Below are 69,615 nucleotides of genomic sequence, written 5' to 3'. Positions count from 1 at the left end.
TAGGAGAGTTAGGCACCAGAGAACTTTCCCAGTGACTATACATGCCACCAGTGAATATGCTAATGAGCATGGAAGAAAAACTGTGCGGACATCTTGGCTCTGGACAATTTCCTTAATGGAAGATAGAGGAAATTCCCCAGATGGGAACTTACCAATGACATCATAGAGTTGGGACCGTAAGAACCATCTGTAAATTGCACTATGCAGAGTGCAGTGCTCTGCTGCCCACCTCCAGGCCAGCCTGCTCCAACCTTGCTCTGGAGTGTACTGTACATTCCAGCATTACTTTGCCTTGTTAAACAAACTTGTGCTCAAACTCTCTTGGGAGAATTCTTTCTGTGAGAAGATGAGAACACAGGAGAAATCTGTCACCTGGAAACAATGACCCCATCAGAGCTCAAATCTGAGGGGAATCTTCCCTTAATTGATAATGTGCACACAGCCTCTTAGAATAGTATTGACATCAGCCTTCTGATGCTGCTAGGGTGAGCTGAGTCCTCCTCCAATTTAGCACACGTGGGTGTTAGATCTGAAATCAAGTGATCAGAAAGATACCTTGGTAGAAATATTTTCACAAGAGACTTACTTTAAGAAGAAAACAAAATAGCTATTTATGTCATTTTTGTTTCAGCAATAACTTCTTATTGGATAGGTTCTTACCGAAATAATCTCAAGAACTCAAGCTATGAAGGTGAAATTTCACCAGGAAACCATGACTTACTGTATCTCAACAGGCTGAAAATATCAGGTCTGATTAAGATTAATACAGCTACGCATACCCACTTATGAGATTGGAGTCAAGGTTTATTTTGACAGGAAACCTCCACAAAAGTCAGGGTTAGGTGCTCAAACCCCACCCTCTGCCAACTGCCAAACAAGAGTTGACACTTTGAGGAGGATATGAAGGAAAGGGAATCTGCTCACCATGGTGGGAATGAAAACTAATATAAAACACTAATAAGATTGGGAGAGGACAGGAACCCCACAAGGAGAGCAACAGAACCAGAAAATTTGAACACAAGGGTCTTCCCAGAGACTCATACTCCAACCAAGTACCATGCATGGAGATAACCTAGAACCCCTGCACAGATGTAGTCCATGGCAGTGTAGTGTCCAAGTGGGTTACATAGTAATGGGAAGAGGGACTGCCTCTGTCATAATCTGAGTGGCCTGCTCTTTGATCACCTCCCCCTGAGTGGGGAAGCAGCCTTACCAGGCCACAGAAGATGACAATGCAGACATTCTTGATGTGATCTGATAGACTAAGATCAGAAGGAAGGAGAGGAGGACCTCCCCTATCAGTGGACTTGGGGAGGGACATGCGTGAAGAAGGGGGAAGGAGGCCGGGACCGGGAAGGGAGGAGGGAGGGACTTATTGGAGGGGATACAAAGTGAATAAACTGTAATTAATAAAATAATAAAAAAAAGAAAAACAGTATGAGGTTCATTCGTGTCTTCAAAAATTAAAAAACATCTATTTCACTATCAAACAATCTCACTCTCTCCATCTCTCATATGTCCTCAAGCATGGTTTTCTTCTTCCTCATGGTCTCTTCATTGTGTTTCTCATCATCTTCAGGCTAAAGGATTCCTTTATAGATCTAGGGAGCTTTCTTGGTGTCTGAGATTTCTTTAGCCTGTTTTCATTCTACCTCTTTACATCCATCAGCAACAATTTCAGGATCAATGCATTAAATGTAATATATAATTACTGCTCCCTTATTTCAATTAGTTCTTTGGGTCTTCAGGGTAGTTTTGAATAAATTAGTTCAATAGGATACTTTTTAAAAACAGCAACCAAGAAGTGCAATTGTATATATAGTGTAAAAACCTCAAACAACATCTTTGTTTATTTGTGCCTATTTCTTTCACCAATGTAACACTGGCTGATTGGTGAGTCTTCCCTTCTTGTTGGTGTTAACACTTCCTACTGCTCTCACCAACTTACATCGAAACCCTTCATCTAGGACCTTTTCCCCTTGGGTGAGATAGATCTCTACCAGCACAGTCTCTCTCTCTCTCTCTCTCTCTCTCTCTCTCTCTCTCTCTCGCATGGTGACTAAGAGTTGCTTCCAGTGAACCTACACTTATATACATTAACTTGCCTTGCATGAGGGACAGTCCACCATCCTCATTTCAGCCTCACCACCCAACCCTAGCTCTCAATTTTTAATTAAACAAGAGGAATATTATTTTGTGCAGGAAATTCAATTGGCCTGCCCTCAGGGGCCTTCCGGGTCTTGAGAAGGTCCTATGTCATCACCTGGGCCAGGTGCTTCAGATATGTAACTCATCTGTCAATCCCACCTGTTCTCTCTCTGCTTCAATGATTGATTTTGTTCCCTTTGTCCTCAAGACCAGAGGCAGTGGCCAATGACCCCTGGGGCAAGGGAGGCCCACAAGGCCTCAAAGAAACACTGATATCTTCAATGGCCTCAAAGGCTACTGTAGCATTCCCTGCTCAAGACATCAAAAGTCATTCATTTAAGTGATGGGCTAACACTGATGAATTGCTAAAATGTATTTCTGCCTTAAAACCTAGGGCTACAATTCTAAAGCTGTTCAGAAGATATGCTTATGTCAGCTACACCTCCTGCACAGCAGGCAGGAAGGCAGCTTGCTTAGAAGATAAGAATTCTCTTCGGATTCTCTTCTATCCCCCACTAATAACAGGCTCCGCTGGCCGGAGCAGTTTTATGGGTTTAAAAACAAATATGAAAAACAAATTATTCCCAGGAACCTATATATATTTATAACTAGGCAAATTGTTAAAGATTAAAAAAGTATAAGGAAGTATAAGGTAATTCTCTCAGCCAGTTTCTCTTTACTGGAAGGCTGCAATTTGCAGTTACAAAGAATCAATTTTCTTAAAATGTAATCTTATAAAAATCTCAAAAGTATCACCAATCTAAACTTTTATATAAAGACCAATCAACCATTTCTTCTTTAAATCCTCAAGGTGTGCATCTATTCACTAGTAATTTTTATTAAATCTTATCAAGAAGCTGAGGGGGGAAAAATGGGTTCAAGAAATTAATCATCGTCTTGTGATCATCAGCCCGGCTTCAGTGAGAGTGTCACTTCAGCCAGTGCTAATTTGGGCTGTCCTTGTTCTTGCTCCCTAAGCTCAAAAAGCCCCAAGCTCAGCTATTAAGAGTATGCTTTTCAAATTGTTCCCTAAGATTTGCTACATCAGAGCCACTAACAAAAACATCTTAACCTAACCTTACTGAACGATCTACTTTTCCAAATTCTTTCTAAGGGTGGTGGTCATTGCTAGGTTCTTTCCAAGGGTTGTGGAATCGCTAATCTCCTTCAGCAGCAATGCCTGAAAGAGATCAAGCATTACTATTGTGAGTACCCGTGATACTGCCCAGGGAGGGGCTGGACTCTCTTAGAGTTCTCATATAGCTCAAGAGGTGTGGTGACCCCAGCACGAAGTCCTCAGGACACGTAGTCCTTGAGGCTCTGCCTCCCAAGGCACACCCATCATGGTTTTGCTAACCAGTGGGCGGATTCTAGGAGTTCTAAAGCTGTTTTGCTGTTCCTCAAGCATGGCCATTGACACCAAAGTAGTGGAGATTGTCTCAGACCCTGGGGCAAAACCATCCAGGTGAACTGCTGGGCCTGCTGAGTGTCTGCGTACTCCCACGTGAAGGCAAAAGGGGCTTAGGAGGATGGGTGCAGGGGGGAGGCAAAAGAAGGCATCTCTAAGATCAAAGACAGAGAGGATGGCAGCAGAGGAGAGGGTAGAGGAGAGGAGTGTGTGTGGATTAGCAACCACAGGGAAGGTGGGAACAATAGTCCGGTTGGTTTTCTGCAAGTTCTGGAGCAGGTGGTAAGTTCAATAAGGCTTTTGGACCCCTAGAATGGAAGCATTGTGAGGAGAGTTAGTGGAAATTAAAAGGGCTGCTTGTAGGGTTCAGGGATGCAATCAAGATGAGGGATGGAAGTCTGTAAACAGCTGCATGGGGGTGGGAAGTCTTCAGGAGAGTGAGATTGCTCAGTGGGTCAAAGCAAGAAGGTTTGGGATTTTGGGGTGAGCATCCAAAGAAAGATATAAGAGGAGGGGAGGAAAAGCTAAGCTTCCCGAGTTAGAACATTGTTCTTTATGAAGCAGGAGAGAAAATTAGGGGAAATTGCCGGAGCCCGCTGGCAGAGTCGAACAAACAGTACCTGAGTGGGGAGTGAGGATTTAAAACAATAAAAACAAATCACACTACACAAGGGATTGGCTTGAGAGGGCAGTCAGTATGACTGAAGCAGCCTGGGTTTATTCCAGGGTTCCTTTTTTATAGGTAAGGCAAAAACACGTTTCAGCGACACAAAAAGAAAAGGATCCTGGAAACGCCTAACTTCTTTTCAAACACTACTTCTCTATAGCAGATAGGGTCCAAAGTCACACAGATGAACTTCAGGAACTTGGCGAAACTTCCTCTTTAATTTGTCTCAGTGTGAAGGCCAAGGTGAAAACAAAATAAAACAGTTTAACAAGCAGCATTCCACAGGAAATTATGGGGATATAAGAAGAAAAAGGAACTGCTCTCTCTTTTAGTCAAGGTGAAAGACACATGATACACCTGAAGACACAAGAAGCTGAGAGGAGGAACCATGAGCACAGCCCAGGCGCCCTCCCCGAATGCAGTCGCCTACCCCACTGCTAAGCCTTCCTGCAAAGATGTCCCACCACCAGCAGCTGCTGGCAGGCTTCCATTGCTGAGCCTGACTTCTTCCCTTGTCTCCAAAGCAGCATAATGTTCTTGCTCTTATTCTTTTATTATTATTTATCCCCTATCCTGGGAAACTGCTCCCTCCCTCTGCCCCCTTTTCCTTTTCTCTCTCTCTCTCTCTCTCAAATGCCAGTCTTCAAGTTTCTCTCTGAGCCCATTTTTCAGTTCTTTGACCGTTTTGTTCATGAAACTGTGAACTCACAGAAGGTGCCTTATGTTCCCTGGTAATATACTGGGTGGTCCCAGGTAAGCTCTTTGCCTCTTTCTTCAGGCTTGTCTTTAACTGCCTTTTCTACCTCTTTTTTTTTTTTTTTTTTTTTTCAAGTTGAACTCAAAATATCACACCCGTGGGCATGTCGGTTGACCATTACATCTCTAGGAAATGCAAAGATTCCTGGGTTAAAACAGCAACATAACATTCCTCTGGCCCATGCAGAAAAACCCCTTCAAACAAATTCACTTGCCTTGGGCCCCAGGGGTTGCCCTTTGGCTAAGATTTCTTTACTACGGTTTTATTTCTAGGATGTCCTTTTCTTGTTTTCGTATTCTACCTCCATGGGAGAAGGAAACAGGTCTTTTTTCCCTCTCCCTCGAGAAGACAGGACAAGATGTACACGGAAAGCTTTCTTTCTTGTATTCTTTCATTATTTTCTGTAGCCTGGGCATGTGAGGTATGGAGTAAGAATTTTATCTTCCTCTCTTCCCTTCCACACTGCTCTACGTGTTTTTCAGATCACTCCCTTTTGCTCCATGTTGACCAAACGAAGGGGGTGGCTACTGTTAGCGTCCTCCCGATATCGCTAGGTACTTGCGGAAAGGAAGTTCACGGTATGTCTGGCAGAGGCAATAATACCTTAACTGTGAATGAAAAAGAAAAAGTTAGAGCTTGGTCCCTTGAGCCCAGGGGCGGGGGAAGGGTAGACCATGCTGACCTCGAAGTCAGATCCTCCTGCCTGTGCCTTCTCTCTCTGCTCTGGGAGGAGTTGACGCAAAGAACTGATGGGCCCCCTGTTGGTCTCTCTAGGAAACACGCTCGCACTCCGCCAGGCAGCTCCCAGGCCGAGATGCTGCTCAGCTCGCTCTTGCATCTGTGTATACTCGCCATTCCTCTGCCCTGTCGCCCTCCACGTTCACAGCAGAAGATCAGTGCAGGCGGAAGGCTGCACACGGAGGTGGCCTTCCTCAGGAGTGACAGGCAAGTCTCAAACTCAATCCTCGGACAACCCTCTGAGGCCACTAGCCACCAACATGCTTTATACTGACTTCTGAGTGCTGGACTCCAGGAGAGACGAACTGGAAGATTAAGCAGTGCGTGGACACCGCTGGTTCTGGCCCAGTGGTCCTGCCATCAGCGTCCTTCAGCTGTAGACACCTTCAAGGAGTCCACTAGCTGAGGAGGACTGTCCCAGCCCAGCTTTAGGCGTCCTTGCCAGGAGTGAGTTCAGAATTTCTCCCCATCCTGCCCTGCACTAAGATGGGGGACGCACGATGTTAAAGAATATTAACAATTTTCAGTTCTTTAAGGCCAAGGATAAGAAGGGTGGACAAAATCCAGTTCTCATACAATTTCATCGATAGGTTATTGTCTTTGTTTCTTTTCCTGCTTCTGTGACTGAGTACCTTCTTGACAAAGGCGGTTTAAGGAGGAAGGGTTTATTTTTAGCTCACAGTTCAAGGTACAATCAGTGAAGAGAAGTCAAGGCAACAGAAGCTGGAGAGCTGGTCAAGGGGACTACACCCTGAGGAAGGAGAAGGATGAGTGACTTGTGTCCAGATCGCTCTATCTATGCATCCCAAGCAATGGTCCTGACCACAATTACGATGGCTCTTTCCACCTCAATTAATGTAAAGGAGATGATATTGCACAGACATCCTCAGAGACTCGGTTAACGCGTAATAACCCCTCACAAGCACGCCCAGAGGCACACGTCTCCTGGTTGACCCTGCGGAATCTGCCAAGCCCGCAGTTAACAGTCATCATCACAGTTTCATTCCTTAAAGGGTTCCAACATGACAAGGAGCCCCCATTCTGAAATATTAACCCTGTGTTGTTCTGGATTCTGGGATGCTCTGTCCAAGTATTAAAATAGGAATGCTGTTCAAAACCGAATTCCGCTGCTTGCTTGCTGTTCTGTTCCTTTTTTTCTTCTGCGATATGTTCATCAGACTCCACCTCTGTGAAAAATACCTGGAAGATGTTTAAAGCAGGGAGTATTCCCTTGGGTTCCCTTCAGAAGTTTTAGTCCTGGTGTTTTTAGTCCCGTTTCTAGGCCCGTGGAGATGCAAACACGATACAGCAGAGAGCATGTGACAGGGGGAGGTGAGAGACGGACAACAGAGGAACCAAGGATAAGGTAAACACACCACACCGCCAGTGCTTTCACACAGACCCCATCCCAGAACCTTGTCCTCGGCCCACAATAAGGCAATGTGTGGATTAACCCATTGGTGGAGCTGAGCCCTCGCGATCCAATCACCTCGCCCTGACTGCACCTGTCAGGACACACCAAGCATGCCACACTCAGCCGATGCGGTGCTCTTGACAGCTAACATGACAGAGGCCGTGTAGAACTATACCCATGTGCCCATGAATTCAGGCAAGGCCACGTGACTGCTGTAGTCAGCTCAACTGCAATGAGTATCTTACTGCTGGGTGTTTTAAGAACTTCAATCCCCTTATTCTCTTTACCAAGTCAGACAGCCAAAGCAGTGAGATAGAGGCAAAACAGGGCCTCCAGGCAGCCTCAGTGGGCACACTGAGAATTCCTGTGTGTTTGAAAGGAAGCCTCCAGATCTCTTCCCCCTGTTTGTGTATGTATGTCTGTCTGTGTCCGTCTGTCTGTCTGTCTGTCTCTGCAAGAATGCATGCTCTCTCTCTCTGTCAGCCTCAGAACCTCACTTCTCAGACAAGCACTCCAGCACCCGAAAAACAACTCGAGACCCTCTGTTTGTCTTAGGTCGGCCATATCCCCCATCTCTGCCTCAGGTGACAACAGCTCCACCATGCTCCTGGATTGGAGTCCTGAAAGAAACTAGGGTGAGAGAAGCCAGCTCAGCAACCCCACACTTCTGACTTCCATGACCTTCTGTCATGTTGAATAATGGTTGCTACATCAAATGGAGTCATTTCTTTAGCTACAAAAAAAGAACAAGAAAGCCTAATGTACCTATCAAAACGAAGCCTGTAACTGAGCGAAATGTGGAATGTGGTTCGGAAATGGGGATTTCCGCATGGATTCCAGGGATCAAACTCTGGCAGTCTAGCTTGCAAAGCCAGCATCTTTGGGAGCTGAGCCACCTCCTAACGCTCTTGTTTATTTGTGCTGAACACAGTATTTTGTTTGGGATTAAGTTTTTCCCACTTTAACAACATGTTCTGTTTGAAGCTATTTCCTGTAATCTAATAAAAAGAAAAATTGAGCCCAGGATATATACAAATGTATATAAGGCTAAGGTATCTCTGTGTATATATTACATATATATAATCTGATTCGCACATTTTCAACTTTACATAAAAATTTATTAATTACACAAAATAACGAGTTTCCTTGTGATGTGGCCATGCATGCATATAACATGTTTTGATGACATGGACAAACTCATTATCCTCACTTTTCTGACCCCTCTTCCCTTATTTCCCTTCGCAAACAGTGCGGCTGGAAGAGCTGATGTTGGTTGGGACGCGGGTTGCGGAGGAGGTCCCGGGTGTAAGGAGCCTAAGGAGCAGACTTATGGCTTTTGGAGGTTTGTGTGATTTTATGTTCTTGTTGAAAATTAACAAAAGAAAAAAATGTGTAAACCAGGCTGTCCTCGAACTCCAGATCCACCTGCCTCTGCATCCTTCAGCAAATCCTACCGGCCTGCGCCACCAGAACCGGCGAGGTTTGGGCTTGTTAACTGCATACTTGAAGCTTACTCTTGATGACATGTTTCCAAACAGCTCTAGTTTCCTTTCTAAAATGGAACAAAGAATTGGACCTTCATCGAGGTCCCCTGCCTTAGCTTCAAGCCCAGGCTCTTCAAGACCCTTTGGCCGGTGTTCCTCACCGTGAGCCCTGAGCTTGACGTCGAGAACACCAGGAAGAGAGGTGCAGAGCAGCGGGGAAGTGTGGCCTCGCGTCTTTGTTGAAGTTGGTCTCCAAACTAGCTAACTGAAATAGATTAAGAGAGAATCTCAGGCAGCTAAGGGGGTAAGGCTGGGGGCTGGGAATCATAGTTTCAGAAGAGCGACGTGGAATTCTTGTTTTCATTTTATTTACTTGTTTGTCTTTAGGGTAGTGTGGCTGTAGCAGCGGGAGTCCGGGTGCGGCGCAGGACAAAAAAGGTGGCTGGAGAGACAGCCGTGGGTGCTGGGAACCGAACTCTTATATTTATGGTTGTGAGCCTAGCCTTTAACGGCTGAGCCATCTCTCCAGCCCGCACGCCGCCTCCGCGCTTTCCCTCAAGTAGCCACCGCGCTCTTGCGCAACCGCGCCTGCCCCCGACGCGGTCACCCTGCGGACGCCGAACGACCCCTCCGCTCGCCTTGTGCCTAAGAGCGAACGCTCCGGGGCGGAGGCAGAGAAAGACTCTTCGCCGCGAGCATCTGTGCTCCGAGCTGTGGCGCCCGGTCCCGTAGCTTCGCTCGTGCAGGACTAACCTAAGGGTCGGGAGGGTTGAGCAGGCGGATTGCAGAGAGGGGAGCGTGTGCGGACAGAGGGGCGCGGAGTCCGTGCGTGGGCAGGGTCGGGCGTGAGCGTGTGAGCGCGGGCAAAGGCTTGCAGGGAGGAGCCGGCGCCTGTGGGGCTGGGGGAGCTGGTACGGGTTGGGGTGCAGGCACCCGTGGAAGAAACATGAGGAGCGTGCATGGGCTTGTTTGTAGAGGTTTGTTTGGGGGTGTTGTGTAGACTTGGATTTAGATGTTGTTAAAAATAGAAGGGAAAAAAATGTGTAGACCAGGCTGTCCTCGAACTCCAGATCCACCTGCCTCTGCCTCCTTCAGCAAATACTACCGGCCTGCGCCACCAGAACCGGCGGGAGGGAGGGTCGTTAACTGCATACTTGAAGCTTGTCCCGGATGACGTGCAGCGCTGTAGCGTCTCCGGGGAGGATCCCTCCATGTCCACAGCAGGATGAGTGTCGGTAACCGGAAGGGGCTGCACCCGGAGGCCGCCTTCCTCGGGGATGACTGACAGGCCTCCACGCTCCAGCCCGGCGCAACCTGATGGGCCGCTTGGCCCTGGGCCGCCGCACGCTGGTTTCCAAGGGCCGGACGCCAGGAAAGGCCTGTCCGCGTCCTTGCCCAGGGGGCGTTCGGGATGCCCACCCGTCGCGGGAAGTTTACAGTTTTCAGTCCTTCAAACCCCAGGATGAAGAGCGTAGACACAAAGCCAATTCTCCTATCGTTTCTTGGGCAGCACAGGGCTGTCAGTTAACACTTGCCGTCGCTGTTTTAGAACTAAAGGGGGGAAAGGAAAAAAATCGATTAACAACCGAGCGCCGAGCCGCCTCGCGACCCTGCAGGGGACGCGGCGGGGGCCGCTGAAGGGATGAAGCCGCTGAAGGTTGGAGCCACTGAGGGCGCCTCACGTCATCCGGAACCAGCTTCAAGTAGTCAGTTAACGAGCTCAACGCTTGCCGGTTCTGGTGGCGCAGGCCGGTAGGATTTGCTGAAGGAGGCAGAGGCAGGTGGATCTGGAGTTCGAGGACAGTCTGGTTTACACGTTTTTTCCCCCCTTCCATTCTTAACAAGAACAGATAAATTGATCTTGTTAAAGTAATTGTTTTAGATTCGGGAACGCTTTGTGCAAGCACTAAAATACTAGTGCTGGCAAGATGTTTATTAGTGCCGTTCAAAAATGGGTTTGGATGCTTGTTCCTCTGCACTGCCCGCTTATTTTTTTGTCTTAGTTTTTTGGTTTTTGTTTTTCATCTGAGGAGAATACCGGAGATATGTTTAAGCGGGAAGCACTTCTTTCTACTCAATTAGGAGGTTTTAGTGCTGGTGGGTTCTTTTCTGGGTCCACGGAGATGGCACGAGATGGCAGAGCAAGGCTTCCCGCACAACAGAGAGCCCTGAGAGACCGGAGAGCAGATCCAAGGACAAGACCTAGCTCCCCAAGAAACACCTCAGTGTCTCCAACTAGCCACCTCAACTAGTCCGAGGACCTTACTGCTGGGTATCTTAAGAACCAGGCTGTCCCAAATAATTAATAAAAATATTACATGGAATGGGGGGGGGGAATGGGGATGAGGGGTGGGGTGTTCCTCCAGAAGAATGGGGCTGTAGGCAAGCTTGCAGTGGAAGTTTGGGTGTCTTTAAAAACCCAGTTGTGTTATATGAACATGTTTTTGGCATGGAGCATGGAGCATGGGGCATGGGGCATGGGGCATTGCTTCAGATTGTTCACAGCAGCAGACTATTTGCCTCATGCCGGCTCTGAGAGGGGTGTGATCTCCGCCAGCTGCAGAGAGTCTAATTCTGAGGGCTCTGGAGAGGCAACAAATGCCAGAGCCCAGGGAGAGACGAGGGCACTCGAAGGCACTGCTCCTGGTTGCTGTTGTTGCGGTTTGATGAGAAGAAGGTGAAGATAGCCTGACTACGAAGACCGGACCTGCCCCAAGGAATCTGGCGACTCTAATCGGCAGGAAGTAGATCGGCCTAAGAGATCTACACTAACTTTCTTTCTCTCCTACCTGGTGTTGGGACTGGTGTAGAGAAGGGGGGTAGAGGCACAAGGAACCCAAATAACATAGATACTTAAAAAAATAAGCCTACAAAGCCTGAAGGGCATTTTCTTGATTATTGATTGACGGAGGAGGGCCCATCCCATTGTGGGTGGTGCCATCCTGGGCTGGTTCTTCTGGGTTCTAGAGGAAGGCAGGCTGAGCAAGCCATGAGGAGCAAGCCTATAAGGCAGCAACCCTCCATGGCTTCTGCATCAGCTCCTGCCTGGAGGTTCCTGCCCTGCTTGAGTTCCTGTCTTGACTTCCTTTGAGGATAAACTGTGATGTGGAAACTGAATAACACCCATCCCAAAAGAAAGAAGAACCAGGGTGTAATTTCCCTTATTCTCTTTTTATTTGTTTTTTATATTAATTACAGTTTATTCACTTTGAATCCCAGCTGTAGCCCCCTCCCTCATTCCTTCTCAATCCCAACCTCCCTCCCTCTTCTCCTCCCATGCCCCTCTCCAAGTCCACTGATAGGGGAGGTCTTCCTCCCCTTTCATCTGACCCTAGTTTATCAGGTCTCATCAGGACTGGTTGCAATGTCCTCCTCTGTGGCCTGGTAAGGCTGCTCCCCATTCAAGTCCCTTATTTTCTTTACCAAAGTAGACAGCATTGCCAAAGCTACCATCTGCCAGTGAATCTTGGAATGAAATAAAGGCAAAACAGGGCCTCCAAACAACCTCAGTGAGCACACTAAATTTCTATATATTTGAAAGGAAGTCTCCAGTTCTCTCTGCCCTCCTGTCTCTGAATCTCTCTCTCTCTCTCTCTCTCTCTCTCTCTCTCTCTCTCTCACACACACACACACACACAAGCATGCATGCTCTCTCTCTGTCAGCCTCAGAACCTCACTTCTCAGGCAAGCACTCCAGCACCCGAGAAACAACTTGAGACCCTCTGTCTGTCTTAGGTCGGCCATATCCCCCATCTCTGCCTCAGGTAACAACAGCTCCGCCATGCTCCTGGATTTGAGTCCTGAAAGAAACTAGGGTGAGAGAAGCCAGCTCAGCTACCCCACACTTCTGACTTCCATGACCTTCTGTCATGTCGAATAATGGTTGTTACATCAAAGCACTAAGTTTTGGAATAATTATTCAACTTCAATAAAATCAAATATAACTCTCAAGGAAGAACCATATAACGGGAGGAAATACGGAATTTGGGTAGGTAAATGGGGATTTCAACATAATTCTAGAAGTCCATAACATCCATGGTAGCTGAGCCACCTCCTAACCCTCTTGTTTATTTGTGCTGAATGCAGTGTTTTGGTTGGCCTTAAGTTTTCCCCACTTTGAAGACATCATCTGTATTCATCTATTTTGTAATTATAATAAAATAATTGAAGCCAGGTAATGTAAATAAAACTGATCTGATTATCCCCCCTTTCAAATGTTAGTAATTAAGTTTTTGAGTTTCGTCCTGTTTGGTTTGGTTGTAGAGACAGAATTTCTCTGTGTATAGCCCAGGCAGTCCTATAACTCACTTTGTAGACTAGGTTGGCCTCTAACTCACAGAGATCCACCTGTCTCTGCCTCCTGAGTGCTGGATCCAAGGCGTGCACCACCACCGCTCAGCAATAATTTACTAATTATACAAAAGAACACGCTTCCTTGTGACAGAATCACGCATGCACATGATATGTTCCGGTCACGGTCACGTTGACCACACCTTCATCCTCGTCTGTCTCTCCTCGTTGTGTTTATTCCCCTTCACAAATAATCCTCCTACTTTCATGAACTTTCCCTAGTTCTCGGTTTTGAAGTCCAAGCCAAGACTAGGTGGCCTCATGGATCTGGCCCCTGGCGAGGGGCCCAAGCAAGCAATATCCCAGTGCAAGAAGCATGTGTGAGAGGAAGATCAGGTGGTGAAACAGGACTCCAGAGGTAAGAGGGGAGCCAGCAAGGACCTCCTCCCAAGCCAGATGGCTTCAGCATCCTGCCCTACTCAGTGCTGACACAGTGAGGACCAAGTGTGCAAACAAGCGTGTGCAACCTTTTGACGTTGCAACAGAACAAGGTCATCCAAAAGTTCACCCTTGAGGCCCACAGTATTGAGTTTTACACACACACACAATCTTAAGTAAGTTTACATGTTTGTTGTCTGCATTTGTAACTCTTTTGAGGCACGTGCACGCCATGCATGTGAACATGAATTCCGGATCCTAAACAGGCAGATACATGGTCACCATGATGATGGCAACAGCACCCACAGCAGCCAAGTGGCCAAAGCAACAGGCAATTCTGTTTATTCCGAGGAGCAGCTGGTTGCCCGGTAAATAATGAGTTCACAGGCCCAGACTTTCTTCAGCCTTGGATGGAAAGGCTGTGTCATCTCGTTCCCATCCACACCAGCCACACGGAGAAAGACCTGGAGATCCGTGGCAGAAGGAACCACTGTCAAGCCTCCTCACCATCCCACAGTAGCCGAGGCACTTCTGCCAGGGTCCTGCCTGCAGCCAGCATCGCACATCGCCTTCGACAGACCTTAGGAACCCATGCTTTTAGGAGGTTTGAGCCCTTGAGGGAAAAACAGAGTTGTTGGCCAAAAGTCAGACTTGACACATAGGAACCTTGGTCAGTGATCAGACAACGGCTGTCTTTGACAAGGAGAGCTGCCCCTTCACCCTGCATGTGTCAGGCTTGCAACAGACATCTAGGGAACATCCTGAACATCCTGGTGTATAGTTGAAGACAGCTAAGGACAAGAGCCTACCTAGAAGAAGGGAAAAGCTGTCGGGAGTTCCTAGGTCCGGGTGGCTTCAGGGAGGTCCATGAATGCCAAATATTTTTCAAAAGAAAGGAAGGGTGAGGAAAGGAGAAAGAAGAGGAGGCAAAGGAGGAGGAGACTGAGGAGGGAGGACAAAGAGGAGAGAAGGGGAGAAGACTACTAAAGGAAATACCAGCAAGAGCCAAAGCAGGGGAGGAAGAAATGCACCAGGCACCAAGAAGAGGGAAGAATGGTGCCCAGTGAACAGGGCAGACAGGAGGGACACAGCCGTGGCTCTGTGCAGGGTGTGGAGCAGAGGGTGTGTGGGATGCGGACCTCTGGCTGGGGGGTCCCTGTAACTCCACACCGTGAGCCCTGAAGCTGCTGTCAGGGGCAGGCCCCGCGTGTGCAGGACCAGAGAAGAGGAACAGAAGGTGGCTGGGCAGGGGGACTGTAGGGAAGAGGCAGGTGGGGAGTGCGGTGGGTTAGGGTGAGTCCAGGCATGAAGAAGGGCCAGAGAGCAGCAGTGTGGAACAAGCGGCTCTGTGTCTGCAGGAGCTCGTGCGAGTTGGAAGCCGGTAGCCAACGAGGATGACCGGGAGAGGACTTTGCGGTGAGGGTTTGGATGTGCTTGATTTTTAATGAGGTCCGTGTTTCAGTGCGTGAAGTGGCTGCGAGGGTTTTCGCGGCGGCGGCAAGAAAAAAAAATGTAGCCCAAGCTGTCCTGGAACTTGAGATCCACCTGCCTCTGCCTCTTTCAGCAAATCCTACCGGCCTGCGCCACCAGAGCCAGCGGGAGTTGGTGCTCTTCTGAGAATACTTATCCGTCATCTCCAGTGACTCACGGCCTCGTCAACTTCCTGACAGGATTCTGCACTGAAAACCGCGCACGACGTCCACAGGACGCCCTGGCCGCCGTGTCTAGACGCCCTTCGCCTTTCCCAAGCACACTCCCGGCCTGACGCCAGCCGCCCCGGCTCCAGGGAACCGCCAGGACGCGAGCCCCGAAGGCTCCTCCCGCCACGCGCCCCCTGCTGGTCACCCCGGAACGCGCACTCCCGCTCGTCCACGCGTGGATTCCTCAGAACTGGCCAGGCCTCTGCTCCTGCTCCTCCTCCTGCTCCTGCTCTTCCACGCGCCTGCTTGGCTTGGCCAGTGCCTGGGCTTTTCCTCGGTGACCACACACGATGCCCCGGGTAAAGGAACTGCAGAACAGACCTTCAGGGCATTGGGTTCAGGTGGATTTCCTGAAGCTTACAAGGATTTTTTTTTGGTTTGGTTAAGCTTTAAGTTTCAGAAAAGACATAAAAAGACAAACCAAAAGAGATTTAAAATCTTGATCTTGGATTTGTGATAGCAGATCATATAGTGGAATGGTTTTTTATCAGTTATATTAATAAATCAGAGCTCAGGTGATGATGTAAGCGCTCTGGACAGTTAATACAACAGTACCATAACAACAGGAGGAAATATGAAGCATGTTTATTTATTTGGGATTCCTTAAATCACCTTAGACCTTCTAACCTTCAGAACTTGCATCTATCAACCTTAAAATAACTTCTTAGGCCTTCAAACATTTTCTTAGAAGCTTTCCTTCATATAGCTTATCTTTACCAACCTTAAAACACTTTCTTAGACCTCATAACATAAACTTCTGTATCCTTAGGCCTCGAATCCAGTTATTTCCCATGAGGCATAGGCGAGACTATGTTGTTGTTAGGCCCAGCATGAGCCTAGTTTTCAGAAGCGATGAAGAGAACTCAGGAGACCAGATCTCATCGTTGCAAAATCCAAGAGGTTTATTTTAACCATTGCACAATGGGGTCACCCCTGCCGGTCAGCAAAGAGTGGGACCAGGAGACAAAGGCCTTGGGTTTTTAAAAGACAAAGTGTGGGAATTTTGAAGTTGCAGTCTTGGCAATTTAGGATTGGCTGAGGAAGGTATAAAATAATTGGTTAGTCTTAGGTGCTCAAGCTTGGCCAGTCCTGCCAAGTGTGGATGTAGCTGCAATTGAAGGTGGGGGTGGTTAGTTCATCCTTGAAGATCAGGGCTGCAGGCTTTTGGCTGGAGGTCAGGAGCTACTCAGAAGAAGGATTGAGGCCATCTGGGTTGGTTGCTAAGAAACACTATCTCGAAATCAAGGAGCTGGTCATTCTTTTTGCTGAGTGAAGGTCATTGCTTGCTCACTATATATATATATATATATATATATATATATATATATATATATATATATATCTGTCCACAGAGATAGGGTCACATTCCTCCATTCTCTGGAAAGTTACTAAGAGGCTTTAGCTTAACCTAGACTGAAAACTCAAAACTATAGGCTTTAGAAGACATATAGGTTACAAAGTTAGTTTGATCCTTTCATTGGGAACATTTGTTGTCCTTTAACTAAAGGAATGATAAAAGCTTACATTTGACACCTGCTTTTTTAGTCACTCTGACTATACCTGACATTAGCAGGTCTAGGAAAGAGGTTAAGGCCTGGTCTCCTGAATATGAAGAGGACTGAGAAGCCTGAAGCCTCCTGTGACAGAGGTTGGCAATATGCCCATGGGACCCAAGTGTGAGGTTAAAACAGACCTTCAGCTTGGGCTTGGTGAGGTCACTGAATCTAGGAGCCATTTGTCCTCCGCCAGGCCAAGGAGCTCAAAGGCTGAAAGTGTCTGTGGCTCTTGTGATGGTTGAGCCTCATGGCTGGGCACAGAGGACAAGCCTGCATGGGAGCATTTTGACTTCCAGAGGACCGTCTGCCAGCACGCAGGCCATGGCTTATTGAGGCAGCCAGGGACCAGTGTTCTTCTGGTGGCATTTGAAACAGTTACCTGGCAGAGTTGACTTAGGCTAGAACACACACACACACACACACACACACACATATGTGCACACACACACACACACACACACACACAGAGAGAGAGAGAGGATGATGGGGCATTGCAGACCCCTTGTTTCCTCAGCAGGACTGACAGCCTCAGAGTAGCAGACAAGGTCTGGAGCATAGTTTTGTGCTGTAGCTGAGGCTATTGGGAAGGCTCCTCTCCGGCTTTAAAAATTATTTTTACCAGCTTCTGGATGGGGTTCAGGAACCATCTACAGCTGTTTAGTTAATTTGGCAGTGTGTTGCATCTGTAGGTCTATAAATATATTTTTGGACATGTTAGAGGACTTGATTATCTATGAGATAACTGACTATTAACTTGCATTTGTTAACTATTAAATATTAGGACTTTGGTTTTTTTCCCTGTTGCTACGCCCACTCCAGCTTCGTCAGTGTAGCATATCAATAGACTGTGCTACTAGACTGGAGATAAGTTTTCTTCAGGAATATGCTCCCTAGAGTTCCCTGGCAAGTGTCTCCCTCCCCCCTCCCAACCACCCAAGCTAAAAAGACATATTCTGAGATTTCTATGCTTTCTCGGTTGCGGTTGTGGGGTTGGATTAATGAGCCTTTTGTTTTCTCTTTGTGATTTTTGGAACAGCACAATTAACTGTTTAAGAAAACATATCTTTGATAGATTATTAAAACCTTTAGCAAGAATAAAGTAAAAAAAATAATAAAATCTTAAAAGAAGTAATAGATCAGATTCAGTATCAGGAAACATTACAAGAATAGCAAAAAATAATGGACTCCTCTTTAGGGAAAGAGAGCATGGGAAAGTACAGCTGGCTTGAGCATGCCTCCCTTTGGCGTCTTATTTCTAGGGAAGATTATAAATCTTTAGCAAGGCATATGGGAGGACGGTTAACAAAGGTGTATTTAGACTTTGATACAGAGAAATATTTTGGCAGACATCTGACTTAGCTCCTGACTTTCCTCTTCACTGGTTAGCAATAATGAAACTGCAGTTTGAGGTATTTTTGTTGTTTGTTTGCTTTGATCAAAAAGTTCTCAGGCCAAGATTTCTTGTGGGTGCTGCTTTATGTTTCACTACACTTTTGAGTTAAAATGTAAACTTTGTATTCTTGGTAAAAATCTAAGTGTTCTGGGAAGTATGCCAACTTTAAGGTGTTTCCCTATGTAATAATTATAAAATTATTAGCCTGACTTCAGTAAAAATTGCAGCAGATTCAAACACTCTTCGGTGTGGCCTCTGTCATTCGCCTACCTGTGTCTAACCTGATATACAAAAACCCTGATTCGCCCGCGGTTGTGGAACCCGGCTGGGTCAGTCCCTGGCACCCTGTTAACTTGGAGCCTTAAAAAAAAAAAAAAAAAAAAAAAAAAAAAAAGTCCGTGAGGAGAGTTTAACAGTTTCCTGTATAATTTAGTTTATAAAAAGTCAATAGCTTATAAAAGTCTAAGGCTATAATTTAGCAAACAGAACTAAACATATTTATAAGGCAGCAATTTTTAACCCTTTTGAGAGTGAAGACAGAACATAATGACCAAATTTTAATGTTGTAAACAAATGAATATATCATATAGTTTTAGGGTATCTAGGCAAAAACTCGTATCTAGTAACTCCTGAGACAGGAGTATTAGAACCAACAACATAGTAGAACAGCACAGAACAACAACAACTTTAAAATTCTATTTCAATCTGTTATACCAAAGCCATTGGCCAGAAAGCCTAGTGGCCAACCAACCCAGATCACAGGTGGGAGAAAAGCATTTATTCATTTATTCAGGAACTGGTAAGGACATAGGCAGTTAGACATACATTCTAAATTAGCTTGTTAATCTGAATAGACCTTTATAACTTTGATATTTTAGCATCATATAAAAATTATTTTGAATCAGGTTGAATCCTATATGTAGTGTGTTTTTAGAACATAACTTTGAATTTGTATAAAGATTCATATCAACCAATTAAAATGAGACTTGTTGCTTTATTAGTCTAAAAGGAGATAAAATAAGAAACAGAGTTAATAATGATTAAAGAAGTAAACCCAATAAGCAAATTAAATAAATCGTTAGATAAGAACTTACAGAATCATCTTAATATTTTTTTTAAGGCAGAGTGTGCAGAAATCAGGAAGGAAAGATTTTAGAAGCTGGGAAGTCGGGCCTTAGAGATCAGAGGCTTTGAGAGCCAGTGTTGGAAAGCCTGCAGGAGTGAGGAGGGGTGAGTGTCCATGAGGCTCCAGCAAGGACCAGGCCACTGCTTCAGCGTCCTGCCTTCAGTCCTGACACAGTGAGGAGCGAGGGTGCAAACAGTCAGGTCCAAACTGTGGACCCTGGGACAGGATGTTGTCACTCAGAGTCCGCTCGTTAAGAAACACAGTATTGAGCTAAAAACAAAACAAAACAAAAAACCTCACACACACACACACACACACACACGCACACAAACACACACACACACACACACACACACACGCACACACACACACACACACACACGCACACACACACTCACACGCGCGCACACACGCACACACGCACGCACGCACGCACGCACGCATAAAACCATCCTATTTTGAGTAGGTTACGATTCCGTGTAGGCCGCATTCCTAATCACGCGGGGCACGTCGGGTCCCGCGGGATGTGCACGCGGGGTTGTGGGGGGAACTCGGGGGCCGCAGGAGCAGAGGGTGGAAACAGCACGTTGCTCGCTCACCGTGGGGAAGAGAGCGCGGGGACTGGCCGGGCTCAGGCCTGGGCGTCCTTCACCTTAGGGAGGCCTTTAGCGTTAGGCCGTGCGAGCTGGAAGCCAACGGGGATGAGGGAGAGGACTTTGCGGTGAGGGTTTGTATGTGCTTGATTTTTAATGATGTCCGTGTTTTAGTGCGTGAAGTGGCTGCGAGGGTTTTCGCGGCGGCGGCGGGAAAAGAAAAAGTGTAGCCAAAGCTGTCCTGGAACTCGTGATCCACATGCCTCTGCCTCCTTCAGCAAATACTACCGGCCTGCGCCACCAGAACCGGCGGGAGCCACCGCTGCTCCGAGAGTACTTATCTCTTACGTACAGTGACGTCATTGGTCAACTTGCTGACAGGATTCTGCTCTGAAAACCGCGCACCACGTCCACAGGACGCCCTGGCCGCCGTGTCTACACGCCCTTCGCCTTTCCCACGCACACTCCAGCCTGACGCCAGCCGCCCCGACTCTAGGGAATCGCCAGGACGCGAGCCCCGAAGGCTCCTCCCGCCACGCGCCAGTGCGCAGCCGTGTGGACGGGGCCTGCGTGTCTGCAGGAGCCGGAGCGAGCTGGGTGCCGGTAGCCAAAGGAGGTGAGGGCGAGAGGAGTTCGGGTGAGGCTTTGTGGGCCGTGGATTGTGGTGCGTGTGGGTATTTCAGTGCCTGAGGTGGTTCCGAGTGTTTTCCTGGCCGTGGCGGGAATAAAAACTGTGTAACTCAGGCTGGCCTCGAACTCCCGATGCTCCTGCCTCTGCCTCCTTCAGCAAATTTTACCGGCCTGCACCACCAGAACCAGCCCACTTTAGTTCCATAGCTAGTTAGCCTTCATTTCAGATGACGTCAGCCGGGCCCCGCCTGGGGAGGAGTGTGAATTTCAGCTGCGGTAGGACACATTTGCTGGGGAAGCAAACATCCCCAGCCTCCAAGCCGCCTTCCTGTACTCTAGGGCACCACAGCTTCACAAGCCCCAAAAGCCTCTTCTGCTCCCTTGCCCCGGGCCGGTCTCCCCTGGAAGCCCTCCCCTCGCTGCAGCTCTGAGTTCAGTCTCAGCTATGGCCACCGCGAAACACCTTCAGCACTCCTGCAGCCTCTCTTGCCTATTGAGCGTCTGTGGACAATGCCTTTAGTGTCCCATCCAAGACGTCGCCATCAGATCCAAAGTCATTATGTTTCCTTACAGGAACTGTAGAACGTTAGTGTTTTGTTTATCTCTTTAGTTCATTCTGAGTTGATTTTTGTGCATGGTGAACAGTTAAGACCAAACGTGCGTGGTCATCCAGTTTTTCCACCATTATTCGCTCAATAAACTGTTTTTCCTTCCATGGTATGGTTTGATGTCCTTGTCAAATCATGTGACCATCTCCGTGAACATTTAATAATATTTTTAGTTCTGTAATCTTTTACTATGGTTTATTTTTTTCTGTGACAGTACTATACTAACTCGTTATTATAGGTTACTAGGGTGTTTTCAAATAAGCCCACCTAAGTCCTCCAGCTTTGTATATTTTCAAAGTACTTTGAAGGTTTCAGATCCTATGCAGTTCTAGTAGACACTGTCAAGTTTTATTAGGGGTGGCTTCGAGTCTGTAGATCGCTTTGTTAGCATGGCCATCTCAACAATACTTACTCTTTCAACCCATTAACCCAAAATGTCATTTATTAGTGTTTGCTTTAATTTCTTTCAGCAGTGTTTTCCGGCTTACACTGTATAAAGCATTCACATTTATACCTTGGTTTGTTCCCAAATATTTCAGTCCATCCTGTGATGTTGTTAAAGCAATTATTTTAGCTTTCTCTTTGAGTTGCTCGTTGTCAGTGATGCAGTCAAGGTGACTGCGGTGGTTTCAATGAGAAATGTCCCCCACAGTCTTGACCATTTGGGTTTGGTCCCCAGGTGGTGAGGCTGGTTGGGGAGGTTTAGGAGGTGTGGCCTTGGTGGAGGAAGTACTGGCCTCGAGGGCAGGGCCTAAGCTCCCACCACACTTCCAGTTTACTCTCTCGGTTTCATGCTTGTGCTCCAAGGTTTGAGCTCTTAGAATCCTGCTTTAGCCACCATGCCAGCCTGCTGTCTCTGCCCTGCTGCTGTGTATTCTCATCTTTTGGAACTATAAGCCAAAATTAACCCTTTCCTTTCCACATTGTCTTGGCTGTGGTGTTTTATCACAGTCACAAAAGAGTAACTGATAAAGTGGCTGGGTTCTGGGTGGGAACTTTATAGCCTGAAATGTTAAATTGCTTTGTTGGCTCTCATGAGTTTGTGTGTGACTCATCCCCCAACCCACACACACACACCCAGAGAGAGAGAGGCAGACAGACAGATGGACGGACAGACGAGGCAGAGAAAGACAGAAAGACAGGACCTGAGTTTCGTCCCTAAAGTAGCTGTGTAGTAGGCTTCTGCTGACTGTCCCCTGAGCTCCTCATGCCTGCCATGGCATGTGCACAGGTCCACACACAGACACACACACACATGCAGAACTGCAGTTTTAAGGAACACGTTCTCTGCTGACAGAGATGATTTGTTGTCCTCTCATAGAGTTGTCTCTACTTCTTCTGCGTGCCTACGGCCTCGGGGATTTACTGGCCAGCAGGCGTGGGCACAGTCACCCTGAGTCTAACGGCTGAGGAAGCCACCGGCTTTTTACAAATGCTCTCCACCGCGTTAGGGGAAGGGCTTCCACTTTGTTAAATGCCTCGCCGTAAAGTGGTGTGGGATCTTGCTGAATGCTGCTTTTGTGTTCCCTGAGATGATCGTGTGACTTCCGTCTTCGCTCTGTCAGCACTGTGATTTTCCTGGGCTGAAGCCTCCTTGAATTCCACAGCGTTTATCAGAGGACTTTGTAAGCTGAACGAAAGCAATGTGGAAGGCTAACAAAAGTCTTACATGGAGGGCCTGACCTAGAAGGCTAACAAGAGGTCATACGTGCCTGACCTTAGGGATGGATGAGAAGAGGCTGGAAGCTCTGTCAGAAGACGCGAATGCAGCGGTCACCAAGCGGTGGTCCACGCTGCACTTGAACACCCTGGCATCCACAAGAAGGCTGTGACTTCCAGTCAGACCACGACTCCCAGTTCTGGCAAGTGTGAGGCTCATGACCACTTCCAGCTGCTTGCTACAATTACATTGTCAAAGTTTTAAGGCAGGAGGAAAATGTGAGGTTTTGCTACCAGTCTTTACACAGGAGTCAGGGGAAAGTGGAGGATTTGAAAAACTTCAAGGAGCGCTTGACTGAGCTGTTTTAAAAATTACATTCATTTATTTATGGGTTTTGTGTAAGAGTAATTTCATTCTATTTTATAATGATATAATTGAAACTTTTAAGCAGACCATGAAAATTGGCTCCAAAAACATGACCTTCTCTCTGATTTCAGGTCAGTCTATGTGACTGATTTAAAAATCCACAACTCCAGAGAAAACAGGGAAAGGCCATCCTTCATACAAATAGAGGCGAGTTCAGGTTTTGGTCAATCGCTTGCTTAATTCTCTGCGAATGTTACTAAGCAGCTTTGAAAATTTCCTCTTAAAAAAAAAAAAAACTTCAGTAAACACAATTAAAAATAATGAAAATAAATATTTTTGCAAAAGAAAACTCCCTCCCAACCAACGGAATGAAGTTCACCCTCGCAAATCCCTGTGGCTCTGTTTCTTCCTGCTTGTTCATCTCTGAGCTGGCCACAAAGACTGAATGATTTCCCATCTGTCTTCATCCTCCTACCGCAGACACCCTGGCAGTCTCCTGTTACTCAAGAAATCTTTTCACACATTTTCATCAGCCCACAACTGCGACTCTGACGCCCTGTCAGCCCCGTCTCTCCAAGCTATTTGGTAGCTGCAACTACAAAATCACCATTTTCACAGGGAAGACGTCAGCCACAGGAGAAGAAAACCTGCTGTCCTGGGTTGAAAATGTTTGCTTTATCTATGTGTAAGCATCACTCTATTCAGAGTGGGTTAAACATAAAAATAAGTATATGTAAATTTTACAGAAACAAATCCTTATGGGGCATTTTGTCCTAATCTACACTTGCTAGATGCACTCAACTGAAGTAATATTAGGATAATAATAATGCAAATAAAAGAGCAGGCTTGTGAGCTATTTGCATTCTACATCTCAGGGAATACATAATTTTTTATTTTAAAGAAACTTTAGCATTTCATCATTATTTTAGAATTCATACAAAACATGCTAAGAATTTTATCCTTTTACAGAATGAAAATCACCTTTCTGTGTAACCGTTGAACCGAAAGGAATTTCCAATAATAGTTATAGAGCATTTGTAATAAATATTATTGGAGCTGGAGGGATGGGTGAGTGGTTGGGGCACTGGTGGCTCTTCCAGAGGACCCGGGTTTGAGTCCCAGGACCACATGATGGCTCACAACCCTCTGTATCTCCAGTTCAGGGGTTCTGACCTCTTCTGATCTTTCCAGGCACCAGACATGCGAGTGGTAAAAAGACATACAAGCACACAAAACACCCACACATATCAGATAAAAAATAATTTAATAAAAAATACTGACAATGCTGTGTATCTAGATTCAGGAGTTAGAGCCCAATCTTTGTCAGAGAGATTATCCCTGTGCTTAATGTTCTTACTGACAAGGAGACAATACAGCTGGGCAGTGGCACACTCCTTTAATCCCGCCTCTTGGGAGGCAGAGCCAGGCTGGTCTCTGAGCTCAGGGCCGGGCTCCATAGCATCGGTGCTGGTACTGGCAGCCATACGATTACAGTGTTCACTTCAGCTCTGGGAAACGCGATTTCACCGAGGATGTAGTTGTGGAAGCAGCAGGTGTCATAACTGCTTGATGAGGAAATGAGCTTGTGTGGGCCGAGGTGGTGACACCTTCAGTCCCAGCGCTCTGGAGGCAGAGGCAACAGCCAGAGATGTTACTGAACTTGTTTAGACCGAGACAGCCTCTAAATTTGTTTTCATGTAAATAAAAATAACCCGTGATCCTGTCGCATCATTAAGGCTATAGCCCCAGACAGCTGAACTTGGGCCAAAGGAGCAAGCAAATGACGCTATTCTGATTATCCACTGTATTAAAAAACACTACTACTGAGCAGATCCCTCCAAAGTCTGCTAGACTGAAACATCACTTGCTGTATGACTATGACAGCACAGGCGCTGCCAAGGCTCCCTCAGGTAGTAAATGTCAATTTTCTCCCCATGTGCTTTACTTTCGAAGCTGCAGCCGAGCGTTATGGACACAAGGCGGCGATAGACCCCCTTTTGAGTTTATGAGCTAACACTCCTCAGGGAAAGTAAAACCTTGCTTGGGGACATCTATTGCTGGATCTAGGGAGAGAAATGTGCAAAGACGCCTCAAAAGGCAGGGAAGGAGCGTCGAGAGGATTCACAAAACAGTCAACGAGCAGATTGGCAGGCTGGGCCAGGCCTAGTGGCGCCGCCTTTAATCCCAGCGCTCCGAAGGCCAGGCTGCAGGGACCTAGCGCCAGCCTTCAATGCCCTCTCTACACAGAGCTGACCCTGTCTCAAAAGCAAACCAAACCAGTCGGGAAACAGAAAAGACGACTAAAGACTGAAGCAGAGACTGCATGCGTAGCTTGAGAGAGTTCTGGGCCGGGTCCTGACCCTCTTGCTGATTAATTTTGTAACTTATCTGAGGTGTAAGGCTCGGATGGGCAACTAAGGAAACTAACGCCCAGCTGTGTGCACTGTCATTCGCTCACCAATCAGTGCCTGATTAGGTTCCTCCAGTATCTTGGCTCTAGGAATAGTCTGCAATTTGAAAATAGGCTGTGTAAGGCACTGACTTTATTCCGTACGTATTGTTAAACAAACAAACAAACAATTGAGACCAAGGTTTCCCTGCAATAAAAGGATTTGATGAGCTGCTTTAGGTATTAGCAAGAAAAGGACCAGGTCACAATTTCCATATTTTCCACCATCAAGGCTGGGGAGCAATTGGAAATAGATTCAAGCTAAATAAATCTATCCCCAAAGCTTTGGTTTTCGGCTTCCTGAGACGAGTTCTGAGTGTTCCAGGCTGTCCTGGAATTCATGAACCCCTTTCTTCGGTGTTGTTTTCCCAGGCATTGGTCTCCAGGCCCTGCCTCAAGATCATTTTAATAATAAACAATCGGGGAAGGAACTCAGAGACTGCCAATGCTGAATTCACTTTGCCTATGGATAAAAAGAGAGCTCAGAGGAAGTGGGCACAGTTTAGGGACACAGGGGGAATCCATTAGGACAGTCCTTGCTGCTTCTGCATTGGGTAGACTAAATTGTGAAGGAAGTTTCACAGTTACGCCTGGTTTCACCTGCCCAGCTAAGTTCTGAGTTAAGGTGGAGGGAAGGAGGAAGTCTTCTGTCCGGTTTTGCTAATAGCTAATAACTGATTCAATTTCTCTATTTCTTCCTGCCCCGTCTCCATCCTTGAAAATCAGAACTGAAAACATATCAGAGTTTGTCTTTCACCACAGTTGCAGACTGGGATTGTCTGATGGTAAAGTAGATGTAGCTTTATTATCTGAGGACTCCTTGGCTCTTTTCCATAACGGCCATGCCAGCTTTCACTCCTACCGAGATGGGCACTTTATCTTTTCTCCATGCCCTCATGAACATTATCTCTTGTTTTGTTTTATAATCGACGGGAGATAGGGTTGGATACCGAATACTGTATTTTGGATGTGGCTCAGAGTTGCAGTTAGTTTATGCCAGTAAACATTGAGTCAGATCTATCAGGTGAGGTGGTGACCTCCTGTGATTTCTGAATTAGACCCGATACTTCACACGCCCTCCTGGTGGAGTTTCACCTTAATAGCTGGACTTTCAGAGATGATCTCAGCAGGACCCTCTCCAATAGTAAATTAATGTTGAAGCAGAAGTGATGGAGACAGACAGTCTACTTCTTGGGAATCCTGGGAAAACTTTCCACCCAAATCAACATTTAGGGTTACTTGCTATCGTGTGTAACATCCGTGTGTGGGATGCATTGTGAGCCATCAGGAAGGACTCAGCTCATCTTGAACAGTGTCAGAAAGTTGTCAGCAATAGGAGGCGAGCATGCGCCTGATCACTTAGGGGGATATTCCCTTCAGATTTATGCTCTGATGGTGTCACTGTGTTACTGAAATGGCAAAGGTAACACCATTGATTCCTAATGTTACTGGTCACTTCTCAGCTTTCCATCCCCAGTGGCCACATTCACCGTGGCTAAGCTTCTGGGACCGTCCATGACTTTGACCAACATTCAAACATAGTATGTCGCGTCTAAAGATATCGCCAAGCCTTGTAAGGAGCACAGATGTTGCTAGTATATTGTCTTTTAAAGTACTATACCTGTAAGCTTGGGCACCAAGAAACTTTGCAGAGGCGTGAGCCCATTCTGGGTCTGCTCATTAATAAAGGACTCAAACCTTTAATTGGCTTCATCGGTGTGCTTGCAGGGACTATCTTATGCTAACAGATCATGAGGTGCTGTGTTTAGACATGGGACATGTGTGCATAGCATGTACAGGAAAGGAACCTGGGCTCCCAAGTGCATTACCAAAAGAGAGGTGTGTGCAGAGCTCAACTGAAGTAGATTCCCGAGTTACTAAAGTGTTCCCTAAGCTCCCTGCTCTGCTGCAATATGATCACTGCAGCTAACTGCCAGGAGCAGGGTTTTGGTTGTTGTTTCTGTAGAAATATGTATTTATTAGGGTCCTCTTCTCTACCCACCCTAGCTCCCAAATAGATGACACGGAGTCTTATGAGATTTCTTCAACAAGATTTAAGCTCTATAACTGCTCAGGTATTTCTCTATTCTCACCCATTTTTTCTAGTCAGGCTACCCCCCAGCCATGAGCTCTTTTACTTGCCTTCTGCCATAACTCTCCATCCTCATGGCAAACTCCTCATGGTCCTCCTTGTGGTGACTTCCTCCTCCCTTCTCCTCTTTCTCACTCTCTTTCTTTCTCTCCTCCTCCTCCTTTCTCTGTCCCACTCTCTTTCTATCTGAGACCTCAGACTGGGAATAGGAGTCCTGCCTGCTCTCTCCTCTGTCCAGTCATGGGTTCATCAGCTTCTTTATTAGCCTCTCCGGGACAAATGGGGAGCATTCTTTACACAACATCGAGACAGGATGTTCTTCATAGAAATGACAATGCCCACATCCAGACTGCAACTGGATCTCAGGGCACAGCATCTGAATACAAAGTGTAGGAGAACATCCCCCAACAGTTTCTGATTTGCTTACTAAGTTGCACAATTTATTAGTTACTTATCTTGTTCTTATGATAAAACACAATAAGTAGGGTGGCTTATAAAAGAGTTTAATTTGGCTTTTCATTCAAGAGGGTTAGAGTCTGCACAGGCAAGAAACAGAAAGCATGGCAGCTGGAGTAGACAGCTGAGAGCTCACATCTGAACTGGAAGCACGAAGCAGAGCAAGCTACAAGTAGCTGGGGCTTTTACTCTCAAAGGCCACCTCCAGTGACATTCCTCCAGCAAGGCTGCACTCCCTGAACCCCCTCAGACAGTGTCAGCAACTGGGGACATAGTGGTAAAATGCCCAAGGCTATGGAGAACATTTATCATTTAATCCACCACACTGAGGCTGGCCTTGAACTCATGACCCTCCTTGCTCAGCATTCCCAGAGCCACCAGTTCCTGCACTGCAAGCATTTTAATAATGAGTTTGTAAATGGTTTTCTGTGGATTTTGCAGATGAGCTCAGAAACACAGTGAGGGTCATGGTTTCCAGGATTCAAATCTGGTGCCCCTCAGCTGCCTGGGCTTCTTTTCACAGAACACCTCTCTTAGAATGGCACATCTGTTTCTCTGTCCATTCACATTTACAGAACAAATTATCTGTAAGCATCATGGTGCTTTCAGAGTCCATGCTTTGTGGCACTAACTGAACTGGGAGGAGAGACAGACTGAGTGTGGAGATCTGCTGTGCATGGTTAAGTAATCGAGATGTGATTTGCAGTCAGGAGTCATTGCACATGGTATCACGTTTTGGTTCCTTTTGGCAGATCCAGCGGTTGTCTGAAACACAGCCCTCAGAAAGCACTTTGTCCTTTGAGATGGCACCACAGCTGCCTTCTTTAGCTTCACCAGTGACTTGTAGTCTGAGGAGGAAGAGAACAGCTGCTCTTAGTTATCCTGAATTGGCTATCTTCTCCTCTAGACTTCCAAGGACTGTAGAATCCACAGTTCTTAAGCACCATACACAGAGTAACAACATGTGTGGACATTAAAGATGGAGGCTTATCTGAACACTTCTCCTCTATATTTTTCAATTTTACTTTCAACTACAGAAGAATTCTTTCAGAAAAAAAAATATTCAAAAAGGTTTTGAAGCAGGATTGCATCTCATTGGACTGACAACATCTCATGCAAGGAAAAGAGTCACCTCACTTTCCTGAGCTCCTGTTTCCTGAGTGTATACATTATAACCAGCCAGTGCTTGAGGAAGGCATTCATATGTACAGTGACAACAGTTAAACATGGTGGGTGTTCAGTGACTGTGTTTAACATACAGACTGAGCTCACAGGATCTACAGAGGAAAGAGGCTAAGGCCATGTGATAATCATAACCCTTTATGCCCGTGGGCATTTGATTTAATACTCATACATGGCTCAGGTGTGAACTAGAATCCAAACAACACAGGAAAAATTAGAGTTAACTGTAGGAAGAGATGAGTTCAGATTGCACCGATTTATTGTAAACAGAAGGTGGTGTATGACAGTGGCTGGGGCTGTCTTACAGCTGCTCTTTCTTCCTTTTGTCATTTCTTCATGGAGCCCTTTGGGCTGAGAGGCAACTCTGCTCTCACCCAACTTCCTGAATGCTAGCAGTCACGCCATAGACTTCCCTCCACTGTAAATGGCCTTTGTCTTATTTCTTCATGCTTCAGGACTTTCTTCAAGTGTAAAGATAATTTCCTTACACCAATCTGTTAAAAATGCCCTTAAGGTTTCCTAGGCCATCTCCTATCAGACCTTTGGAGATCACTAACATTATTTTATCAAATAATCATACAGGAAATTTGGTTACATTTTCCTTATCTGAAAACCAGAGTAAGAGAATTAAAACAAAAGCAGGGCTTGACTGATGCTCTTTCTACCGTAGCTCAGCAGCCTGCGGGCTTAATGATCACTGCCACGTGATCATTTTATACTCATGGTAAAATGACAGATGGACTGAGCTGAACCCATACACTTCAGATATCTTACAGTTTTACTATCACCGTGAATCACAATAATGTAAACATGTTATATCATAGCCTAATTAAGTAACACACACACATACACACACACACACACACACACTGGAAAGTGTTGTGCAGGTTTCTGGGTGAGTAGAGTTATCAGTGTCCAACTTAGCTGTGGATCCCACAAGCTACAACAACCCGCTTATATGCTGGTGCAATAGTGGCAGGACGATTGTGGAAGTAACCAACCACTCTCTGATTGACTCTGAGGCTCACTTTGCAGGATGGCCTCTGCCTCAGCTCCTGTCTCCAGGTTCCTGCCCTGCTTGAGTTCCTGCCTGAATTCCTTCAGTGGTGAGAAGTGACATGGAAGCATAGCCAGATAAATAAACTCTTTCCTCTCTAACCTGCTTTTGCTCATAGCAACAGTAACCCTAAATATGACACTCTGAAAGCATTAGAAAAAAATCAGGATAGATTTTTTGACACAAGATGTGTATATTTTTGTTTTTGTAAATATATTCTAACCCATAACATTTATTTGTTTTAAAATAATTCCCACTTTAACATCTTACTTTTTGAAAAAAGAATTCAAAATATGTTCTTGTATACTGTCAACATTTGCTCTCTAGGTTAACAATGTGTTTAACAATTTCTAAACTTAATACATTATTATATTTTATATAACATATATCTGTATGTTTCAGTATTTTAAATTTCAATCATTTTTATTCTAAATGATTAAAAGGAATGTTTAAAGTTTTGACTTGTGTAATTTGCATAAATTTGCTCAAGATTTGTGTCTTAGCTAAGTTACCATTGCTATGATAAAACAACACGACCAAAAGCAACTTGGGAAGAAAAGGATTTACTTCACTTATAGTTCCAATATGTCCTTCACTGAGGTAAGTCAAAGCAGGCACTCAAGCAGGTCAGAAAGCAGGAGGCAGGACCATAAAGGAACAGAGAGGAGACAGGCATCGGCAGTTTATAAGAACGAGGGGAAACCCTGTGTTCAAATGAGGTGTTTAAGTTTAATTGGGCATGAGTAAGCCAAAGGGGTCTTTTGATTGCTGGACTTCAATACTTTGATAACTGAACCTTGGTATTCAGCCTCAGGGGAGGAAGTGGCCCAATAAGGGGAAAGACCTTGGTGGCTAGATTTGGAACAGTTTTTAGCAAGGCAGAGGAAATGAGGAAAAAGGCCAAGGCCTGCCGGCACCATGTTTGCCCTGTTCAGCCTGGCTAGACCCCCTTCCCCCTCCCAGATTACTCTGGCTTTTATCAAGCTGACATAAAACTCAACAGCACAATTAATAAAAATGGTACTCAACATAATAGCTTCTTCTTAAAAAAATTAAAAGTAATCCCAGCAACCACAAGGCAGCTCATAACCATCTAAAGAAATGAGATCTGGTGCCCTCTTCTGGCAGGCAGGCACACATGCAGGTTAAATACTATATAAATCATAAACAAATAAAATATTAAAAAGAAAACAAAAACCCGAGTCTTGTTTCTTTAAAACATAAAAATGTTCTTGGATGTGTTTTTGTGCTCTACTAGGTGCAGCAGAAAAAAAGTGACTTTACTTCAGCCTGATTATTACTACTGATTGATAATGTTTAAACTGTTCTTTGTGTGCTTCTCTGGAAAACCGTATTTGCCATGCTCAGCTGGCCTTTGTTATTGTAGTCAGCTTGAGCTTTCTTAACCCTCAGTATTAATTGTCTGCTGCTCTGAATAAAGTCGGCTGTTGTGTGAAACTATTTTCCAGGTCCTCCTGCCTCTGGAGTGGTGATGCATTGCTCCTTGTTATGCCACTAATTACCAATTCTGCTCAAATATATAACTTAAGTATGAAGCATCAGTTCTCCCACTGCAATCTCCCATGCAGTCTCCCACAATAAGAAAATGAGACCCTGAACAGCAAATAGCTCTTGACTGCTTTGTGATCTACACACACTTATGGCTTAGATGCCAAGTATGCCCTAACTGGGCACCTACTGAGATCTCAGTGTCCAGCTGCTGATGCTACTCATGGGTGAGTGGAGCATGGGGACGTTAATTCTATCAATGGATTAACTAATTGATGAGTTCCTAGCTGAATGAAGTGACCCTCACAGGAAGGGGCCATGGCTTTGAAAGGCCTATCTGCCCTGTGTCTCCTTTCTTCTCTGCCCCTGTGTTCTACAGGTGAGCAGCTTTGCTTGTCTCTGCCCTTCCACTGAGGTTCTGCATTGCCTCAGGAATCACAGCAATGGAGCAGCAGACCAAAGGCTGAGACTTCTTCACTTAAAAATAAAAGATACCCAATCATCTTTCCATTCTTGTTTGTCTCAGATCTTTTATTTCAATGACAAAAAGCTGATTATACACAATTTTATCATATCCTCTCCAACAACTGTTAATATGTGGGTATTTTCTCTCAGATGTAAGAGCTCCACACTGATTTTTATTTTATTTTATTTTATTTTATCTTATTTTATTTTACTTTATTTCATGCTCAACTGGTTGGGACCTGACAAATTGATCTGAACATACCCTGTGCTATTTTTTTCACCAACATTTAAAATGTGCTGCTTAAGACAGTCCATGTCATCTTTTATAAGGCTGGTATCTTCTCATACGTGAAGCATTTCAGCCACCCTGGGAATCATATTTTCAGACTATTCTGAACCTCTTAGCTATCAGTGTTAGAGCCCTATAGCCCTGATGACCTGAGATGTTTTGGGGTAAACTACTCCCACACATTGTGTATCAACTGGCTATGAACGTGTGCCCCTGGCACGTAAACACGTAGACCTGGCAGGGTCTACGGTTTGTCCTCTATAGCCCACAAGATCTGCTTTCTAATATGTAAATGTTAGTTGCTTCCTCACCTGCCCAAAATGTTGGTTCTCTGGGATTATCATGTTAAAAATCAAGCTACTGGAGGGTTGGTGATGGGGCAGGTTTAGGGGGCGTAACTCAGTCCTCAGTCTGGCCAACACTGATAGACAGACAGGTGTAGTCCTGCTGCTGATTGGTTCAGCTGAGTAAGCTGTGGAACCTCTCCCACTGGGCTAATAAGCGGTTTTGGTATCAGAAAGGAAAGGGATTTGGATGAAAAAGTGGCTGGTTCTAGGGGACACGCTCACAGAGACACACATGCAATTAAAACACCAATTTACATTAAAAAGAAAAAATAAAGAGCTGGAGGCTGGTGCTGGAGGAAGAATGGGAGCAGAGCAGGAGGCATGGTGGCAGGGGAGTCCTCCTGAGTAGGTGGTTAGCTGCCTCCAGCAAAAAGGCTAACAGGCTTGTACTATTCAGGTGTCTCCATGTCCTTATTATTAAGCCCCAAGCAGCAGCCCCCTAAAACCTCCGCAGTAGAAATGAATATTCGAGTTAGCATCTCTATACTCACACATCAGAGCTTAAAGCAGAGTTGTTTATCCACTTCCAGGTCTTGTCAGGCAATTCATATATTAGTCCAATCCAAAATGAAAGGCCTTCTTCCTTTATCCAGCCCTGTAGGAATCTCTACAATCAAAACAGTTTAGGATTTAACCCTGGGACTGTGTCTGGGTGACTCATCCATCAGACTCCTGAAAACTATTTCAAGGTCACTTGTCTCTGACCTGAGTGCCCAGTTAGTTCTTCCTCCTTTGTGAAATCTGTGCCCATATTTATGATCCTAGGACACTCGCCTTCCAGACACAGTTATTGGCTCCATGTCATTAGTCTCTCAGACTATGAGCTTCCTTAAAGTCCCCACTTCCTTTGCATGGAGCATGTGTAAGTCTAGACAGTGGTGTAGTTTCAAGAACAGCTAACATCTCTGTTTTGTTGAACAACTTACCAGCTCTTCTTGGTCTTGAACAAGCAGCAAAGTGGCTCCTTTCTGATCACAGTCATCCAGACCTTCCTTCCAAGTGTTGGGAACTTCAGAAAAATGTATGCATTTATGTCTGTGTGGAATCCAGTCTTTTGGGCACATTGACTTAGCTGGACTCTCTGAAGTGAGAAGGAGACACGGAATATTTCTACCTGTTCTTACTGCACCACAGCCAGCTGCACACAGTAGTTGCTTTACTAACACTCACTTTCACTAACAGGTGCAGGAACGAGAGTACTGTCATGACAGATCAGAGAAATATAAATAACAAAGAATGTATTTTATTCTTGTTTCTATTAATTAACTTCAGACAAAGTTAATCTATTCGACAGGTTTATTAAAACAGTCAAGTATTCCTTGAGGTGGTTTGAATCTAATGGTCCCCACAGGCTCACACATTTGAATGCTTAGTTATCAGGGAGTAGTATTACTTTAGGAGGAGTGGCCTTGTTGGAGGAAGGGTGTCATGGGGGAGGGGCATGGTGAAAGGGAGGAGTGGGGGATGTGGGAGGGTGGGCTTTGAAGATTCAAAAGCCCAAATCAGGCCCAGGGCCCTTTCTTCCTGCTTCCTGCAGATCCAGATATAGAACTCTCCCTCAGCAGCTCTAGCACCATGTCTCCTGTGTGTTCCCCACTGTTGGGACATGGATTAAATCTCTGAAACTGTGAGCCAGCCCCAATTAAATGATTTGTTTTGTTTTGTTCTGTTTTTTATAAGACTTGCACGGTCTTGTTGTTTCTCCACAGCACTGGCTCTAAAGCATATTACTTTGTGTGTGTGCTTTGTGTGTGTGTGTGTGTGTGTGTGTATTTATGTGCACGTGTGTTCAAGAACACATGCCTAGGCACATACAGAGGCCAATGAAGGATGTAAGTCTCTGTCTCGATCCTATTCTGTCTTCACCTATTCTTTAGAAACAGGTTTTCTCCTTGAATGTGAAGCTAATGAGTGTGTGTGTTTTCCTGCGAAGCTGGAAATCAGCAGGCCTCAGTGCCCATCCTCTCTTGCAGTGTGGGGGTGTTAATACATAGACGCTGGGGCTGTAACTACAGTTTTCACGCTTGCACACAAGCACTCTTAACAACTGGCTGCCTCTTACGCCCCCTGCTGCTTTTTGGATTGGTATTTGTCTGTTAGTGATCAACTGTGCTAGCAGCCTGGGGTAGCAAGTCCAGGTAGCTAAGATGCTAGAGTTGAAGGTCATGGAGCCTCAGTGAAGTCTCCAGTGGCGTCACTTACCAGTCATGAAACTTTTGACAAGTTCTTAACTTTCTCTGCTTCACTTTTCTCAAACATAAGACACACAGTGGTGTGAGCTTTGACTAAAGGTAACATGATAGTGATCTAATATCAGGATGTCAAAGTTACCTGCTGGTTTTGTCCTGTTCACTTGAACATCCACACTGCTTTTTTCTGCTGATGTTTTTTGGAGCAGTGATGGCACTAGTAATAAGAAAACACAGGAAGAAGATGAAATGCTGAACAAGGCAGTGAAACGGGTGTTGTATCTATCACTTCAGGAAGTCATTCAGCTGAACAAGCTGGAGGACTGACAGGAGACAATGCATTAGCAACATGTTAACAATGGACCCGAATGGACACAGAGCAGATGGATTCACAGGGTGTTAGGTCACAGGCCATCTAAGGGCACCGTGAAGCTCTTACTGCCCTTGCACTCCTGAACATCTCCTCTGTGAGTGTACTCACACCCACACCGACCAGACGGTTGCTGGCTGCCTTCTGGGGTTCAGGAGACACCTAATGAACTCATATTTAGGCCTTGTGGTTTTCGTTGCTATTGTCACCTTGTCACATCTGTGACTTTTGGCACAGCTTTGGGTGTCCATGTGTCACCCCCAGAATGATTCTCAGAACAAGTAAGAACTGTGACGGGGGACATTGTCCTGTAACTGCTCATCAGTGATCTTTCCCCAGGCTCAAGGTGACCAGATCATGTGAGGAAGCTGAAATACTTATGGTGGAAACAGAGAAAGAATTTTAAGGTAAAAGGTTCTGTCTCACTTACCTAAGACACTGAGTCCAATCACCCCCAGGACAAGAAGGATGAGCCCAGCACAGCCGAATTTCAGAGCCAACCAATGCCAGCGTGGGCACCGACAGGTGTCTGAGAAATTAAAGAAAATACGCTTTTCATCTAGTTGAGTGCATTTGAAAAGGAAGTCAGAGGTTTCTTGATTGATGTGGACAACAAGATTCAAGTTAAGGGTGGGGATGCGGAAAAGAATCTTCCTCAGCCACCTTACCGTAAAGTTCCACAAGATAAGTTTTCAGTTGGGTCAAATAGTCTTTTCTCTGATAACATAGGTCTACTTGTAAATGTTTCCTGTGAGAAGGGGTATTAGGAGGGTCAAACTTGATGAGAAAGATCTTTTGAAATTTTCTGAGTGAATGCTGTACAAAAATAAAGTATATGTTCTGTTATGGAAATGAGCCAGCATGTCCTCTAAAAAGGAGCATCTTCATTTATAGAAGGTATACACACATACACACACACACACACACACACACACACACACTCACGGGTTACCTTTGTGCTGGCAATGTATAGTAATTCTATTATTTAACATGAGGCCTGCTTCACTGCTGTCTAGAATGATCTTCTCCAACTTGGAGCAACATGAGTGCATACTGTGGCTATAACTTTCACAGCTTGGTAGGTAGTAGCAAAATCTGGTTTTTCTTTTTCTTTCCTTTAATAAGATAGCTTTAGTGTTGAGGAAGAATGCCCCCCGGCTTATCTCTTATCTTTGCCACAACAGGGTTGCCAGCATTGATTATTCCTGTCTTTCTCTCTCTCTCTCTCTCTCTCTCTCTCTCTCTCTCTCTCTTTCTTTCTTTCTTTCTTTCTTCTTTCTTTCTTAATAAACTCTGGAGGCATTTGTACATATTTTATCCATTGTACCATCAAAACAGACCTTTGGCTTTTTGACCACAAACAAAATTGGTCAATGCCCATGACCCCCTTTCCAGTTCTCTTTGCAGGCAGATCTAATCACAGTGCTATGAATTTACCACGGTTTGAGTCCTTTAGCTAACAGGTACCAGTGGTTTCACAGTTTTTATGCTACTGCGTCAGAATTTTCTCTTCGGATGTTATGCTCTATTTTTTTCTACGAGTTTTTTCTTTAGGTTTGTTTTCCATATTAGTGACATTGAAAATAATGATTACTTTTTTCAAGTCTTTTCTAGACTTTCTAGACACTTTTTCTATGCAGTCTTCTTGACTTGGGATCATATCCAGTAGAGTTTGAAGAGAGCATCATAATCTTTAGCTACATTAATTTTCTTACACGCTTTTCAACATCTACGTTTGCTAAGCATCATGGAAAAACAAAGGCTTTCCTTCTCCCCTCCCCCCCAAAAAAATGGTGCCATCAACTCCCCAGTTATCAAGCCAGTTCCTCCCTCCACTTACCACTGACACTTATCTAAACAGTATCATGAGACATTTTTTTCACTCAAACCATTGACAATTCAACAGTCTAATTGGAAAGCAACTGCTTTAAGGTCTGTGTCAGTAGAGTCAGTTAGACAGCAGAATGGAATGCTGTATCATGATCATTTTATGTCCTTGCTGCCTGAGAGTCTGGTCTCTTACATCTCAGCCATCCCTAGGTCACGTGCTTTGCCTCTTCCCAGCCTTTTATATTTCTTTTGTTTGAGTTACTACTAAATCCTGTGGTGGACAAGAGTGCTACTTTTGGCCGGTTGTTGAAAGATTAATTCCCATGTGGCTGTGCTACCTTGAGGTTCATCTACTTAAAGCTGTTATACTTTACAAGATAGAAAGAACCAGCTTTTTAAAAAATTAAATAGACACACACACATACACACACACACACGCACACACACACCTATATAAGTCACCAGCTTTTAATTTAATTCCAGCCTTTGATTTTGCCTCTGACTTTCCCCCAAAGATTGTCCTTGTTTTGAGGAGACAAAGACATTAACCATGAAGTCTAAGCTTTGCCCTATGATGGGAGACCTGTGGTTGCCACTGAGGTAGAACTGGGTCATAGTGTCCATGCTCTGTAGATGAATTTGGAATTGGAAATTGAATGCAGCAAGTATCTGTAAAAACACCCCTTTGCTCATATAAGCAAAATATTCTCTTTTTGTCAGGATTTTAAACTAAGGCTGATTAGGGGAAGTGATGTTCAGGTTTTCTGCCTGCTGCTTGAGTAAAAAACAGAATGCATGGCCTTTCCCAAATTGTGATTTTCTGCAGACAGGCTGCCTATAGTATTTCAAAGACATGCTTGTCACCTTCAAAGCAATGGCTTAAACCCATATGTTTCAGAGGAAAATCTTCACTCCGGAAGAGAATTCAAATGCCAGAGGAGAAGTAAACTTGCTTACCTCGGGGGAGAGATGGAGATGATGTCTGTGTGGGCTCTGGGGTCCTGGCTAGGTTTAAGTCAGCATAGACCACTGAGGTGTCCATTGTAGATGGAGGGATTTGGCACTGATCGCGTGAGCAGGGACAAACTCCAAGTTCTGCGAGGTGAAGTGAGCGAAAAAGGAAGTCCGCTGCAAGTGCTCTGCTGTGTGTCCCCACCCTCCCACACCGGTAGCTCAGGGTTTCTCCATAGTCACTGACCTTGCTGTGTGTGTCACTGACCTCACACAGCTTGCTAATTTTTTGTTTTGTTTTGTTTTTACAGAAAAGAATGTATAACATACAGAACATAGGGTTTGTTTTTTAGACAAAGTATTGGAAAGGTCTTTCTTGTTCTTATTCCTCTAACCATGATTTATCCTCTCAGAGCTCCAGTGAAATATTCATCTTGAATTCAAGTGCTTCTGCCTTACCCCTGAATCCCCAGAGATTAAGATGCACAATGTTTTATGCTACGCTATGAAAATGAGGATTGGTACAAATAGTCCATGGTACTATTTGACATCAATTGAAGCTCTAAAAGTCTTCTGAGATGGCCATGTTGTGAATGAAGCCGTGAAACATGGAAATGCAGACACGAATGTGGTACAGACCTGTGAGTGACCCAATGGGAAAGCAGTGATGGGGGACAGCATGTGTGAAAGGACTTCCTCTGTCAGAGCTACAGGGAGTGGAGCATGTGGGTCCCTGGGCTGTGCTAACTCCTCCAAGGATGCTCAGGCCTAGGGCCTTAGAGCAAGGACTACAAATGGCACCAGGTCAGCCATTCTCATATCACAAGTGAAAAAGAAGAAGAAAAGCCAGGATTTCCTTAAAGTCGCTTTCTGTGGTCAGGGTGGAACTGTAGTGGACACTCAAGTCACATGGCCGTGGCAGCAGTCTGCTGGCTGTGGGGTCCAGAAGACACGGGGTGTGGACATCCAACATGGGGCTCACCCAAGACCACTGATGATTATGGAGCCAGTAGAAGCCTGTGTGAGGGTCTCAGGCTCACTCGGTGACTCGGTGGAACTACACCAGCTGTCACTGTGTGGTGACAGTGATTTCATTCAGCACCACGTCAGGCTTTCTGCCTCACGCTTCATTGGTACCTAAAATGTCAACAAGTGCACAAGATTTTCCAGAGTTGTCCATCTTTGCTCAGATTTGGTAAATGTGGCAGACGAGAGTGCTGATTTCAACCAGGATTGAACCTTTAGTACACGTAATTTCATACCCATCAGAACCTCAGGCTTTAGTATCTGGAATCACATGAAAGTTTGTTAGTAATTCATTTCCTGTCTCTGAATCTCCTTCTCTTTCACAGATATCATGAGTATCCTCAGTGGGGGTGTGTGGGTAACATTCCAAATGTTTGGTGGCTCATGAATCCTGCTTCATCAAACAACCCTGTGGTCACTGAATGTGAAGATAGATTAGACAGAACTGCAGAGGAAAGAGAAGTCTGAGCTGTAATTAGATGGAAAATGAAGGATGGAGGACACTGACATTTAAAAAAATTTTTTTAAAGTTTACTGATAACTTTATGTGTGTTGGTGTTTGTGAGTGTGAGCTGCCTTGTAAGATGGGAACTGAACTCTGTCCTCGGGGAGGATGGCCAGTGCTCTTTGCCACTGAGCCACCTCTGCAGGCCCAACATGGAAATTTAACATCAAGTTCTGAAGCCTGACCGTGATGGATATACAAAGGTCTTCCTAAAAGCAAGAGATTTGAGGGAGTACTTTTTCATCAGCAGGTGCTTCCAAAAGCCTTTAAGCCACAAAGCGTAAAGAAACTAAAAATAACAAGCAAAGTCAATCATCATTGGTCCTCATGCCCATGCAGTGACAGACCACCTTTCCTGTGACAGATTGGCAGAAGTGACACCAGCTACCGCACAGTTATTTTTACAAAGTTGTGTTGTGCAGCCATCATCGTACAGATAAACATAGGACCCTTCTGAGAATTCTCATTGGAAGAATCACCTGGTTGCCAAAGCCACTTGATCACCTAATTGCCCAAGTGATAGTTTCACTGCAAAATATGTGAGATTTCAGGAATATATATACATAGAGAATACACAGACATGTATATATATATATATATATGAAGAATACACAGACATGTATATATATATATATATATATATATATGTATATATATATATGTGGAATACACAGACATGTGTGTTTGTGTGTGTGAGAGTACAATGTGACATTAAACACACACAACATGTTGTGGAATCTAAAGAATTCAAATGGACCAAGCAAGTCAAAGACTTGTATGAAAAAAACTTCAAGTCTCTGAAGAAGGAAATAGAAGATATCAGAAGGTGGAAAGACCTCCCATGCTCATGCCTTGGCAAGATTAACATAGTAAAAATGGCCATCTTATCAAAAGCAATCTACAGATTCAATGTAATTCCTATCAAATTATCAACACAATTCTTTACATAACTTGAACGAAAAATTCTCAACATCATATGGAATAACAAGAAACCCAGAATTGCTGCTAAAGCAATCCTCTACAATAAAAGATCTTCTGGAGGTATCTCTATCCCTGATCTCAAGCTGTACAGTAGTAAAAACTGCATGGTACTGGCATAGAAACAGAATGGCGGATCAATGGAATAGAACAGAAGCCCCAGAAATAAACCCACACAATTATGGACACCTGATTTTTGACAAAGCTGCCAAAACCATACAATGGAAAAAAGATAGCATCTTTAACAAATGATGCTAGTCTAACTGGATATCTACATGTATTAAAATGCAAACAGATCCATACTTATCACCCTGCCCAAAACTGAAGTCCAAGTAGATCAAAGACCTCAACATAAAAGCAAACTCACTAAATCTGTTAGAAGAAAAAGTGGGGAAGTGCCCTGAACTCATTGGCACAGGAGACAACTTCCTGAACATAATACCAACAGCACAAGCTCTAACAGCAACAATCAATATAGGACCTCATGAAACTGAAAAGCTTCTGTAAAGCAAAGGACACTGTCTTCAAAACAAAACGACTGCCTACAGAGTGGGAAAGGATCTTCACCAACCCTATATCTGACAGAGGGCTAATTTCCAGAATCTATAAAGAACTCAAGAAGTTAAAAAGCAAAAATCAAGTAATCCAATTAAAAAATTGGGTACAGGGGCTGGAGAGGTGGCTCAGAGGTTAAGAGGTCATGAGTTCAATTCCCAGCAACCACATGGTATCTCACAACCATCTTAAATGAAATCTGGTGCCCTCTTCTGGCTTGCAGGTGTACATGAAAACACACATTGTATATATAATAAATAAATATCTTTTTAAAAAAATAGGGTACAGAGCTAAACAGAGAATTGTCAACAAAGGAATATTGAATGGCAGAGAAACACTTAAAGAAATGTTCAATATCCTTACTCATCAGAGAAATGCAAATCAAAAGGACCCTGAGATTTCACCTTACAGCCATCAGAATGGCTAAGATCCAAAACTCAAGTAGCAACATATGCTGGAGAGGATGTGGAGAAGAGGAACCCTTCTCCACTGCTGGTGGGAATGTAAATTTGTACAACCACAGTGGAAATCAATCTGGCACTTTCTCAATTAGGAATAGTGCTACCTCAAGATCCAGCAATACCATTCCTAGGCATACACAAAATAAGCTCAAGTAAACAACGATCAGTTTTACCCATTAGATTTTAGATTTGTCTTATTTCACCTTGGGCTGGGCAGATATTCCACCTTCACTAGCTCATATCCTCCAGACCTCATCCCATGTCATCCTTTTTAACCATTCCTATGTGGGCTACCTTCCTTCCATAATCTTATAAATACTTGCATATATTTTTCGCCCTGGTGTTTCTTCCTATGCCATTCTTAGAGTCCTTTCTCCCTGCCCACGTGGTTCTCTCTTCTCCTCACCCATGGTGGCATCCTCCTTCCTTGTCTCTTCCTGTCTATCTCCTTCCCATGATTCCCATGATTTTCCTGTCCCAGCCCAGGTTTAGGCCTTTAATCAGCCAATCAGGAATAATTTCTTTTTCTTTTTTTTTTTTTTTTTTTGCACAGTCCACAGAGGCTTTTTAGTTATGTTTTGCATCTCTAGAAAAAGAATCCCAGGATTTTCCCTCCTGTGTGTTTTCGTCTTGCTTCTTCATGGTCCGTGATGCCAGCTGAGGTTGCCAGTACAAGGAGGCTGAAATGACCAGACGGGAGCAGATTGTTCTGCCATTTTTCTAGGTCTTTGAGTTGCACATCAAACCTAGGCCTGATCACGCCACACTTGTTCAACCTGCCTGTGAGGGTCACAACAATTTTCCGATCTCTGTGGTCATCAGTGATCTCAAATTCCCCAAAGTAACCCTGTTTCATCATCACAGTTAGGACCTGAAAGATGACTTTGGATCATGGCCTGATGAAGACCTGGCGTTTGCCTCTCTTCTCAGCATTGTTGATGCTCTTGAGAGCAACTGCTGGGTGCACCATGATGATGAAGGGGAAAGATGGTGGGAAGAGCCAGGTATCATTTCCTAGGCAAGGTTAGACAGCAAAACTTGGGGTCCATGACAGTTTGCTCGTAAACAGTAAGAACCTCAGGGAGCAAGCAATTAACAAGTACAAAGCACAAGACCATACTCCAACAGAATGCTTTACAAATTAAAGCATCCCAATTGCAGGAGCTTCTTCAGGAAGAGTTTTTGAAAATTATTCTGAAGATGATTAGTCAGCACATAGGCACTCAATGAGCTGATGGACACCGCAAAGATACAACTACAGGAAGATGGAAGGCAAGGCATGAGCAAAATCATCTACCAGCAATAACCATTCAGATCTGGGGAATGAAAAACTGCAATAGTGTGTGATTACTATCCTCCTTTTTCTCTGAGCTCCCTCTCCTACTTGTTCCCTCTCTTCAAACAATTCTGCTGCTCCTCTATTTCCCCTTTTGAGTGAGATTTAAGCATCCTTCCTCGGGTCCTCTTTGTTACTTATCTTCTTTGGGTCTGTGAATTGTAGTATGTTTTTCCTGTTCTGTATGGCTGAAATCTGCTTATAAGTGAGTACATACCATGTGTGTCTTTCTGGGTCTGGGTTGCCTCACTCAGGGTGATCTTTTCTAGTTCCATCCATTTGCCTGCAGATTTCATGATTTTCTGGTTTTTAATAGCTGAATAGTATTCCATGGTGTAATTATACCATAGTTTCTGTATCCATTCTTTGGTTGAGGGACATCTTCGTTGCTTCCAGATTCTGGCTATTATGAACAGAGCTACTATGAACATAGTTGATCAAGAGTCCTTCCTTGTACGGTAGAGCATCTTTTGGGTATAAGCCCAGGAGTGGTATAGCTGGATCTCTCTCTCTCTCTTTCTCTCTGAGATGGGGTTTCTCCATGTAGCCTTGGCTCTCCTGGAACTCCCTTTGCAGATCAGGCTGGCCTGGAACTCACTGAGATCTACCTGCCTCCTCACATGCTGGCGTTAAAAGTGTGCAAGACCACAGCCTAGAGGCATTTGTTTCTTAATCCAAGCAAACTGACAATCAAGAATAAGCATCACAGCAGAATTAAGCTAGCTGCAGAGCATGTGAGAAGTTGCACATCACTAACCATCTGAGGACTCAAATGAAAACAATGAGAGAAGCCCCTGGTTTCTAGTTCTGCATGAAGAAGCTTAGAAGTTTCCAGTTCATTCTTGCAACAAACATCAAGGTGACCCCGCTGGAAACCATACAGCTCTTCCAGGCTGTGCAGCAGAAGTGAGGGACACAGGGCAAAGACCGGCACTGGAGAGACAGCAGAGGGAGGGCAGGAAGCCATGCCTCATGCTAGCAGAGATTCAGGCTCTGCTTTTCCTACAAGGGAGCTGGAACCAGCAAACCTCATCTGCGACTCACAAAGTGATGTGGACTGAGTGTGGTTAACTTTGTAGTTAGTACACACCTGCACGTCCACGCGTGGATTCCTCAGAACTCGCCAGGCCTCCTGCTCCTGCTCTTGCTCTCCCAAGCACCTGGTTGGCTTGGCCAGTGCCTGGGGCTTTTCCTAGGTGACCACACATGATACCCCAGGTAAAGGAACTGCAGAACAGACCTTCAGGGTGCTGCTGAGGGGCAGGGTCAGGAAGTGTGATAAGGTCTCAGAGCGCTTTCACCTAGTCAGTCCCATCTGTCTTCCCGTCTCTTGCACAGCCTAGAAGAGCAGCTTGGTTTCCAGAGGGTTCACCCTGGTGTTGGGTGCAGAAATGTGGGGATTGGGCAGCCAGGAATTGATGCCATCCACAAGGGAAGACTCACCAGTCAGCTGGAGTTGGATGTAGGAATGTAGCAATCATGTAGCCAGGAAAGGGGGGTCGAAAACCAGGGAAAGGGAGAGGAACCCCATCCTCCGAGATAGGCAAGAGGCTGTTGATTGGTAGTACTTATCTGGATTCCATTCGACCCAAAGTTTGGATTCAGGCGGATTTCCTGTAGCTTACAACAAATGTTTTGGTTTGGTTAAAAGTTTTACAAAAGACATAAACAGACAAATCAAAAGAGATTTAAAATCTTGATCTTGGATTCATGATAGTGGATCATATAGTGGAACGTTTTTTGTTTGTTTGTTTGTTTGTTTTTTATCAGAGTTAAATTAATAAATCAGAGCTCTTTCTCAATGAGGTTTGAGCATCTTACCCAGGGTCCTCCTTCTTGCTTAGCTTCTTTAGGTATATAGATTTTAGCATGTTTATCCTATCTCATAGGTCTATATAAGTGAGTATATATACCATGTGTGTCTTTCTGCTTCTGGGATACGTCATTCAGGATGATCTTTTCTAGTTTCTACCATTTGCCTGCAAATTTCACAATTTCCTCGTTTTTAATTGCTGAGTAGTATTCCATTGTGTAAATGCACCACATTTGTTGTATTATCACTTAATGTTTACTATTGATATATCTTCTGGTAATGCTGCTGTTAATCCTAAACAGCTGTATAACCAATTCACCACACAGAGAATAGGATTTATTTGGTTAAACTAGAACACAATGCTGGGCAATAGTACTACATCCTAAATCTCCAAGCCCTCATAGTTTCCTAACATTTAGATTCACCCATTATATTTGCGTTTTGTGAAATCTGAGGACCGGTTCATTCTCCACATCGTTCCAAGACCTGTCTAGCTTCTCTCTCCCAGCTCTGCTCCTCTGCCTCCCCCTTCTTCCTGATCTCCTGATCCTCCCTTCTCCCTCCTACTCCTTCCTCTCCATTGCTCAACATTGTGGCTGGTTGTTTTATTTTGACACGTTTACACAAACTTGAGACAGGTGATGCTTAGAATAAATATCACAATGCAATGTCTGGATTGAAACAGGAGAGTGGGGAGAGAAATCAGCATTTGAATGAAACAAGAGTAAGGTGTATACATTCCAAAAGAACATTATAGCAACAGTGTAAATGTACCACAATTTCTGTATCCATTCCTCAACTGAGGGAAATCTGGGTTGTTTTCAGATTCTGGCTATTATAAATAAAGCTGCTATGAACATGGTTGAGGATAGCCATTGGAAGAGGGAGAAAACAGGGAACAAAACATGAGCCTATCACAGAGGGCCTCTGAAAGACTCTACCCTGCAGGGTATTTAAGCAGATGCTGAGACTCATGGCTAAACTTTGGACAGAATGCAGAGAATCTTATGGAAGAAGGGGGGAGATAGAAAGACCTTGAGGGAACTTTAGCTCCACAAAGAGAGCAACAGAACCAAAAAATCTGAGCCCAGGGGTCTTTTCTGAGACTGATACTGCAACCAAGGACCATCCATGGAGATAACCTAGAACCCCTGCACAGATGTAGCCTAAGGCAGGTCAGTCTGCAAGTGTGTCACCAGTAAGGGGAACAGGGACTGTCTCTGACATGAACTCAGTGGCTGGCTCTTTGATCACCTCCCCCTGAGGGGGGAGCAACCTTACCAGGCTGCAGAGGAAGCCAGTGCAGCCAGTCCTGAGGAGACCTGATAGGCTAGGGTCAGATGGAAGAGGAAGAAGACCTACCCTATTAGTGTACTGGGGGAGGGGCATGGGAGTAGAAGAGAGAGGGAAGGTGTGATTGGGAGGGAATGATGGAGGGGGCTACAGCTGGGATATAAAGTGAATAAATTGTAATAAATAAAAAATTCAGAGTTCAGGTGATAAATGTCAGAACTCTGAACAGTTAATACAACAGTAGCATAACAACAGGAGGAAATATGAAGCATTTCTTTAAAAATTGGGATTCCTTAAATCACCTTAGACCTTCTAACCTTCAGAACTTGCATCTATCAACCTTCAAACACTTTCTTAGACCTCATAACTCAAACTTCTGTATCCTTGGGCCTCATATCCAGTTATTTCCCATGAGATATAAGAGAGACTATGCTGTGAATATTTGTTGTCCTTTAGCTAAAGGAATGATAAAAGCTTACTTCTGACACCTGCTCTTTGAGTCTGGTAATCAAGTGGACTCTGACTACACCTGACAGTAGCAGCTCTAGGAATGAGGATTAAGGCCTGGTCTCCTAAATATGAAGAGGACTGAGAAGCCTGAAGCTTCCTGTGACAGAGGTTGGCAATCTGACCAAGGGACCCAAGTGTGAGGTTAAAACAGACCTGAAGCATAACCTGGGCTTGGTGAGGTCACTGAATCTAGGAGCCATTTGTCCTCTGCCAGGCCAAGGAGCTCAAAGGCTGAAAGTGTCTGTGCTCTTGTACTGGCTGAGCCTCATCGCTGGACACAGAGGACAAGCCTGCATGGGAGCATTTTGACTTCCAGAGGCCAGTCTGCCAGCACGCCAGCACGCAGGGCATGGCTTATTGAGGCAGCCCAGGACCAGTCTCCTTCCTGGTGGCATTTGAAACAGTTACCTGGCAGAGTTTCCTTAGGCTAGAACACACACATACACACACACACACACACACACACACACACAGGATGGGGCATTGCAGACCCCTTGTTTCCTCAGCAGGACTGACAGCCTCAGAGCAGCAGACAAGGTCTGGAGCATAGCTTTGTGCTGTAGCTGAGCCAATTGGGAAGGCTCTTCTCCGGCTTTAAAAATTATTTTTACTAACTCTTGGATGGGGGTTCAGGGATCACCTACAGCCCTTTAGTTAATTTGGCAGTGTGTTGCATCTGTAGGTCTATAAATACATTTTTGGACATGTTAGAGGATTTGATCATCTATGAGGTGACTGACTATTATTTTGCATTTGTTAACTATTAAATATTAGGACTTTTGGTTTTTTCCCTGTTAAGTTGGAGCCTTAAAAAAAAAACAAACATAGTCCATAAAAAGAGGGTAACAGTTTCCTGTATAATTTGGTTTATAAAAAGTCAACAGCTTATAAAAGTCTAAGGCTATAATTTAGCAAACAGGACTAAACATATTTATAAGGCAGCAATTTTTGACCTTTTTGAGAGTGAAGAGAGAACATAATGACCAAATTTTAATGTTGTAAACAAATGAATATATCATATAGTTTTAGGATATCTAGGCAAAAACTCATATTTAGTAACTTCTGAGATAGGAGTTTTAGAACCAACAACATAGTAGAACAGCACAGAACAACAACAACTTTAAAATTCATTTCAATCTGTTATACCAAAGCCATTGGCCAGAAAGCCTAGTGGCCAACCAACCCAGATCACAGGTGGGAGAAAAGCATTTATTCATTCCTTCAGCAACTGGTAAGAACATAGGCAATTAGACATACATTATAAATTAGCTTGTTAATCTGAATAGACCTTTATAACCTTGATATAACCATCATATAAAAATTATTTTGAACCAGGGTTGAGTCCTATATGTAGCATGTTGTAAAAACATAACTTTGAATTTATATACATTCATACCAATTTAAAATGAGACTTGTTGCTTTATTAGTCTAAAAGGAGATAAAATAAGAAACAGAGTTAATAATGATTAAAGAAGTAAACCCAATAAGCAAATTAAATAAATCGTTAGATAAGAACTTACAGAATCATCTGAATATAAATTTTTGAGAGCAGAGTGTACAGAAATCAGGAAGAAAAGATTTTTAAAAGCTGGGAAGTAGGGCCTTAGAGATCAGAGGCTTTGAGAGCCAGTGTTAGAAAGCATGCAGGAGTGAGGAGGGGTAAGTGTCCATGAGGCTCCAGCAAGGACCAGGCCCCACTGCTTCAGCGTCCTGCCCTTCAGTTCTGACACAGTGAGGAACGAGGCTGCAAACAGTCATGTCCAAACTGTGGACCCTGGGACTACAGGGGTCTGGGGATTGCAGAGACCGCTAAGGGCCTGTGAACAGGGCAGGACGGCTCAGGCCAAGAGCCTTTGAAAGATGGAAGATGAGAACACATGTGTCCTGGTGACTTGAGGGGTGCTCATGAAGGCCTGACAGTTGTCATCAAAGAGAGGGAGGTGTAGGAAGGAGGGGAGGAGAAGGGGAGGCTGTGGGGTCACCAGCTGGGGGAGGAAGAAATGCACCAGGCACCAAGAAGAGGGAAGAATGGTGCCCAGTGAACAGGGCAGACAGGAGGGACACAGCCGTGGCTCTGTGCAGGGTGTGGAGCAGAGGGTGTGTGGGATGCGGACCTCTGGCTGGGGGGTCCCTGTGACCCCACACAGTGAGCCCTGAAGCTGCTGTCAGGGGCAGGCCCCGCGTGTGCAGGACCAGAGAAGAGGAACAGAAGGTGGCTGGGCAGGGGGACTGCAGGGAAGAGGGCAGGTGGGGAGTGTGGTGGGTAGGGTGAGTCCAGGCATGAAGAAGGGCCAGAGAGCAGCAGTGTGGAACAAGCGGCTCTGTGTCTGCGGGAGCTCGTGCGAGCTGGAAGCCGGTAGCCATCGGGGATGAGGGGGAGAGGAGCTTTCGGTGAGGCTTTGAATGTACTTGATTTTTAATGATGTCCGTGTTTTAGTGCATGAAGTGGCTGCGAGGGTTTTCGCGACAGTGGTGGATAAAAGAAAGTGTAGCCAAAGCTGTCCTGGAACTCAAGATCCACCTGCCTCTGCCTCATTCAGCAAGTTCTACCCACTTGCACCACCAGAGCCGGCGGGAGTTGATGCTCTTCTGAGAATACTTATCGGTCACGTACAGTGACGTCACTGGTCAACTTCCTGACAGGATTCTGCTCTGAAAACCGCGCACCACGTCCACAGGACGCCCTGGCCGCCGTGTCTACACGCCCTTCGCCTTTCCCACGCACACTCCCGGCCTGACGCCAGCCGCCCCGGCTCCAGGGAACCGCCAGGACGCGAGCCCCGAAGGCTCCTCCCGCCACGCGCCAGTGCGCAGCCGTGTGGACGGGGCCTGCGTGTCTGCAGGAGCCGGTGCGAGCTGGGTGCCGGTAGCCAAAGGAGGTGAGGGAGAGAGGAGTTCGGGTGAGGCTTTGTGGGCCGTGGATTGTGGTGCGTGTGGGTATTTCAGTGCCTGAGGTGGTTCCCAGTGTTTTCCTGGCCGTGGCGGGAATAAAAACTGTGTGTCCCAGGCTGGCCTCGAACTCCAGATCCTCCTGCCTGTGCGTCCTTCAGGAATCCGCACCAGCGCACAACCGTGAACAGACGACTGTCCCCTTCGTCCTCACCTAGGTAGCATTCATTCCAGAGGACGTCAGCCCTCCCCGCCCGGGGAAAGAGTCTGGATTTCAGCTGAGGTAGGAGGACGCTGGTTTTGCTACCGGTCTACACAGGAGTCAGGGGAAAGCGGAGGATTTGATAATTTCAAGGAGCGCTTGGCTGAGCTGTTTTTAAAATTACATTCATTTATTTATGCGTTTTTGTGTAAGAGTAATTTCATTCTATTTTATAATGATATAATTCAAACTATTAAGCAGCTATGAAAACTGGCTCCGAAAACATGACCTTCTCTCTGATTTCAGGTCAGTCTATGTGACTGATTTAAAAATCCACAACTCCAGAGAAAACAGGGAAAGGCCATCCTTCATACAAATAGAGGCGAGTTCAGGTTTTGGTCAATCGTTTGCTTAATTCTCTGCGAATGTTACTAAGCAGCTTTGAAATTTTACTCTCTTTTTTTTTGCCTCAAAGTACTTAATAAGGTTTAATGTGCATTCTTGAATTAAAAATGATGAAAATAAATATTTTTGCAAAAGAAAACTCCCACCCAACCAACTCTCCCAAATCCCTGTGGCTCTGTTTCTTCCTGCTTGTTCATCTCTGAGCTGACCTCTGACACTTCAACAAGCCTCAGACACTGAATGATTTCCCATCTGTCTTCATCCTCCTACCGCAGACACCCTGACAGTCTCCTGTTACTCAAGGAATCTTTTCACACATTTTCATCAGCCCACATCTGCGACTCTGACGCCCTGTCAGCCCCGTCTCTCCAAGCTATTTGGTAGCTGCAACTACAAAACCATATTTTCAAAGGGAAGACGTCAGCCACAGGAGAAGAAAACCTGCTGTCCTGGGTTAAAAATGTTTGCTTTATCTAAGCATCCCTCTATTCAGAGCGTGTTCATTCTCTCTCTCTCTCTCTCTCTCTCTCTCTCTCTCTCTCTCTCTCTCTCTCTCTCTCTCTCTCTCTCTCTCTCTCATGCCACCATGCCCTGAGCTCTCTCTTTCATCAATGCCAAGTTCCTCTCTTTGGGAACCAGCTTCATTTATCTCACTCTGCTGAAATTTTTCCAGGGCCAAGATGTCCCCACAGTTTCACCTTCCTTCTCATCAGCATCTTCATTGGTGGCATATATGGTCATCAAGAAAGTTCCCCCTGGTGCCTTAATTTCTTACTTGGGCTACCTCCTGCTCATCTCTGCTTAGCTGCTTGCTCTTAACAGTTTCAGGCTCTTTCCAAAACATCACTGTTGTTAACTATTGATTTATAGTGCCGCTTTTCTATGAAAGGTTTTCTAAGTAAAATGTTTCCTAAGAATTTTTACAAAATGAACTATTCTTTGAGGGCTCTACATTGAAAATTATTAATATCAAGTATTAAAACTCCATATTCCTGGCAAACAGGAATTAAGAATTCGTTTCGATCATGATAATATATACTTTGGTTTAAGTAATTCAACTTGAAATTGAGTGATTAGAGTATATACATTTCTACTTTTAAAGAACTTTTATTTTCTTTTTATAAAGCAAATTCAATGATCTTACTCCTTCATTTTCATGGACAATCTGGCAAATTTTTAGAAAAGGGGATGTTAAAAAGATCTATCTCTTTTTAAGCTTAATTTCCCCCAAGTGTGGAAAGAAGAAATGCTGAGCAAACTAGAAGGAAAAGGGCTGTGGAGTAGCAGGCAGGCCTAAGCCTTGTCTCAGTTTGCCTTCTTGTCACTTAAATGGAAACCTTTCAAGGAAAAAGAAGTTGGTCTCTGCCAGTTTTTGGAGCTGAGAAGCCTAGCACTGAGGTGGAACACTAGCCCAGGGTCTGCTGGTACATGCAGTCAGGTGGAGGAATCACATGACCAGAGCTCAGTTTACCCAAGGTTTTGTAGGTGCCATTCAAACCAAATTCATTAACCATGAGATTCTGGTGTCAGTCAAAGGCAAAGGCTTTAATCAATGTACTATAGCCCAATATGATGGCTTGGAGTAGGTAGAGAGGATAGATCAGGACTTTGCAAGCAGTTTTCTGAAGCTGTCTGAAGATGGCCTCAGGCACAGAGATAAGCAAAGGTCACATAGATCCCACGTTAGAATCTGGTGCCCTTCAGCTGCCTGGGTTTCTTTCCACAGAACACCTCTCTTAGAATGGCACGTCTAAGAGAGTAAAGAATCTGTAACGGTGCTTTTAGAGTACCTGCTTTGTGCCACCAACTGCACAGCAGAGACAGACTGAGCACAGAGATCTGCTGTGGATGGTAAAATAATGGAGATGTGATTCCCAGTCAGGAATCTTTGCACATGGTATCACGTTTTGGTTCCTTCTGACAGATCCAGCGGCTGTCTGAACCACAGCTCTCAGAAAGCACTTTGTCCTTTGAGATGGCGGCACAGCTGCCTGCTTTAGCTTCACCGGTGACTTTTAGTCTGAGGAGGAAGAAAACAGCTGCTCTTAGTTATCCTGAATTGGCCATCTTCTCCTCTAGACTTCTAAGAACTGTAAAATCCACAGTTCTTAAGCAGGGTACTCAGAGTAACAACTTGCATCGACATTAAAGATGGAGGCTTATCTGAACACATCTCCTCTATATTTTTCAATTATACTTTCAACTAGAAAAGAGTTCGTTCAGAAAAAAAGTATTCATATGATAAAAAAAAAGTTTAGAAACAGGATTGAATCTCATTAGACTGACTGCTAAGATCTCATGTAAGGAAAAGAGCTGCCTCACTTTCCTGAGCTCCCATTTCCTGAGTGTATAGGCAATAACCAGCCAGTGCTTGGGGAAGGCGTTCATAAGTACAGTGACAGTTAAACACGGTGGGTGTTCAGTGACTATGCATAACATACAGACTGCGCTCACAGGATCTACAGAGAAAAGCAGCTAAAGCCATGTGATAATCATGACCCTTTATTCCTGTGGGCATTTGATTTAATACTCATACATGGCTCAGGTGTGAACTAGAATCTGAACAACACAGGAAAAATTAGAGTTAACTGTAGGAAGAGATGAGTTCAGATTGCACCGATTCATTGTAAACAGAAGGTGATGTACAACAGTGGCTGGGGCTTTCTCACAGCTGCTCTTTCTTCCTTTTGTCATTTCTTCATGGAGCCCTTTGGGCCTGAGAGGCAAGTCTGCTCTCACCCAACTTCCTGAATGCTAGCAGTCACACCATAGACTTCCCTCCACTGTAAATGGCCTTTGTCTTATTTCTTCATGCTTCAGGACTTTCTTCAAGTTTAAGATAATTTCCTTACACCAATCTGTACAAAATGCCTTTAAGGTTTCCCAGGCCATCTCCTATCAGGCCTTTGGAGATCGCTAACATTATTTTATCAATTCACCAAATAATCATGCATTTGGTTACATTTTCCTTATCTAAAAACCAGGGTAAGAGAGTTAAAACAAAAGCAGGGCTTGACTGATGCTCTTTCTACCATAGTTCAGAAGCCTCCAGGCTTACCTGATCACTGCCACGTGATCATTTTATACTCATGGTAAAATGACAGATGGACTGAGCTGAACCCATACACTTCAAATATCTTACAGTTTTACTATCACCGTGAATCACAATAATGTAAACATGATACATCATAGCCTAATTAAGTAATAGACACTGGAAAGTGCTGTGCAGGTTTCTGGGTGAGTAGAGTTATCAGTATACAACTTAGCTGTGGATCCCACAAGCTACAACAACCCACTTATATGCTGGTACAATAGTGACAGGACGATTGCGGAAGTAACCAACCACTTTCTGATTGAATTTGAGGCTCACTTTGCAGGATGGCCTCTGCCTCAGCTCCTGTCTCCAGATTCCTGCCCTGCTTGAGTTCCTGTCCTGAATTCCTTCAGTGATGAGAAGAGACATGGAAGCATAGCCAAATAAATAAACTCTTTCCTCTCTAACTTGCCTTTGGTCATAGCAACAGTGACCCTAAATAGCACACTCTGAAAGCATCAGAAAAATCATGATAGATTTATGAAACAAGATGTGTATATTTTTGTTTTTGTAAATATATTCTAATCCATAACATTTGTTTTAAAATAATTCCCACTTTAAAGTCTTACTTTTTGAAAAAAAATTCAAAATATGTTCTTGTACACTGTCAACATTTGCTCTCTAGGTTAACAATGTGTTTAACAATCTCTAAACTTAATACATTATTATATTTCATATAATATATCTATATGTTTCAGTATTTTAAATTTCAATCATTTTTATTCTAAATGACTAAAAGGAATGTTTTAAGTATTGACTTGTGCAATTTGCATAAATTTGCTCAAGATTTGTGTCTTGAGTAAACACTTTGCTATGACACCATTGCTATCATAAAACATGACCAAAAGCAATATGGGAAGAAAAGGATTTATTTCACTTAGAGTTCCAAAACGTCCTTCACTGAGGTAAGTCAAAACAGGCACTCAAGCAGGTCAGAAAGCAGGAGGCAGGGACCATGAAGGAGCAGAGAGGAGACAGACATTGGCAGTTTATAAGGTACGAGGGGAAACCCTGTGTTCAAATGAGGTGTTTAAGTTTAATTGGGCATGCGTAAGCCAAAGGGGTCTTTTGATTGTTGGACTTCATTACTTTGATAACTGAACCTTGGTAGTCAGTCTCAGGGGAGGAAGTGGCCAAATAAGGGAAAAGACCTTGGTGGCTAGATTTGGAACAGTTTTTAGCAAGGCAGAGGGAATGAGGAAAAAGGCCAAGGCCTGCTGGCACCATGTTTGCCATGTTCAGCCTGGCTAGACCCCCTCCCCCCTCCCAGATTACTCTAGCTTTTATCAAGCTGACATAAAACTCACCAGTACAATTAATAAAAAATGGTACTCAACGTAATAGCTTCTTTTTAAGAAACTTAGAAGCAATGTAATTTCTTCTTCTTTACAGAAATGTCTTCTTCTGTACAGAAATTTGATCGAATCCTGCCTGCTTTTGCTTATGAAAAACGTAACCATGCTGCCGTCATGACACGGCCCAAGAATGGAGTCGAGTGAGAAGCCCGAGTGCTTGAGGTGCTTGTGTGACACTCCAAGAAAACAGGACAAGAGTCCTGTGACTTGGGGCTGGAGAGATGGCTCAGAGTTTAAGAGAACTGGCTGTACTTTTCAAGATCCTGAGTTCAATTCCAGCAATTCGCAGCAACCACAAGGTGGCTCATCACCATCTAGAAAAAATGAGATCTAGTGGCCTCTTCTGGCATGTGGGTACACATGCAGGTCAAATGCTATATAAATCATAAATGAATAAAATATTAAAAACAAAACAAAACCGAGTCTTGTTTCTTTAAAACATAAAATGTTCTTGGATGTGTTTTTGTGCTCTGCTAGGTGCAGCAGAAAAAAAAGTGACTTTTCCAGACTGCTTATTATTACTGATTGATAATCTTTAAATTGTTTTTTGTGTGCCTCTCTGGAAAACTGTATTTGCCATGCTCAGCTTGCCTTTGTTATTGTATTCAGCTTGAGCTTTCTTAACCCTCAATATAAATTGTCTGCTGCTCTGAATAAAGTAGGCTGTAGGTCCTCCTGCCTCTGGAGTGGTGATGCATTGCTCCTTGTTATGCCAGTAATTATGAATTCTGCTAAAATATATAACTTAAGTATGAAGCATCAGTTCTCCTACTGCAATCTCCCATGCAGTCTCCCACAGTAAGAAAATGAAACACCGAAGAGCAAATAGCTCTTGACTTCTTTGTGATCTACACACACTTATGGCTTAGATGCCAAGTATGCCCTAACTGGGCACATACTGAGCCCTCAGTGTCCAGCTGCTGATACTACCACATGGGTGACTGGACAATGAGGACATTAATTCTGTCAATGGATTAACCAACTGATGAGTTCCCAGCTGAATGATGTGACCCTCACAGGAAGGCGCCATGCCTTTGAAAGGCCTATCTGGCCTGTGTCTCCTTTCTTCTCTGCTCCTGTGTTCTACAGGTGAGCAGCTTTGCTTGTCTCTGCCCTTCCACTGAGGTTCTGCGTTGCCACAGGAATCACAGCAATGGAGCAACAGACCAAAGGCTGAGACGTCTTCACTTAAAAATAAGAACTGCTGGATGTTGAGAGATGAGAACCCACAGAAAGGGGGAGAATAAAAATCATTCATAGAAAAGTATGTTGTTCTCCTCCCCCCCCCACCCCCCGGGAGAAGTTGAGGATATGATTATTGTACAAAAGCAGTTTGCTACTATTTGTCCTAGTATGGTTTATGAATTATGTTTCTCTGGATGCTATGGATACTTCAGATATATATATATATGAAATGTGTTCTTTTTTTCTTTAGGTCAACTGAAAAAAAATTTCATTAAAAATTTTTTATGCATTGTAAAAAAATAAATAAATAAAAGATACCAAATCATCTTTCCATTCTTGTTTGTCTCAGATATTTTACTACCCTGACAAAAAGCTGATTATACACAATTTTATCATATCCTCTCAAACAACTGTTAATATGTGGGTATTTTCTCTCAGATGTCAGAACTCCACACTGATTTTACTTTATTTTTCTTTCATGCTCTGCCAGTTGGGACCTGACAAATTGATCTGAAGACACCCTGTGCTATATTTTCACCAAAAATTAAAATGTGTTGCTCAATATATTCCATGTAAAACTCCACTGCAGGCATGAACATACACATTAGCTTTTATAAGGCTGTTATCTTCTCATATGTGAAGAATTTCAACCACCCTGGGAATCATATTTTCGGGCTATTCTCAACATCTTTAATCTTAGCTATCAGTGTTAGAACCCAATAGCCCTGATAACCTGAGATGTTTTGGGGTAACCTACTCCCACACATTGTGTATCAACTGGCTATGAACGTGTGCCCCTGTAGTTTCAACAGATGCTGGTGGGGTCTATGGTTTTGTCCTCTATACCCCACAAGGTCTGCTTTCTACTATGTAAATGTTAGTTGCTTCCTCACCTGCACAAAATGTTGGTTCTCTGGGATTATCATTCTAAAAACCAAGCTGCTGGAGGGTTGGGGAAGGGGTCACTTAGACCTCAATCTGGCCAAGAGATACTGAAAGATAGACAGGTGTGGTCCTGTTGCTGATTGGTTCAGGTGAGTAAGCTGTGGAACCTCTCCCACTAGACTAATAGGTGGTTTTGGTATCAGAAAGGAAAGGGATTTGGATGAAAAAGTAGCTGGTTCCAGGGGATCAGATACCCTCACAGAGACACACATGCAGTTAAAACACCAATTGACATTAAAAGAAAAAAATAAATAAAAGAGCTGGAGGCTGGTGCTGGGGGAAGAATGGGAGCAGATCAGGAGGCATGGTGGCAGGGGAGTCCTCTTGAGTAGGTGGTTAGCTGCCTCCAGCAAAAAGGCTAACAGGCTTGTACTATTCAGGTGTCTCCATGTCCTTATTATTAAGCCCCAAGCAGCAGCCCCCTAAAACCTCCGCAGTAGAAATGAATATTCGAGTTAGCATCTCTATACTCACACATCAGAGCTTAAAGCAGAGTTGTTTATCCACTTCCAGGTCTTGTCAGGCAATTCATATCTTAGTCCAATCCAAAATATAAAGTCTTTTGTCTGGTTCTGTAGGAATCTCTACAACCAAAACAGAGTAGGCCTTAACCCTGAGACTGTGTCTGAGTGGATCCATCACCAGCCTCCTGAAGCCTAGTTCAAGGTCACCTGTCTCTGACCTGAGTGCCCAGGTAATTCTTCCTTCTTTGTGAAATCTGTGCCCATATTTATGATCCTAGGACACTCCCCTTCCATACACAGTGATTGGCTCCATGTCTTAATTCTCTCAGACTATGAGCTTCCTTAATGGACCCACATCCTTTGCGTGGAAGATGTGTAAGTCTAGACGGTGGTGTCACTTCAAGAATGTCTCTATTTTGTTGAACAACTTACCAGCTCTTCTTGGTCTTGAACAAGCAGCAAAGTGGCTCCTTTCTGATCACAGTCATCCATACCTTCCTTCCAAGTGTTGGGAACTTGAGAAAAATGTATGCATTTATGTTTGTATGGAATCCAGTCTTTTGGGCAATTTAACTTAGCTGGACTCTCTGGAGTGAGAAGGAGACACGGAATATTTCTACCTACTCTTACTGCACCACAGCCAGCTGCACACAGTAGTTGTTTTACTAACACACACTTTTAGTAACATGTGCAGGAACGAGAGTACTGTAATGACATATCAAAAATATACATAACATATAATATATATAAATACATATTCACTTTTGGTTCTATTAATTAACTTTAGGCAAAGTTAACTACTTGGTCCATTTGCTAAAAGAAATATCCCATTTGAGCATTTTCTTAAGTTAATGATCAAGAGTGGTAGCACCTTGAGGCAGTACTGCCAAGTGGTTAAGACCTCAGGCTTCAAGGTCACACAGTTTCAAAGATGTTCCCAGCATTACCAACTACCCATCACAAGACCCTCCACAAGTTCCTATGCAGCAGTTTCCTGTAACATAGGACTACAGTGATACACTGTCTTCATGGATGGCTGTTGTAAGCCTTGGCTGATGTAACAGCCCAGTAAATAGCAAATTCAGCTAATATTCTTGAGAAATTCAAGCCACAAAATTACCTGTTGTGTTACGTATGTTCTCTTGAATACACACACAGTGTTTTTCTATTGATGGTTTTTGTATTAGGACTCGAACTAGGAAATAAGAAAACACACAGAGAATTTAGTGCTGAAGTGAATGTTGTGACAGGTGTTTTATTTCTCACTCCAGGCAAGTGAAGTTATTTCCACAAACCTGAATATCTGGCTTGAAGAAATAATATTAGCAAAATGAATTGAGAACATGTTTAGAGACAGAATATAGGAACAAAGAAGAAAAACTCAGAACATATGGATTCACACCACTGTTAAATCACATCTTATCAAACTGCCTTACAGAAGCTCTTAACTTACCCACACTCAGGTCTGAATGAGTATTATTACATCCCTTTCAAGAAACACAGCTTACTGCCATTGAAGTTTAACAACCATTTAATAAAATAAGCTTCTGAGCCTTTTAGTTATCTTTGTTTTTATTTTTGTTGTCACAATTATGACTTTTTTTTTAGGTACTGAGTATATGTGGTGAGTGTGTTTGCAGTTGGGGGGACATTTGGAATCAGCTCAGAACACATCAAGACAACAAATCCTCAGCACAAAGAAGATTTATTACCCTGGGATGAAGAGGGACTGTGTGTGCCTCTGGATCAGGCAAAGACAGCAGCAAGTGTGTTTTTGCAGGAGTGGGTTTTTAAGGAGAAAAAGGGGAAGTCTGTGCTAGGGTGAGTTGGTAAGTCCTGATTGTACTAACTTTAGCTAGTGTAGCCAAATAGTGAATTTGGATTACTGGACCTTGATGTTTTGATAGTTGGACCTTGGTGTTCAGCCTCAGGAATAAGCTAGGCATAAGAAAGTGGCTAAAAGAAGGGACTGGAACTTAGAGGCCAGCTTGAGAAGCATAATATAATTGTTTAGCAAAGGAGAGGAATGGGGAAAGGGCAAAACCTGCTGGCCGCCATCTCTGCCATGCTCTGATGTTTTAGAGAGCCCCTGGTGACACTCAAAGGAATTTGGAAGCATGAAATGAATGTGAAGTTTCTGCCCTGGACATGGATACTGTCCTGTAAGCATTCATGTCATTGACTTTCCCCAGGTTAAAGGGGCCAAGTCATCTGAAGAGGCAGTGATATTTGTGATGGAAAGAGAGGAAGAATTCTAAAGCCAAAGCTTTTGCCTTACTTACCTAAGATGCTCATCCCAATCAGGGTCAAGAGAAGAAGGATCAGCCCGGCACAGCTGAGTTTCAGAGCCAGCCTGTGTGAACGTGGGCACTGGCAGGAGTCTGTGAAGTGAGAAACCTTGTTACTCATTTAGGTCAGTTGAGTATATCTAGAATACTAGTTGAAGGTAGTTTAGATTAACACAGACAATTGGATTCAAGTAGACGGTCGACTGCAGGTAAGATCCCTAAAGCAGAATTCTATAAAATCAATTCTCTGTTAGTTTCAACTGTTTGCTTTGGTATAGTAGGACTGAAAAGTAATGAGTACGCAGGTATAATGCACGAAGGAATAGAGGCACCCTGTTGGTTGAGGTTGAGTTCTCACCTAGTCAGTACAGCCATTGTGAGCTCTGAATTAAAGGCAGGATGCCCTCCCCCTCGGTGGGTCTCCTGCTCTCTGACTGACTTCATCTGGAGAATGTCTTTAGACACAGACTCCCCTAACCACACCCAACATTTGATATATGTCTTCTGACAGCTCCCTGCTAGGTTCCCCTCCCAGTGGGAATATGACAATTAGGTGCTGTGTTTCCATTCATATGACAAGAGCTTGCTCTATGATGCAAGTCAAGCATCCTTGAAGTGCCTAGTTCCAACCAATTATATACACCTATTCTGGAGCTCCCCACCCACTCACCAAGCAGATTATAGCCTTTGTTTTCTGTAATTAAAGTTGAATTGGCCATCAGGTGTTCCAGGGGTTTGAGACCCCTGTACTGAGGAAGGCACCCCTGTACTGAGGTTTACTTCTCTACCTGACTTCCTGGGCTGTTGGGAGACAGCCTCCAGGAAGGAGGAAACCAACAGTGTTGAAAGCTAGACAGGGCTGTACAAAAAATAAATCACATGTCTTAGTGCAGGAAGGGAGTCAAAGTATCTTTAAGTTGGATCTCTTCTTAAACAATAGACATTTTTCATGTTTAGTTTTTCAATAATTGTGACTTTCAGTGCCAATGACATATGATTCTATTCCTGAAAATTAGGTCTGCTTCAGTGCTGTTTACAATGATCTTCTCCACCTTGGATCTAAGTTATGTCATCCAAGGAGAATGTAAACTGGTACAACCACTCTGGAAAGCAATCTGGTGCTTTCTCAGACAACTAGGAATGGTGCTTCCTCAGGACCCAGCCATACCACTCCTAGTCATATACACAAAAGAGTCTCAAGTACACAATAAGGACATTTGCTCAACCATGTTTGTAGCAGCCTCATTTGTAATAGCCAGAAGGTGGAAACAGCCCAGCTGCCCCTCAGTGGAGGAATGAATGCACAAATTATGGTATATCTACACAATTGAATATTACTCAGCAATAAAAAACAAGGAAATCATGAAATTTGCAGGTAAATGGTGGGTTCTGGAACATATCATCCTGAGTGAGCTATCCCAGAAGCAGAAAGACGCACACGGTATATACTCACTCATATAGACATAATATAAGATAAACCTAGTAAAATCTGTACACCTAAAGAAACTAATCAAAAGGAAGAACTCGTGCTAAAATGCCCAATTCCTATGCAGAGAGGCAAAGAGGATGGACATCAGAAGAAGACAAAAAGAGGGAACAAGTCAGGAGCCTGACACAGAGGACCTCTGAAAGGCTCTGCCCTGCAGACTATCAATGCAGATACTGAGACTTATGGGCAACCTTTGGGCAAAGTGCAGGGAATCTTAGAAAAGAAGTGGGAAACAGTAAAATCTGGAGAGGACAGGAACTCCACAAGAATAACAGAACCAAAAAAATATGAGCACAGGGGTCTTTCCTGAGATTGATACTCCAACCAAGAACTAAGCATGGAGATAACCTAAGACCCCTGCACAGATGTAGCCCATGGCAGTTCAGTGTCCAAGTGGGTTCCATTGTAATAGGAACAGGGACTGTCTCTGACATGAACTGATTGGCCTGCTCTTTAATTATCTCCCCCTGAGGGGGAAGCAACATGACCAGGCCACAGAAGAAGACAATGCAACCACTCCTGAAGAGACCTAATTGACTAGAAACAGAAGGAAGGAAAAGAAGTCCTCCCCTTTCAGTGGACTTGGGGAGGGGCATGCATGCAGAGGGTAGAGGAAGGGAGGGATTGGGATGAAAGTAGGGAGGGAACTACAAGGGGGATACAAAGTCAATAAAGTATAATTAATAAAGAATTTTTTTTTTAAAAAAAGACATTTTTCCTAAATAAAAAAAAATCTGTTAATTTAACAGTTTCTGACAAGCAGCCTTAAAGAGTTGTGGTTCACATTCTTGACACAATACAGAAAGATTACATTTAAAACTTTGCAGAATTATATAAGGAAGCTCAGTTGTGTCACAGAAACTCATACTATACCATGACCACTTTACACATACTTTCTACCCCTGTATCTGTCTATTTTCATCCATCCCTAAATCATGGTATCCTTTATAATTGCTTCATATCAGTCTTCCACATTTCTGGCAGACAGGGGGTCAGTTGCACCAGTGCTCAGTGCTAGGATGCTGTGGAGCTGAGCCATGGTATTTGTGTTCTGTAGAGAAGTTTGGACCAGGCAAGAAGTTTGCTTTACAGGAAGGCTTCCTGCTAGAAGCACCCCTTTCCTTGTAGATATAAAATATCCTCTCTTCAGGGTCTTGTGACTAAAGCTAAAAAGAGTGGCTGCCCTAATTTCACACTGACTGATTGATTAAAAATGGAATGTGTGAGCATTTTTCTCCCAGGTTGTAGTCATCTATACTCTTCAGTGCTGACAGACAGCTGGTCATCTTCAAAGCAACAGCTTAAAGCTGTAGGAAAAAAAAATCATAATTTTGCAGGATATTCTAACACCTAAAGGAGAAATAAAAAATACTGACCTGGGGGACGAGATGGAGGTGATGCACGCTGAGCCCCTGGAGTCCTGGGTGCCTTTAAATTTAAGTAGACCGTTGCTGTGTCCATTGCAGAGGAGAGATGAGACACTGAACTTGTGAGCAGGGGCACAGTCCAAGTCCTATGATGTGAAATGAAAAAAAGGAAGTCCTCTGCCAATGGCCTGCTGGGTTCACACCTACCACTCTTGTCTCTGTGGGTGTCTTCATAGTTATTGGCTTGGTGTCTGTCCAGCTCACACAGCTTACACACTATTGTCTTTTCTTGTTCTTTATTCTTCTCTCATACAGTACATCCTCACTGCAGTCTTTCCTCCAGCCTCCCTCCCCCAAACTCCCCTTTCCCTGAGACATACTGCTCCTTTGTTTCCCTTCAGAAAAGTGAAGCCCTCCTGGGATATCAGCCAAATACAGGATAACAAGATGCAATAGGACTAGGTGTAAACTGTCATATCAAGGTTTGACAAGGCAACCCAGGAGGAGGAAAAGAGTCCCATGAACAGGCAAAAGACTCAGGGACACCCCGACTCTAACTGTTAGGAGCCCCACAAAAACCAAAGCTATACATTCACAGCATGTATGCAGAGGGCCTAGCACAGACCCATGCAGGCTTCATGATTGCTGCTTCAGTCTCCAAGAAACCCTATGAGTCCTGCTCAGCTGATTCTGTGTTCTGTGTTGTCCTGGTGTCCTCTGGCTCCCACAATCCTTCCTCCACTCCTTCCATGGAGTTCCTTGAGCTCTGCCTGATGTTTGGCTGTGGGTCTGCTCCCATCACAGGTTATCATCTTAAAGTCAGAAGGAATAACTTGGTGTTTCCTTTTCTTAACTAAAGAGAGGGGCTTTTGTTCTGATTTCTGTAACCATCAGTTCTGAGTTGTTCTCTCAGGGTTGTTGTTATGTACAATGATGAAAATCCCAACCATTCTATTTTACCACTGAGGACTCAGGAGTCAGATGCTGGGGTGAAAACCCACCAGCTCAAAGAGACAGAGAAAGTAACCAGACCTTCCTTCTCAGCTCAGGTGTAGATGGAAAAACCCCAATGTTCTAATTAGTTCAACTAACAGCCCAGGAGGAAAAGGTCAAAAAACCCAAGGCCGAAGGCTTGCTAGTTCAAAGCCCAAAAAGCCAAGGTGCCAAGGAGATGAAGCTTTTTCTTTTTCTTCTTCTTCTTCTTCTTCTTCTTCTTCTTCTTCTTCTTCTTCTTCTTCTTCTTCTTCTTCTTCTTCTTCTTCTTCTTCCTCTTCTTCTTCTTCTTCCTCTTCTTCTTCTTCTTCTTCTTCTTCTTCTTCTTCTTCTTCTTCTTCTTCTTCTTCTTCTTCTTCTTCTTCTTCCTCTTCTTCTTCTTCCTCTTCTTCTTCTTCTTCTTCTTCTTCTTCTTCTTCTTCTTCTTCTTCTTCTTCTTCTTCTTCTTCTTCTTCTTCTTCTTCTTCTTCTCTACCATGTCTTAAACACGTCTCAACTCAAAGTCCATCCTACTCTTTAATCACTGTCAGCTGGTTTCATGTTCCACCTCTTGACCTAGGGTTAACTTTATTAGATCCAACATACAGAGAGCTCTTAGATTAAAGGTGTGTGCTAGGAATGGGTAAAACACACCATAATCACCTGCTTACAATAAACAGAAAGTTCATGGATTAAAGGTGTGTGATAGGGCTCAACCACTCCATAGAAACAGGATTTTACAGTTCACAGTTTTGGGGATCACAATGGGATCCTGCAACACAGGGTGTGTGAGCTCAGGGTAAGTGAAATATAGCATGCTTCCTCAGTTCAAATTGAAGAGACCACTACCTCCAAATTATCAGCAATTAAAATAGATAATATATTAGGCTGTGTTATAAAAATAAATTAATATGTGAAAGTCCATGGTTATGTTTGGCATGAGTTGAAGCTGTAAAATCCTCCTGAAATATCCATGCTGCAAAGGAAGCTGTGGAATGTGCAAACAACATGACCTTGGGAAATTTTCTTGACTGACACAACAGGAAAAGCGAGGAGGAGGGGCCATGTGTGCCACTCTGCACTGTCCTGCTCTGCACTGCATGTGGATGTGACAACATTCCCCTGAGTTAAGGACACCATCTGTCAGAGCTACAGAGAGTGCAGAACTTAGGTCTCTGGGGTGTGCTAACTTCTCTAGGGATTTTGCAGGCCTAGAGCCTCAGAGCAAAGACATCAAATGCCAAGTCAGATATTGTCACATTACAGTGAGGAAAAAGAAAAGCAGGGGTTGCCTTAAAGTTACTTTCTGTGTCAGAGTGGAATTGTTCCAGGCACTCACAGTTACTGGCCGTGAGGACAGCCTGATGGGTGCGAGTTCCAGAAGATAGGGGATGTGAACATACAACGTACATGGGGCTCACTCATTCCCTAAGACGACTCTGAGTATGAAGTGAGGGCAAACCTGTGTGGGTCTCACAGCTCACTTAAGACTCAGTGCAACCCTCTGCAGCTGTCAGTGTTTGGTGATGGTCATTTCACTCAATGCCAGGGACAGTGTTCTGTGTCAGGCTCCATCTATTTATTTTCTGCAGTGCTGGAAATTGAACTTAGGACCTCATGAATTCAAAGGAAGCAATCAATCACTGAACTATGTTCCCACGACTTTATGTCCCCAAGTGCTTTACCAACACTGAAAACTTTAGCAATTACACGAGATTTTCCAGAGTTTTCCATCTTGAATCACGATATTTTAAAATCAAATATGGAGAATTTATGAAAATATTCTCAACTTATGGTACACAACAATCTTAGTATATACAAAGGCCTGGAGAACTGTCTGTCCTCTGTGCTCTGACTTCCACAAACACAGTTAGGCATTCATGTGTGTTCTGCTTGCACACAAAAACACAGTCTATCTATCTGTGCATCTATCTATGTATCTATCTATATATCTCTCTATTACTCAACGTTCTTAAACATTTTTTTAAATCTAAAAGCCAGTGACTAACATCATATTCAGTGATGCAAAACTGAAAACATTTTCTCTAGATCAGGAGTATCTGCCCTCCCCTCTTCTACAATGAGTGTAGAAGTCTCATCATGGATATATAATGAAGTGAACAGGTGACATATTGCTGTGTTTGTATTGTGCTTCTATTTGCACTGGGGAGGAGATGTGAAATACATCCTGTGTTGGATTTTCTTGCATAAAGATTACCACATGTGGGCAACTTAAACAATAAAAATGTTCTCAGAGTTCTGGAAGTCAAAGTCTACGATCAGAGTGTTCTCAGAGTTGATTTCATGTGAAATCTCCCTCATTATCTCAGAGCCATCTTCTTGTTCCTCCATGTCCCCCTCCCCTGTATCTGTGCCATAACCCTTTTGCTATCAGTCACAGCAGAGTGGGGTATAACTTCAAAGCTTCGTTTTAGCTAATGAACTGAGAGCCTGTCTCCAATACAGTCCCATTCTGAGGCACAACATATGAATGGGAGGGACACAGTTAATGGCATAGCCTAGTGTGTTTAAACCAGTCCAGTGAGAGCATTTTTATATTATGAACATTCTAAAACATTTGTTTATTGATTGATTGACTGATTCATTGATTGATTTAATGCTTGTGTGTGGGTGTGAACTTGCTATGATGTATGAACTCATAAGAGTTATTTCTCTCCTTTCACTCTATAGGTTTTAGGGATCAAATTCAGGACATCAGGTTTGGCTGCAAGTGCTGTCATTCTCTGAGGCAGCTTTACCTGTAAATGATTATGTCTGTATATATGACTGAGTATCATAGCTGAGTGGATGGCTATTGACATACACAGGACAAATAGCAAAGACTCCTGGCTTCTAATCGCCAAGTGACACCATTGATTAGCACCAGACATTAAATGCAAACCCTTCTGAATGGGAAGCACTCTTCCTGACTTGTCCTGCCATAAATGCCACCAGTACTCATGAAGCTTTCAAAACCACAATGGATAAGACATTGGCTAGAAGCCTTCCAATTTCAAGGTTCAGAATTTTCCACTGCAAACAAGAGCAAGTCAGTTGTTTTTGTGCACAGGAAATAACAACCACAAAGGTCTCCAGAGAAGCAGGTTTTTGTAACTCTGGTCAGCAGACCCATTAACCATCTGTGTACCAACAGGCCTACTAGCATCTGCCTGGAGTCTATAGAGATCAATTTTTTTAAATTTCCGTAACAAATGCTCTATAATTCTGTTGTCAAAAACAAAGATTGTAAATTGGGGGAAAGATGAGGGGACAGACCTAGAACTCACTCTTCTTCAAGTCCCCCTTTCTTAAACAATTTTTCCCCCTTATTAAGTGGTCACTCTTAATAAGAGGTAAACAGTCACTTACATGTGTTACAAGACACATTATTTGTTGGGATGGTGGCATGTGAAAAGATTGAAGTGTGGAATACACATTATACAAGACAATATATGAACAAAGCTGGACACAAAAACAAAGCAGGGAGGTCAAATGCTCTTGGGATGGTGCATGGATGGAGGGCTGTGTCGTTAGGAATGGAGTGAAAGTTAGAGAATGTACCTGAAGCACAGGAAGTCCCAAACCAATGAGCAAGAGTCTTTGGTTGTGGATATGTCACAAGACAGAAAATTACATTAAAAAATGTGTTTTATTCATCATTGAATATTTATGGTGAATTCACAGGAGGGGCCTGCAAACAATCTCTGAAACCTCATATTAATCATTGCCTCTGTTTATACAGAAAACGGGATTTCAAGGATGTGTTTACTCAGGGTAATTCAGGGTGACTTCTCAGGGTAATTATTTTTGTAAAGTTTTTCTTTTATGAATGTTTAACTTCTGTGCTGTTTTTTCTTCAGAAATATCAGGCTTATACACATCATATTTCTTAGCTATTTAACAGCTGCCCTCTTCATTGCTTTAACTTGGCTGGCAGGTAACTTTATACCCCATTCTCTGGTTTGGTTCCCGCCATCCTTCCTGTCTCTGCTAACTGTGGCCAGCTCATTTACTCCGTTTGTTTTTATGCTTCATTCATTTAATTTAACCTATTGCAGAAATCCTCTCACCAAAGACAAAGGTGTCTATAACTTGGTTGGCTATGATAACGTTGCCATGTGACTTTACCTTATTTACCTTAAAATATTTATTTGGGTACAAATTTTTCATCAGCTTTCCTGTTTGTTTTCCCCTGGTTCTGGTGTGGTTTGTGGTAAAGGAATGCCAAGGCTTTGCCTATGAAATGTCTCCAATGAGTCAGTCTTGTGATATATGCATTGTGTGTGGAAATGTCATCGATCAGCTGGCTGAGGGCTCTTTCCCTCTATCTGGATAGGCACGATGCTCTCCCACTTCTGGTCCTGGCAGCCTTGCTCCCTTTTTACCCTCAGGGTTTGCAGAAATGAGTCATAGCCACTGCTGGGAAATCAACAGCATTTGGTGCCTTGTAGTATTCAGTTTTTCTCCAAACCTCGATGACCAAGACCCTCAGCTCTCAAGGTTAAGACCCTAGGGCTCTGCTGGACCCTTGGCAGAACCTGTGTTTGAACTCTCAGCCCCAGGTCTGAGACCCTTGTCCATTAGCACTAGGTATCTCTCCAGGATTTTCCCAGCAACAAAGACCTTAGTTTCTGTTCTCTCCTCTTTCAGGCTCAGCTCTGCCTGCTCTATCTTCTTTCTCCTTCTTTCCTTCTCCCTCCCACACTGGCTGGTCACAAAACGATCAGCTGCTTCCTCTTCAGCTGTACAGCAGCAGCAGCCTTACCATGGTCACAGCATGGCCAGCCTGCACTCGGGGGTCCTGCCTCAGCCTCTGTGGTTCTGTAGCCTGTGCTCTCTGCTCTCCCTGCTGCTATTTCCCTAGCCTTAGCAGCTCAGCCTGGACTGCCTAGAGAAAACATGACAAGGCCACTTCAGAGGAGCCTTTTTTGAGGACTCATGTTGCAACATCATGCAGGCCGCTTCCAGCAGACTTGGTGAGCCAGAGCCACCTTCCTGAGAAGCTTGAGCAAAGGCCTTTGGACCAGTCATGGCCTTGGGTTTCTGACCATTCACAGCACTATGTTTGGATCAGTCACAGCCTTGACTCTTGCAACAATCACAGGATTTGAGGCTTGTTTTTTTTTTTGGAGCAGTCACAAGCTGGACTCCAGGGTCATCTTGAGCTCAGTGAACCTTCTGATAGCAAAGAATCTGGTTTAAACTCTTCCTGAGAGGTAAACCAAACTTAGTGACTTAATACAATAAATGGTGTGAGTGTGAGGGTGTGATGAATGTGTCATTATGTGAGTGAATTATGTGTGTGTTTGTTCTTGAATCTTAAGTGTGGGGCACACCTGTACATGTGTAGAGGTCAGAGGACAACTGTGTGCATAGGTCCTCTCACCTTTCTACTTTGTTTGAAACTGTGTATTGTTTGCTGCTCCCTTAGGCAGACTATGAGGCCCAGGACCTTCTGAAGACTGTGTCCAACCCCCTTCTTCTCATAGGGGCACACTGGGATCGCAGATGTTTTCATTTCTGCATAGCTCAAGATGGGTTCTGGGCATCCCAGTTCAGGTCATCATGCTTTGTGGAAAGTACTTATATGCACTGAGCTGTCTCCTCAGCCCACATCACAGTCTGTAAGTCAGGTATCTGGCATAGCAGAGCTGGAAAGGGAAGATACTGCATGCCTAAGACAGACAGGAACTTAAATTCTGTGCTAGTGTACACACCCAACGTATGACACCCTGAGTTTGAGCCACAGAGCAGGAGAGAAAGGGGGGAGAGGGGAGAAGAGGGGAGAGGAGGTATGGGAGAGAAGAGGAGGAAAGATACAAGAACCACTTTCTTGTCATATATATGAGAACCACAATGTGCACACTGAGCTCTCTTGCTTTGCCTCTGTTTCATGCCCGGATGCACTGGTACAGACTGTACCACTGGCAATGTTGTCAGCCTCGTCAGGGTCGAGAACGTAGCAAGTTAAACCTGCTTTTTAAGATCCCAGTGCTGACACAAGAGTCACAGCGCTAAGGCTGGATTCAAGGAGGCTCACAGTACAATCCCTCCACAGCCTTTCTTACATTTTATGCAGGAAGTGTCCTCTGAGGGAGGCTCAAGTGTCCATGTTTTGGTCCTCAGCTTGATTACAGATGCAGTCCCTGAGAGGTCATTAGGGAATGAGGGCTCTGCCTCATTTTAATCCACTGATGAGCTCAGAACTTGATAACAGTACTGGGGGATGGAGCAGCCTCTGAGATCAGGTGTAGGTGACATGCCAGAAACATGCCTTTGGAGGCTCTGGCTTGTCCTTGGTCCCTCTTTGTCTCCCTCTTC

The 69,615-nt window shown here is 44.2% G+C and overlaps 2 protein-coding genes, 1 long non-coding RNA gene and 1 pseudogene across 4 annotated transcripts; 1 reads left to right on the top strand and 3 right to left on the bottom strand.

Annotated features, from left to right (window-relative positions):
- Positions 1-28,010: 28,010 nt before the first annotated feature.
- On the bottom strand, positions 28,011-38,301 carry LOC110544178 (killer cell lectin-like receptor subfamily B member 1B allele C). Its single transcript, XM_060384259.1, has 6 exons — positions 38,169-38,301; positions 35,812-35,910; positions 35,154-35,228; positions 33,749-33,903; positions 33,314-33,429; positions 28,011-28,821 (listed from the first exon to the last, which is right to left on the bottom strand). The coding sequence occupies exons 1-6, from the start codon at positions 38,251-38,253 to the stop codon at positions 28,680-28,682; spliced, it is 672 nt and encodes a 223-aa protein (XP_060240242.1). The 5' UTR covers positions 38,254-38,301; the 3' UTR covers positions 28,011-28,679.
- A 3,972-nt stretch (positions 38,302-42,273) lies between these two features.
- LOC110544215 (small ribosomal subunit protein uS8-like) lies at positions 42,274-42,657 on the bottom strand (annotated as a pseudogene).
- A 6,407-nt stretch (positions 42,658-49,064) lies between these two features.
- On the top strand, positions 49,065-56,039 carry LOC132654303 (uncharacterized). Its single transcript, XR_009591981.1, has 3 exons — positions 49,065-49,518; positions 49,647-49,811; positions 54,622-56,039. It is a non-coding gene; the product is annotated as an uncharacterized LOC132654303 (long non-coding RNA).
- LOC110542422 (killer cell lectin-like receptor subfamily B member 1A) lies at positions 51,180-62,457 on the bottom strand. Of its 2 annotated transcripts, none has more exons than XM_060384260.1 (6): positions 62,332-62,457; positions 59,461-59,559; positions 58,299-58,373; positions 57,611-57,765; positions 57,189-57,298; positions 51,180-52,155 (listed from the first exon to the last, which is right to left on the bottom strand). In XM_060384260.1, exons 1-6 carry the CDS (start codon positions 62,414-62,416, stop codon positions 52,014-52,016), a joined length of 666 nt encoding a protein of 221 aa, XP_060240243.1. In that variant the 5' UTR covers positions 62,417-62,457; the 3' UTR covers positions 51,180-52,013. The 2 variants fall into 2 exon arrangements, with proteins under 2 accessions (XP_060240243.1, XP_060240244.1); XM_060384261.1 differs by having other exon boundaries at positions 57,611-57,693.
- Between the last annotated feature and the right edge of the window lie 7,158 nt (positions 62,458-69,615).

The sequence above is a fragment of the Meriones unguiculatus genome, chromosome 5 (genome assembly GCF_030254825.1).
Source record: "Meriones unguiculatus strain TT.TT164.6M chromosome 5, Bangor_MerUng_6.1, whole genome shotgun sequence".
Taxonomy (NCBI): Eukaryota; Metazoa; Chordata; class Mammalia; order Rodentia; family Muridae; genus Meriones; species Meriones unguiculatus.
The sequence above is the reverse complement of the archived record's forward strand: the minus strand, read 5'-3'. Positions and strand labels throughout refer to the sequence as shown.

What these genes read in the sequence shown, in the direction of transcription:
- LOC110544178 (XM_060384259.1), bottom strand. Translation starts at nt 38,253, where the DNA reads ATGGACACCTCAGTGGTCTATGCTGACTTAAACCTAGCCAGGACCCCA. An exon ending in ATCTCCATCTCTCCCCCGAG is followed by an intron (nt 35,911 to 38,168) that starts GTAAGCAAGTTT and finishes TTAATTTCTCAG; the next exon opens with ACACCTGTCGGTGCCCACGC. An exon ending in TTCAAGACCAAGAAGAGCTG is followed by an intron (nt 33,430 to 33,748) that starts GTAAGTTGTTCA and finishes TTTTGATTGTAG; the next exon opens with AGATTCCTACAGGGCTGGAT.
- LOC110542422 (XM_060384260.1), bottom strand. Translation starts at nt 62,416, where the DNA reads ATGGACACAGCAACGGTCTACTTAAATTTAAAGGCACCCAGGACTCCA. An exon ending in GATTGGGATGAGCATCTTAG is followed by an intron (nt 58,374 to 59,460) that starts GTAAGTAAGGCA and finishes CTTATTTCCTAG; the next exon opens with TTCGAGTCCTAATACAAAAA. An exon ending in TCTGCTTTAAGCTCTGATGT is followed by an intron (nt 52,156 to 57,188) that starts GTGAGTATAGAG and finishes CTTCCTCCTCAG; the next exon opens with ACTAAAAGTCACCGGTGAAG.